General features: G+C 45.9%; 2 protein-coding genes and 2 pseudogenes across 3 annotated transcripts; 1 reads left to right on the top strand and 3 right to left on the bottom strand.

Moving 5' to 3' along the window:
- Window positions 1-14221: 14221 nt before the first annotated feature.
- Window positions 14222-15573, top strand: LOC125518682 (annotated as a pseudogene).
- Window positions 15574-16873: 1300 nt separating this feature from the next.
- Window positions 16874-20922, bottom strand: LOC125525351 (annotated as a pseudogene).
- A 3916-nt stretch (window positions 20923-24838) lies between these two features.
- Window positions 24839-27576, bottom strand: LOC125525352. Of its 2 annotated transcripts, XM_048690355.1 has the most exons (4): window positions 26711-27576; window positions 26573-26626; window positions 26433-26486; window positions 24839-25623 (listed from the first exon to the last, which is right to left on the bottom strand). In XM_048690355.1, the coding sequence occupies exon 4, from the start codon at window positions 25613-25615 to the stop codon at window positions 25157-25159; it is 459 nt and encodes a 152-aa protein (XP_048546312.1). In that variant the 5' UTR covers window positions 25616-25623; window positions 26433-26486; window positions 26573-26626; window positions 26711-27576; the 3' UTR covers window positions 24839-25156. The 2 variants fall into 2 exon arrangements, with proteins under 2 accessions (XP_048546312.1, XP_048546311.1); XM_048690354.1 differs by lacking the exons at window positions 26433-26486; window positions 26573-26626; window positions 26711-27576 and adding an exon at window positions 25787-26127.
- A 3717-nt stretch (window positions 27577-31293) lies between these two features.
- On the bottom strand, window positions 31294-35153 carry LOC125522988 (cytochrome c oxidase assembly protein COX15). Its single transcript, XM_048688027.1, has 7 exons — window positions 34780-35153; window positions 33935-34251; window positions 33079-33304; window positions 32758-33003; window positions 32564-32674; window positions 32089-32220; window positions 31294-31829 (listed from the first exon to the last, which is right to left on the bottom strand). Exons 1-7 carry the CDS (start codon window positions 35026-35028, stop codon window positions 31659-31661), a joined length of 1452 nt encoding a protein of 483 aa, XP_048543984.1. The 5' UTR covers window positions 35029-35153; the 3' UTR covers window positions 31294-31658.
- Window positions 35154-72089: the final 36936 nt, after the last annotated feature.

Below are 72089 nucleotides of genomic sequence, written 5' to 3'. Positions count from 1 at the left end.
ACCACTCTGGCGACGACTCCGACGACCACTCCGGCGATGACTCCGACAAAGACGGACAGCTGGTTAGTAATCTATACCCATTTATGTGTCAAATAGATCATAGGGTTTCTTTGGTTACTCCTGCCTCCCCCTTTTTGGAATAGAAATCATGTGGTTATGTTCTCCCAATCCATGAAATCTGAGTAAGTTTCATTAGATCCGTGTAGTGTATTGATTGTTTGAATGGTACAGGTGATAAGTGATTAGTTGTTTCATCTGTGCAAATGATTTCTGCTAGTAATCCGACTAGGGTTAGTGTTCGTGCTAATAATTCCTAGCCAGGACTTGACAATTGATTTTGAATGACCTACATATGTTTGTGCCATTATTTTCTTCAAGATTGGTCTGTACATAGACGACTGTGCTTAAAGATCGAACCATAATCTCTAAATATGTATAAATAAATAGCCATAAATTCCTAATCCTACTTCACGGCATGTAATCAGTGATTTGATGCCAAATTTGTTTTACTATATGTATAGGTGTTGTCTGGTGATGTGGACAGTGAGGATGAAGATGCCCAGAGGAGGTACGAGAGGCGAATCCTGAGGGAGTTTTATGCGGGAATGCATAACAGGCATATTAGGACCTGGAACGACGACTATGGAAGCCCATTTTGCAACCACAAGATTCATGACGCGTATCTAAGTGTTCTTGCGCATGCAAGAGGACGGGCCATTGGCTCCTTCAAGCAAAAGTATTCTCACAGGGTGGCGCATGGCGCATACGCCGAGTACCTGGAGAAGATTCAGGATCGTGCCGGCCGCATGTGAGATGATATGTGGGATGGATCGAACTATGTACGCTCGAGTATGCTTAATGATGGTTGAACTATGTACTTATGGTTGAACTATGCTTAAGTACATGTACGCTTATTATCTATGTCTGACTATGTTAAATATTTCGCCAAATTTTGGTAAAAATTACAACGGGGGACCAATAAACTAGGACGGAGGTAGTATGTCAATCACACACGGTTCTCAAAATTGGAACCATGTGCAATGACTATCATTTTTCCTGTTGCGTCAATCACACACGGTTCGCTCTAGCAAACCGTCGCCCCCAAAATTCTTTGTGGGACAGAAAACCCTCACCACCCAATTCAAAAAAACCCATCACCATCCCCACGTCACAAAAACCCTCACCCCGCCCACCAACCACCTCGGCCCCTCCGGTACGTTCCCCATTCACACCTGCATAAGCTCCTCCGCGTCTATGCCATGGCACCGCCTATCGCGGCAGTAAACACTTAGCTTGACGCCTGCCGCCGCCAGGCTACCGGCAAAGCCCACTGCATTTCGCCACTTCCGCTTGCCGCTGCCTATCGCCATCGACTTTCTCGACGCTGCTCGCGGTCGACCCAGCTACGCTCGGTTGGGGAATCTGTCATACTGAGGGTTCTTTCTCATGGACGACAAGGTAACTAATTTAATGAGATATTATCTCATCTCTTATCCCAGTTCATCTGCCTCCTTTAATCACCCGGCGGAAATCACCGTGAATTCATTTTTATTCGAGCTGATTTCAGAGTTTTCTTTCATTCATAGAATGTACAGTGCGCCGATACTTCAGGACTTGGCGACCGCCGCCAGAGATTCCATCTCATCGTACCAGATAACTTGAGGACACGCGCGGTATGTTCAATCTCACCCTAAATCGGTTGGCATGGCCTACTTTCCTGAACATATTCTAAATATTGCTACATTTGGATAAAAGGTGCCACATGCACCATATACGTCAAAGGGGATTTTTTTCCCTCTTCTTTCTATATTAGGCAAATTAATGATGTATTGTTCTTTCGATTACTCTTATATTTCCATGACATCATGTTTACCCTATTTGTTTAATTATAGACTTTTGTCCTTCGATTTCAACTGTTGTACGGTTCTTTCAATTTGGGCTCATATTTGCATGTTACCATAGTTTCTTTAACAACCCTACCATTTTCTGCAGGACATCCCTCGCTATGCAACAGATTATGTAGTGCACAAATTTTCCCTTTACATACATCAAGGCTCCATGAATGTCATACTGCGCAGAAACCATGGATTTACAATCGTTGCTACTATAAGACTTGATGAACGTGGTGACTCCTATTTTGTCACTAGCTTATGGAATGAAATTGCAAACTTTTATGTACTGAAAGCTGGCACTAAAATTGCACTACACATAGAAGGGCCCGGTCATGAGATATATGCTAACTTCCCCGACAAAATCATCCGTCCAGACTTTGTTCGAACTAAGTTTTCTTTTCAACTATCTGCATATGTTGACTTACCCAGCAATGTCAAATGAATTGTGTAGTATTTAAGCAACCAATTGCTATTCCCTTATCTTACTATATTCCTACCTAATAACTTCTAGTTACCAATACACTTTTCTATTGCCCTGTTTTAACTAAATATTCCCTGTACTCCCATTTCTATCAGAAAGCGCCGCTGACAAGGAGACTCCGGAGGTGGAGAACGGGGCTGCCAACAAGCGGAGGCGGGGCGAGCTAGAACCGCAAGCGAGTCTAGCAGGCCTAGACTTAATCAGCAGCCTCCCCGATGATATGTTGAGAGTCATCATCCCCTCCTCCCAATCAAATATGGGGCATGGACAACCTTCCTTTCCCGGTGGTGGAGCCACCTATGGAACTCCAGCCCTCTCGACCTCATTGACACCCACGAGCTCTGCCATGGCTAGTGCAAAAGCTTGGATGCGTTCTCCAAGATCCTCGGCAGTCACCTTGGCCCAACCAAAGGCCTTAGAATGGGCAAGTTCTGTTCCAACGGCAAGGACCGAGCCAAGCTTGACAACTGATTCCGAACCCCCGCCCTAGATCAGCTCGAGGAGCTCACTTTTGATGATGGGCATATGCGTTCGCTGCCAACGTCCGCACTCCGCCTCGTGCCCACACTGCGCGTGGCCAAGTTCAGGAACTGCCATTTCCCGCCCCTTAATGACGCGCCCGCTCTTATTCTACCATCACTGAAGCACCTCGAGCTCGTCGTCGTCTGCCTCTCAAAGGGTGACATGGAGCGCCTGCTCCGTGGCTGTACTGCACTTGAGTACCTTCGTCTTCAGGCGGTCAATGGGTTGAGTACCTTCCACATCACCTACATGACTCTCCGGACTATTTATGTGTGTTGCTGGTGCAGCAGGAAGACATCACAAAAGGTGGACCACGGTATGGTCATCCAGGACACACCTGCACTTGAGAGATTACTTGTAGTTCATCAAGAAGGTCCAACAAGAATCAATGTCATTTCTGCGCCGAAATTGATAGTGGTGGGCTACTCGTCTGACAAATACTCCGAACTTGTTATTGGATCCACACCCGTTCAGGTACAACATCCGACTTCTACCTCTCCTTCTACAAATTAACATTATTTCTAATTTTGAAGGTGCTTGTTCGTCTATCATTCAGAAAATGATTCTGACAAGCTTGACCCCGAAACTGCGCACAGTGAAGGTCTTGGCACTAGAATCTATCAGGCCTGACCTGGAGCAAGTTGTCAGTTTCCTGAGATGCTTTCCATGCCTGGAGAAGCTATATATCAAGGTGATGTTCCTTTCCTGTTAAATGTTAACCATAAGGGAGTTCAATTTGTGACACCTTTTTCCAAGTTTACAATGACAATGTACTACGATTTCTGAAGGTTCTTTTGGAGGATTTCAGTACATACATGCCCCCCCCCTATTGGTTGCTTGATCCATATGGTTACAATCAATAAGCATTTCTCCTTTGGATTCATCTGTACTAGTTTTCTTAGGCAACTTTTCATCCACTCCAACCTCTTGTGAAGAAGGCTACATTTTTCTAGAATGTAACCAAATGTCCATGTTAATCATGCCCGATCGAAGATGGCATGTTAGTGCATTTTACAAATCCTGCAAACCAAATAGCTAGGCATGTAGTAATGTTCAAAACTGCATGTAAGCACTAACACGTTTTCTTCTTTTGCAGATAAGATTAGGCCCAGTGGTGGATAATGTGATACAATATAACAATCATGTTGAATGCATAGATCTGCATCTCTCAGAAATTACTTTGAACTCCTACCGAGGGACCTTACCGGAGATTATATTTGCCAGGTTCTTTATTCTCAGAGCAAGGGTGCTGAAGGAAATGAGGTTTTCCCTACATTTATTTCACAAAAATGAATGGTCTGTTGATCAGCACCGGCACCTGCGGCAGAATGGAGTAGGCTCCAAAAATGCTGAATTTCATTTTGGAACTTCAGATGACAGAGTAATCGGAAGTCATCGGGTCAACCCCATACATGACTTCTCAGTGGCTGACCCCTTTGCAAAAATTGTGAGGTTTCGAAGCCAGACTTAGAAGCGGTGATATTAGTTTGAACCTCTCTGATATCCATGTTCGGCGCATCAGTGCGAGCGTTTGCAACTGATGAGCTGAATTTCATTTCTAATATCAGTTTGAACCTTGTAATCAACGAATTTGAGCCATATAACTCTGGAATTTGAACCTTGTAACATTTCGAGCTTTTGTGGTACAATCGTTGAAATGGCATCGTATGAGACTCGTATATTGCTAGCGCACTATTTTGACCTTAATATGCAATGGTCTTAGATTTTATTAACCATTCTCGAATCAGTTTACCTTGTCGATCTCACAGCACACGATCTGTATAGCTAACTCGACTGCGATCTTCGACATTATTGCACACAATTGGTTTCTTCCACAGTGTGCACTATAGAGCGCAGAATTAATTATCGCACTCAAGTGTCCATCATCACCCTTCTGTGTAACTTTGACCTCATCACCCAAGGGTAAACTTATGACCGAAGTCATTCCACACACTTCGTTTTTACAAAGCTTTTTGCCAATAAACGCCCACCATTTGTCCCTCTTCTAGCCGATGCGTGGCCAAACTAGCCGGGCGGGAAGCTTGCGCGGTAAACAATGCGGTAGCGTGGGAACAGGCTCTTCAAGCCCATGCCTGGCATGCGGTGTTGTCAAGCGTGCACTGGATTCTGGAATCCTCCGCTATGAACACCGTGACAAGACGTGACGATTATAGGCCGGCCCCCATTTATTACAGCGGCTATTTAACCTACCCTTATGTCTCTTCAACCTTTCGATCGTGCCCCACCATTGCAAGAAGCACACCCACCACAAGAAATTTTTAGAGGGTATCCTGCGCGGCTCCAATGGCGCTCCAAGCGGCTGCCGACGACGAGCAGCAGTTCACCATGCGTGTCATGGTGGACACCCACAGAAGGTTCATGGACCTCTCGGTGGTGTACACCAATGACCCGGTCTGGGCGGAGCACTCCATCCACATCATGGAGATGTTGCTTGCCGAGGAGAAGTACAAGGTGGTCGGGTTCGACCTCGAGTACACCCGCGCTCATGTCGGGTCTCATCCCAAGGTCGCCATCACCCAGATGTGTGTGCGCCACCATGTCCTCGTTTACCACTACTGCTTGGCCAAAAGTCCTTGCGAGCATTCCGCCAGGTTTGTCAACATCCCCCACTACATGTTCGCTACGGTGGACATCACCAATGATGTAAAGGCGCTCGACAATTCGGGCATCGCCTGCCAGAATCTTGTTGATATCCAGGGCCAATACAAGATTAGGGGCAGCAAGGAGCATGAGAAGGACTCACTGGTTCACCTCGCCAAGGATCATCTACCCCTACTACAGAGACATGAAGGATTCGTGCAACAAGGACAAGCGTGCCTGGTACTCGGTCTGGATGGAGAAACTCGACAAAGCTCACGCCGTGTATGCGGCCAAGGAGTCGTACACGAGCTACGACATGTACAGGAGGATCGTTGACATGAGGAAGTCCCTCCTTCCCCAAAACGGCCAGGGATCAAGCCGGAAGCAAAGCAATGGCAAGTGTCGTCGCAACAATAAATAGATGATTAGATCCTCATTTCTCCTACTTTAGTATGCATGTAATTGCTTTCTTTGGTGTGTGGAAATGTTATGTGTGTAGTCACTTGTGTAATTGTATGCTTAATTTGGTTATGCAATGTTGTCTTTTTAAGTACATATGTTGATGTTGTAGACAGAGCGTAGATGTTGTGCGGACAAAGAAAATCACGTCGCACACGGACTAAACAATGGAACCCGTCGGTCATGTTTTCATCAATCACTCACAATTGTATACCAGCAATCGTTTTCTCACAGCACACACGGCTTGTTAGCAATAATCGTTTGTGTTGTTATCGGTCTTCACACACGTCTTTGATTACAGACCTATTTGCCTCGTATCACACACATCTTGTTCATTTGAACCGTTTCCGTTCTCATGTCTCAATGCAAACAGTTCATCCGACTGAACCACATGCCGTATATCGCACACACCTTTGATCTGGCTGACCGTTTCTTTTGTGCTGCCTAATCACAAACAGTTCATCCGAGTGAACCGTATGATGTGTATCGCACACGCCTCCATCTGGCTTCCCGTTTCTTTTGTTCCCCCTCATCGCAAATAGTTCATTGAACTTAACCGTATGCATTTCATCGCACACGCAACTAAAACCTAAACCGTGTTTGATGCATCCGTCATCGCAAATGTTTTACACATTTCTAACGGTTTTCATACAGCACCGTTTGCGATTATGGCATCGCACACAGTTTCTTGAAGGGTCTCTGATCGTAGTGTTGCGTTAGCAGCATCCTGTAGTATGCTAGTAAAGTACACATCAATAACATGTATATCAAATATACCTTTCACTTCGCCATCCTTCTTATCCAACAAGTATTTTGGGTAGTTCCGCTTCCAGTGACCATTCCCTTTGTAGTAGAAGCACTCAGTCTCAGGCTTAGGTCTAGCTTTGGGTTTCTTCACGGGAGTGGCAACTTGCTTGCCATTCTTTCTTGAAGTTCCTTTTTCTTTTCCTTTGCCCCTTTTCTTGAAACTAGTGGTCTTGTTAACCATCAACACTTGATGCTCTTTCTTGATTTCTACCTTCACCGATTTTAGCATCGCGAAGAGCTCGGGAATCATTTTCTTCATCCCTTGCATATTATAGTTCATCGCGAAGTTCCAGTAACTTGGTCATAGTGACTACAGAACTCTATCAATCACTATCTTATCTGGAAGATTAACTCCCACTTGATTCAAGCGATTGTAATACTCAGACATTCTGAGCACAAGCTCACTGGTTGATCTATTCTCCTCCATCTTGTAGGCAAAGTACTTGTCAGAGGTCTCATACCTCTCAACTTGGGCATGAGTCTGAAATACCAATTTCAGCCCTTGGGACATCTTATATGCTCTGTGGCGTTCAAAACATTTTTGAAGTCCCGGTTCTAAGCCGTAAAGCATGACGCACTAAACTATCAAGTAGTCACCTACCGAGCTTGCCAAACGTTCATAACGTCTGCATCTGCTCCTGCAAAAGGTCTGTCACCTAGCGTTGCATTAAGGACATAATTCTTCTGTGCAGCAATGAGGATAATCCTCAGGTCACTGACCCAGTCGGCATCATTGCTACTATCATCTCTCAACTTATTTTTCTCTAGGAACATATCAAAAATAAACGGGGAGCTGCATCGCAAGCTATTGATCTACAACATAGATATGCAAAATACTATCAGGTACTAAGTTCATGATAAATTAAAGTTCAATTAATCACATTACTTAAGAACTCCCACTTAGATAGACATCCCTCTAGTCATCTAAATCACGTGATCCATATCAACTAAACCATGTCCGATCATCACGTGAGATGGAGTAGTTTTCAATGGTGAACATCTCTATGTTGATCATATCTACTATATGTTTCACGTTCGACCTTTCGATCTCAGTGTTCCGAGGCCATATCTGCATATGCTAGGCTCGTCAAGTTTAACCCGAGTATTCTGCGTGTGCAAAACTGTCTTGCACCCGTTGTATGTGAACGTAGAGCTTATCACACCCGATCATCACGTGGTGTCTCGGCACGATAAACTGTAGCAACGGTTGTAAGTGCATCTAGTGCCACCCCTAGTTGGTTTTGGAGTATTGACGACAAACCTAGTTGAGGGACTAATGTGTTTGTGAGAATTGCAGGATAACACAGGTAGAAGTCCCTCATTGATTCGGTTTTCCTACCAGAGATGACCCCTAAAAATGTATGAAGACATTGATGTCAAAGGTGGTATGTGAAGATACTCACATTGAAGACTATGACAAGAGAAGACATCGCATGAAGCCTATGGAGCTCGAAGACTTAGATCTTTTGTAGTTCTGTTTCTTCTTTGTTGAGTCATAGGAACCACCGTACTGTTAAGTGGGGTCCAAGAGAACCAGTAAGAATGACTGAAGTGATGCTTAACCAAAACCTATGTCTTCGAGTGAAGACTATGAGAGCGAATCTTGTCCAGAGTCGGACAAGTCAGCTTAGCTTGTAGCCCAAGTAAAGTTGCCGTGTGAGTTTGAAATCTGACCGTTGGAACACGTGTCAGTTTCTTAGTGACCCAGGGTCATTTCAGACAAATCAGGTCGGGTTGCCTAGTGGCTATAAATAGCCCACCCCCTACAACCATAAATGGTTGGCTGCTCAGAGTTAGTGTACGGCTTTTGTCGTTTGAGAGCAACCCACCTCGAAGCCTTTGAGAGAATTCCTTGCGAGGATAAAGCCCTAACCACCCAGAGCCAAAGAGAATTAGGCATCACTTAAGTCTTCTTGTCTGTGTGATCTGAAGACTTATTACACTTGAGGACTATGAATCCTCCAGCCGGTTAGGCGTCGCGTTCTGAGCATCCAAGAGACATTGTGGATCGCCGGTGAACGAAGTCTGTGAAGGTTTGGGAGTCTACCTTGAAGACTTACCAGAGTGATTGGGCGAGGTCTGTGTGACCTTAGCTCAAGGGGAATATGGTGAGGACTGGGTGTCCTGAGCTGCGTGTTCAGGACTGGGTGTCCGGGACTGTGTGTCCTTAGGTTTAAATACCTAGCCGCCCTAACCAGACGTATAGTTGTCACAGCAACTGGAACTGGTCCAACAAATCATTGTCTCCAACGAGTCACTGGTTTCATCCTTCCCTTCCCCTTACTTACTGTTACTCCTTGTGAAGTCATTATATGTTTGCACTATCTTTTGTCTTCACTGAGTGACTGCGTGTTCTGTTTGGCTTCATAATATCTTCCTACCTGATCCTTACTACATTGCTGCCATTAGTCATTGTGCTCTCACTCCATTGAATACTTGACTATGGTTTGCCTAGTGTAGTCTACCTTCCGCTGCATGGTAATAGGTTTATTTCTATTGTTTGTCTTCGAAACTTCCACGTTTTGAAGACTTTCATAAAAATCGCCTATTCACCCCCCTCTAGTCGATATAACGCACTTTCAACGGTGCATACTCAGAGAGAACACTTATACCTTGAAATTTAGTGAGGGATCATCTTATAATGCTACTGCCGTACTAAGAAAAATAAGATGCATAAAAGATAAACATCACATGCAATCAAAATATGTGACATGATATGGCCATCATCATCTTGTGCCTTTGATCTCCATCTCCAAATTACCGTCATGATCTCCGTCGTCACCGGCATGACACCATGATCTCCATCATCTTGATCTCTATCAACGTGTCATCACATGGTCGTCTCGCCAACTATTGCTTTTGCAACTATTGCTATCGCATAGCGATAAAGTAAAGCAATTATATGGCGCTTGCATCTTATGCAATAAAGAGACAACCATAAGGCTCCTGCCAGTTGCCGATAACTTTAACAAAACATGATCATCTCATACAACAATTTATAGCTCATCACGTCTTGACCATATCACATGACAACATGCCCTGCAAAAACAAGTTAGACGTCCTCTACTTTGTTGTTGCAAGTTTTACGTGGCTGCTACAGGCTTCTAGCAAGAACCGTTATTACCTACGGATGAAAACCACAACGATTTTTCGTCAAGTGTGTTGTTTTAACCTTCAACAAGGACAGGGCGTAGTCAAACTCGATTCAACTAAAGTTGGAGAAACAGACACCCGCCAGCCACCTGTGTGCGAAGCACGTCGGTAGAACCAGTCTCATGAACGCGGTCATGTAATGTCGGTCCGGGCCGCTTCATCCAACAATACCGCCGAATCAAAGTATGACATGCTGGTAAGCAATATGACTATTATCGCCCACAACTCTTTGTGTTCTACTCGTGCATATAAAATCTACGCATAGACTTGGCTCGAATGCCACTGTTGGGGAACGCAGTAATTTCAAAAAAAATCCTACGCACACGCAAGATCCATCTAGGTTATGCATAGCAACGAGCGGGGAGAGTGTGTCCACGTACCCTCGTAGACCGAAAGCGGAAGCGTTTAGTAATGCGGTTGATGTAGTCGAACGTCTTCGCGATCCAACCAATCCAAGTACCGAACGCATGGGACCTTCGTGATCTGCACACGTTTAGCTCGGTGACGTCCCTCGTACTCTTGATCCAGCTGAGGCCAAGGGAGAGTTTCGTCAGCACGACGACGTGGTGACGGTGATGATGAAGTTACCGACGCAGGGCTTCACCTAAGCACTACAATGATATGACCGAGGTGGAAATCTGTGGAGGGGGCACCGCACACGACTAAGATCAACTTTTATGTGTTCTAGGGTGCCCCCCTCCCCACATATATAAAGGAGGGAGGGGGAGGCCGGCCGGCCCTCATAGGCGCGCCAAGGGGGGAGGAATCCTCCTCCTAGTAGGAGTAGGACTCCCCCCTTTCCTAGTCCTACTAGGAGAAGAAGGAAGGAGGGGGAAAGAGAAGGAAGGAGGGGGCGCTGCCCCTCCCCCTAGTCCAATTCGGACTAGGCCCATGGGGGGTGCACGGTCAGCCCTTGGCATCCCCTCTCTCTCTCCCCTAGGCCCAATAAGGCCCATTACTTGTCCGGTGGTTCCGATAACCCTTCCAGCACTCCGATATTTATCCGGTGACCCCCGGAACTCATCCGGTGTCCGAATAACATCATCCAATATATCATTCTTTATGTCTCAACCATTTCGAGACTCCTCGTCATGTCCATGATCACATCCGGGACTCCGAACTACCTTCGGTACATCAAAACACATAAACTCATAATACTGATCGTCGTCGAATGTTAAGCGTGCAGACCCTACGGGTTCAAGAACTATGTAGACATGACCGAGACTCATCTCCGGTCAATAACCAATAGCGGAACCTGGATGCTCATATTGGTTCCTACATATTCTATGAAGATCTTCATCGGTCAAACCGCATAACAACATACGTTGTTCCCTTTGTCATCGGTATGTTACTTGTCCGAGATTTGATCGTCGGTATCTCAATACCTAGTTCAATCTCGTTACTGGAAAGTTTCTTTACTCGTTTCGTAATACATCATCCCGCAACTAACTCATTAGTCACATTGCTTGCAAGGCTTATAGTGATGTGCATTATCGAGAGGGCCCAAAGATACCTTTCCGACAATCAGAGTGAAAAAACTTAATCTCGATCTATGCCAACTCAACAAACACCATCGGAGACACCTGTAGAGCATCTTTATAATCACCCAGTTATGTTGTGACGTTTGATAGCACACTAAGTGTTCCTCCGTTATTCGGGAGTTGCATAATCTCATAGTCATAGGAACATGTATAAGTCATGAAGAAAGCAATAGCAATAAACTAAACGATCATAGTGCTAAGCTAACGGATGGGTCTTGTCCATCACATCATTCTCTAATGATGTGATCCTGTTCATCAAATGACAACACATGTATATGGCTAGGAAACTTAACCATCTTTGATTAACGAGCTAGTCAAGTAGAGGCATACTAGGGACACTATGTTTGTCTATGTATTCACACATGTACTAAGTTTCTGGTTAATACAATTCTAGCATGAATAATAAAGATTTATCATGATATAAGGAAATATAAATAACAACTTTATTATTGCCTCTAGGGCATATTTCCTTCAGCACGTACCACTTCTGCACGCAACCAATCATCGTGTACCTTCGGAGATAGCCTGAATAGCCAGTACTTATTGATTGTAGCTAGTTGCATGCTTTTTTTCATGCAGCGAACCACCGACATGTCAACCAATCACACACATGTTCGTCAGAGTGGATCAAGGTTATTCAAATGCACACATCTAATATGGCCTTGAGAAATGAACGCATATGGCTTGCTAACGGGCCCAATTTACATGTTTCATCAACACATCCATGCCAATACATGTTTTCTCCACTTTTTGTCATGGAAATGTACCTTTCGTGCTAGAAAATATTTTCGTTTTGCCCAAAATGTCATGGATGTGTGTTTTTCTTGTACTGCCTCTCTATCCCAGAAGCTTCATGCCGCCTACACCTCCTTCCTTTCCTCCTGGAGACACCACCTTTCATGGCTAGAAGCACCGGACAATGGTCGGATGCCAATGAAGTGAGGCGTTGTGCCCTAACGTTTAAATAATAATAACCGACCATTCTAGCGAGATCACTGCCCTATGGGGGTGGACCGACACATTCCCGTTGTCGTCTTTCTTGTTATCATAAGTCCATAGGGTACCCACAAACCCCACATCATACACATTATAGCGTGATAATACTTCCCAAAAATCAACCATTCTCCTCTCTGGCCATCCAGGAGAAGTGCTCGTTGCCATTTTGCTTCATTAAATCCTCGCAGATCATCCATGATGCCCCGATTTTGGTTTAATCTGGCACAACAATGTCTACATATGATGTTGATCTTGTGCTCGGGGTTCTCCGTACACAAATGTCCCACGACAATCCTCCACTCCACTCCTTGCTCCTTTATCAACACCTCGATATGTCTCTTAGTAAAGGACACCCACCGCTAGGGCTAGCCATCCGCCAAATCCTCCTCCAGCACTACGTCCTCCTCTTCATCCTCCCTTAAGTGCATACTCGATAATAGAACCTCAATCGACACCTTTACCCTGGTCTGACTTCACACTACTCGCCTCTCATCCCTCCTCCTCCTCCAAAACCCTACCTCTACGATCCATCATCTTTTGACGTGGATGCCCTTTTTTTAACAATCACCTAGGGAGAGGAGGAGATCCCCACCTAAATACATTACTCAAATGGGGGAAGGCCCAAGTTTCAATAGAGGAGCGAGAGGCGGGGTAGGGCTGCCATGACATCGCGGCCGCCTTTTAAGTGGCATCCCTAAATCTATGAGTTAAGAGGTAAAGTCTGAGATGATGTTTTGATGCCCTCCCGCCTCCTTGCAGCCGAACTAATGGGCTATGGACAAGGAAGGAAGCCCGCATCTCTTTATGTAGATTAGACTAAGAATCACATATGGATCCGCTGAGAAGTCCGGCTCGGAGCAGGAGATACGGTGGCACTCCTGGCATCGCCTAAGGGGAGAGAAACCTTCACAAGTTAGGGGAAAAGACAGATGACTGAGTTTATTTGCTCAAGAGGTGCACTTAGGGCATTTCTAACTAATCCCCAATAAGGCCATAAGGGAGTAAATTCGGTTATACTCCCTTACGGCGCACCTAGACGATCCCCTAACCGCCATAGTGGAGTAAATTATTTACTCTACCTCCCAATATCCACCCCCCCCCCAAATCTTCCTAATTATACTCACTCCAGCCGTGGCCAAGTAAAACTGGTGCCTCTCTTTCTCCCACCCCCTGCACCGCCCTATCTCGCGCCGCTGCAGCCGCCACGCCCTGCCGCAATCATCGATGGCCGTCCTTCTGGCCCGAATGGATAGCCTGGGCCCTTTCCTCATCCCGCCAGCCACCGTCGCCAGCTTTTCGCCACCGGAAATCACCCACGCGCGCGCGTTGCCGCCCGCGCCAAAGAAGTTTGGGGGTGAAAACAACCCACTAGGTGCAAGCACCTCCTTCAACCCCGCCAATGGCCTCGGGGTGGCCACCGCCTCTCTTGCAATGCCCCCCTGACCTCTTGCAGCTCCCGCCGGAGCCAAACAAGCTCGAAAGCCGATGGTGGCGACGCTCGCCGAGGTGGCCGCAAAGAAGAAGATGAAGAAGGCCACAGCGGCGCCTCGTCCTAGGTCGGTGCCTCGTGTAGCTACTCCGGTGCCCCCTACAGCCACTGCTCCAGCGCGGGCGGGGATGTAGCCGGCCACAAGCATCGCGGCCGCCAAGTGCTCAATAAAATGCCTACAAGGTAAAGAAAAATCGTGCGTCTTGTTGGTATCCGATCATGATTGTTGGTGGCTGGTAGTGATTCTTGGTGGGGTTTGCTTTGTTATCGTAGTGCCGAGATGAACGCGGCTGAATTCCTCGCATCTTTGGAGTCCTCGGCCGCCGTTGGACTTGGTGAGCTCAACTACAACTCATTTTGGCATCATTCGGAGGCGACCCAAGACAAGGAGCAAGAGGTGATAGGGGAAGAGGACGAGGGCGAGCAGGAGGAGGCTAAAGAGGTGGTGGCCGATGAGGAGTTAGCCGAGGAAGAGAGGGTTGTGGAGGTGAGCAAAGCAAGCATGAAGGTGCCAAGGTCACGCACCACCAACTACAACCAAAAGGAGGATATTGCTCTTTGCGATGCTTGGTGCGCGATCTCCATGGATGCAACGATCGGAACGGATCAAACCAAGACCATGTTTTGGGAGAGAATTACCGAGCACGACAACAACACCATGGACATGCGATCAAGCCGTACGCAAGGTTCTCTTGGGCACCGTTGGAGCACCATTCATGACCAATGCAACCGATGGTCCAGTTGCATCAACCAAGTGAATCCTACACCACCGAGTGATGTGCAAGTGGCGGAGTATGGCCCCTACATCCAAGAACTATTGAAGCATAGAAACACCAAGTTTGGCCACAAGCCCTTCACATTGCATCATTGCTACAATGAGCTATGCAAGAACGAGAAGTGGATCCAACGAATCATGAAGACCACTCCAAAGAGATCTTGGTTGAGCATATCCGTTGAGGAGGACGACGAGGTTGACGAAGATGCCAACAATAGACCGGAAGGAAACAAGATTGCAAAAGAAAGAAAGAAAGAAAGAAAGAAAGAAAGAAAGAAGAGAAATGCATTCGGTGGCACTTACAAAGAAAAACTTCTGGCAATGATCGAGACCAAGAATGGTCGAACACACAAAAGAGAAGATGGCGAGGTGGAATGAGCTCAAGGTGTTGGAGGATGAGAAATGGAATGCCAAGTTTGGCGGCCGAAGAGAGATAGTTGAAGGCGGAGGAGCGTAGAATTGCACTTGAGGAGGAGAGGATTCGTAATGCCAAGAAGACCGAAGAGCATGCTACCATGTTTATGAATCCAAACACAATGGATGAAACCACAAGAAAGTATTGGGACCTCAATCGTGGAGAGATCTTGAAAGCCACTCTTCGGAATGTTGGTGGTGGTCGAGGGGGTTGGTGGCGGTGATGGTGGTGGCCGAGGTGGTGGTGGCGATGATGGTAGTGGCCGAGGGCATGGTGGTGGCCGAGAGGATGGCGGTGGTGATGGTGACCGAGAGGATGGTGGAGTTGTTTCTTCGCCGACGACCTCGTTTGATTAGTGGTGGCCGAGGGGGTGGTGGTGCACGCCATTGGTTTGCTCGATCCACAACATATACATGTTATATTTGTGGTGATTTTCGATTGAACATAGCGTTTGAAGTGATGCCTTTTGGGTTTGCATGTTTTAATTTGAAAAAAACGTTGTTCATGTTATGATGGTTATGCTATGCATGTTTTAATTTGAATATTTTTAAGATATGTATTGTGTAGTGTTTGAAGTTCTTGCGGTTAGAACATAAAATCTACACAATTTTGTTTTTACTCCACTAACTATAAGGGATCAGCTAGGTGCGGCCACCGTGAGTGGAGTGAAAATTTACTCCACTAACTTTTTTTTGCGGGAACTCCACTCAACTAACTTTACTCGCCAGATACTCCCTTTTTTTTTGAAATGCGCCCCTTAATATTTAGGGGGTCGGTTAAACATGCCCTAGCCTGTTCTCATATTGTTTTCCAATGAAAAAACAAAACAAGATTTATACACCAAAGGATCTTGTTATTCGTTCTCCAATCAAAAAAGAAAACACCCATTTTGTTGTTGTTGTTATTGTTGCGTGCATGGAATTGTTCAGTACGCCGTGCGTGCCACTCGAAAGCAGGAGCTATAGCATAGGGCCTAGGCAACGACGCCGGAGAGCAAGCCACAAATGCGGTTGACGACGGGGAGGTAGGCGGCGCCCAAGTGGAGGCGGGAGAACACGTCGACGACGCACTTCTCGCCGACCTGCCCCAGCACCACGCAGCACTCCTTGCTGAGGTGCGGCACGCCCCGGACTAGCGTCCGGATGATGTCGCGCGCGCACGGCACCGGCGTCTCCATCACGGTCTTCCAGCAGTCGGGGGCGACCGGGCGGCCGCGGTGCCCAGGGGCCTCTGCCGCCGCGGCGGCCGTCGTCGACACGGCGTGCCCGACGACGAGGACGAGGATCGGGAGGCAAAGGCGGAGGACCGAGCACGAGTGGCCCGCCATTGTTGCGTGCAGCACGAGGTGGCGGTTGTACGTACGCACGCACGCAACTCTGCAATGCTGCTGTGCTGTGTCAGTAGTACACAGTGCAGTATTTGTAGAGCAAGGTGTCCGTGTCTCACTTGCAGATTAAACCAGCGCGGTAACGCTGTTGGTTACTGTAGATTACTCCCAGGACTCCGTTACTCGTATTGAAGCTGTCTTCACGGCCATTGATGGCCATGGTGGAGAGTTTTAGAATGGTGGAGTAACGAGTAATGTTTGTGTCTGTTGCAAGATCTGTTAGACAGCGCATGACGATACTAATATCGCTTGAGCGGTGTGAATTTACCAGTAGCAAGCAAACTCATTTCGTATAGCTACTTAACTGGGTAAGATATGCATGCTGACCAGACCAAACAGAACTAGGGTTGACAAACAAAAGCTAATTTTTTTTACCACTCCTACAAAAAGCAGTAGCATCAGAAAGAACCAATAGAACAAACCTACTACAGATTTGAACCTCTACAGCACTGTTGGCTCTAGCCTCTACTGCACATTTTATTCCAAGGCCTGCTACGACTTGCTTGCACTGTGATTTAGTCAGCAAACCAACGCTCTAGATAATGTGGATACCAAGGAAGAGACACCCTACAGAGCTACAAAAAACCTGAAACCATCTCAGCAGACTATGCACAGGATTCCGCAGCAGCAACTCACGGATGTATGTGGCACTCCCTTATGAACGCGTGATCGAAAATGACATACTTGGACCAGTAATTGCGGTATTTTGGCAACCCAACCTCAAGCCAAGGTTTCAGATTCCCGTTGTAGTGTATGACTGCAGCCTGCTCGATATCCTTTGGGTTGACATTCCGCTTGTATCCTAAGCCCAAGAGATGCCATGAGCGATCGAGAGGGAAGGTGTTGTTCCAGAATGTCACCAGGCCAGCAGGGAGTGTTCCTAACTTCCATAGCAGTCTATGTTCATTCTGCAGAATGAGAAACATGTGCTTTGTGGAATATATGGCAAGAGTAGAACAGAATAGCAAAAACATACTCAGCTCCAACATAGTTCAGTACTTAAATAAAAGGGATCAATGGCAAATAAATAATGCTCATACGGAAAGAAAGAAATGCAATTTTCATTTTACTTGTTGTCGGAGCTCATGCGAAATATAAGGTTGAGGGCTCACTTTAAATATCGTTGAGAAGCTCACGAATACTCACCTGTTCTTGCCAGTAGTGATACACAGCAGTAATATTCTGCCTTCTCCACTCAGACAAATCAAACATGTTCATGCCATATGCCCACCCACATGCACGTCGGTCAAATTTCTTGGCGATAAGAGGGTTTGAGAAGTTGAGATACCTATCAAACCTATGGAAAATCTCACCACAGGTTTTGACGGCACCATTAACCCTGCCTTTGAGATCTACCGACCAAAGTGGACTTAAGTCCTGCTGGACTACAATGTCATCATCGACAAATAACACCTTGTTAAGTTTTGGGAAGATCTCAGGAAGATAAAACCTCAGATGATTGAGAATTGACAGGTACTTGGGGTTCCGGAACTTGGGGTTTCTATCAGGTTTATTCTGTGGAGTATGGAAGTAGTAATTGATCATGAACTGGGACGCCAGTTGCTTCAGAACTGGACTGTAGCTCGAATTTAGCCATGTAAAGTCTTCAACTTTCTGGACCTGAATAGCAGCTTTAACCGGGGGATTCGCCAAAAACCACATCCTCATTGCAGCATAATTAAGTTTATCAGTCACAATATGGAAGACATGGTCTGCTGGTTTCTGCATTTTATTTAGGTTAAGATATTAGTACTTGGTACATGTAAAATGAATTTGAATTTTCTGAAAATGGTCACTGCACCATAAGTTTACTTGCAATGATGTAAGCACCTAATTAGTTATGCGTGCTCCCTTCTGCACCAAACAATATACCTTAGCATGTATAAGAGTTGAGTTCACAACCACAGCGGCGGCAAGTACATTGTCAGAGAATAATGCATAGTGATGTAGTTTCGGATCTTCCAACTTGTCTTGATATGGAAAATGCTTATTGTTGGAACTGGATGTATAGTACTCATTTGTAAGCCGCAGCGCAAGACAATGAAGCCTCTTTGGCAGAGCTTTAGCTGCTGCCTGTGCTGCGTAGGTAGCCTCTTGCTTGTTAGCCTCGAGCTGGTTCTCTGTCCAGTGAAGGTTTGTTTGTAGCTTATCAATGGCAGCTGCACAGTTGTCATGGACTTGTTTGATCTTTGCTAATATCAATTCCATCGCTCTAATTTTTTTATGGACACTGTAAACAATAAAATTGGGTTAAATAGTTAAGAGCCGGTCACTTGCTATAAAAGAGTAACCAAAACAGCAGGTACGCATCATCACTCAACACCAAGGGTGAAATACTTTTTAATACAAAGAAAGAGAAGTACTTCTTTGGTAACTGCCTATCAATGGTTGTACCACTCAGTGCTTGCTAGATATCCCTCATCCTTCTTCGGAGATCCTTTACAAACCCATGATTGCCTCTAGAAGGTAAAAATCCAATGTATCCTTTCGCTCTTCTCAACTGGTCCTTGAGAACGAGTATCGTCTTATCTGAAGAAGTTGGGGAATAACTAGTATTACTACTAGTTATCATTGCACCAGACTCTTTTGACGTAGAGTCTGTAATTTGCTGAGATAATTTTTCATCATTCTGGAAAATCAAATCACTATTGGTTAAATCATTACCTAATGCCAAAAGAAAAAGTATACTGTCAGCCTGTGAAAACTAAAAGCTGCAGATTAATTCTATAAATTACACAAAAAGCTAGGTATAGAAAGCTTCTCTCAATAAGTGACTCGTAATAATATTTTCCAAGTTCTTTTTTTCCCTAAAATACACCACCACTGGTTTATTATCTATTAATATGTTGAAGAAAAAAGACTGCAGAGCAATAACAAAGCCTAAATGATAGGCAAGTCCACAACAGGGAGTAAACGGCAGGTTCTCTTCAATTAGTGTTTCTACAAAGAAAGCATTTGTAAGAACAAAACCAAAAGGATTCGTTGCCTCAATAAATGGAAAGGAGATGCGCCTACAATTAGTTACAAGAAGGAAAGCTAATAAACATAAGAACCGCAAAGAAGTGAAACAAATAGTACTCCCTCCGTTCCAAAATACTTGTCGTGGTTTTTGTTCAAATTTGGAGGGAGTACTTTGAGATTAGTCATGACGAAAATTTGATATTCCATGAGGCCACCAGCCCGGCAGCACAGCAGAAACTGCAAACTGAATGTTGACCTAGGATGACTCTGTTAGTGACAGAATGTAATAAACCATGCCTCAATAAGCCTAGACTTAATCCGGTAATAAGGATTTTGTCTGTTCACATAATTCAGAGTTATTTATGTACAAATGTAACACCTATAAGTTTTAATTGATGAGCAGGAATGTATGCACAGCTCTAGTTTCCAAAAAACAAAACAGTCATTACCTTGTCCAATTGGACATTTAGATCTCCAGCATTGTGCATTGCACGAACTTTGTTATCCCCGGCTGCACCAAAATTGGTCAGGCCACTCTGTTTGGTGAGCTGAGCACCCTCCTCCGAAGTAATAACCACGCCATCAGCTCGTTTTCTCTTACTCATATCATGTGACGACACCTTCGCCTCTTCTACATTGCGCACTCCGCTGTCCTTACTAACCCTGGATTCACCTGACATCTCTATATTGCTTCCCATGACAACTTGATGAATTCCACCATTCTGTCCCAGTTGAGTACCCTGATCGCCCACATTGTTCGCTCCTGTATCCGATGCATCCTTCGGCACAGGATCAAATGTGTCCTAGGAATATATTCAGCACTACAAACTTCAGATGACAACCTTTCACATTCATTTAGGAAGAAGAAGAACAAATGGACGCATATCTAAGAAGAAATTCACCTGCGGCAGAGCGTTCAGGCGCTTCCCCGCCTCGTTCCGGGAAATCTACGAAAAGGGAAACACGTCAGGACCGCAAAGCTTCAGTCGACCTCCGAAAGCCTTTCAGTAACATGAAGAAATTCCCAAACGCGGCCATACCAAATTGGAGGGATCAGGGCCGAAGGCGCTCCCTGTCACTGCGAAGATCACCAAGAACACACACGCGTCAGGGACGGGTTCGGTGGGCACTCCGTTGCGAACGAAGGGGCAAGGGCAAGAGGCGTACGGGCGGGGCCGGAGAAGGGGGAGATGGGTGCGCCGCTGTAGAGCGCGAGGGGCGCGAGCACCGAGGCGATGAGCAGCGCCAGCACTGCGTCCCGCGTCCTACATTTTCGCCGCCACCGCCGCGCCGCGGCCATGGCCGCAGTCGATCGTCTCCGGCGACGTGATGATTAGAGCCGCCGCTTATGAGTGTCCTGGGAGCGTTCGGTTCAGAGAGACCTCTGCGGGTCAGTGCGCATTCAGGTTCACGCCAGGCCGTCAAGATCAGGGTTGCCACGCTCCGGTGGTTCTGTTTGGGGCGGGATTTTGCTAATTCTCGCCCGCATACACCATAATAAAATCTGTTTTGTAATTTATTTTTGAAGCATAGAAAATTTGTTGAACAAAGCATGGTAAATTCTGTTTATATACCATGACAAATTACATGAACATCACATGTAAAAAGAATCAATATTTTTTGTGCCATCTTCTTCTATGTGAACAAATGACACATAAATTTGTTAAGTTTTTCTTCTACTCCCTCCGTTTCTAAATATAAATTTTTGTAAAGATTCCACAATGGGCTACATACGAAGAATCTACACTCTAAAATGCATCTATATGAATCCTTATGTGACTATAGTGAAATCTCTAAAAAGACTTATGTTTAGGAACAAAGGGAGTATGTGTTTTTCAAGTATTGGCAGTTTTTTAGTTTCATAACTGGTATGGTCTGCTCGTACTGACTTGGCTTTAAAACATAATTGTTAAGTTTTTAAGTTCTAATCCATTTGGACATGATGGGTGGTGTATTATACATATTATGGCAAAAAAATACTAATGAAGAATCAAGCCCAAATTTCAGGTTTAAGGCTTGTTACTAGTCAACATGAAAATTGGTCCCCGCAAAAAAAACATGAAAATTGGCCTTTTTTGTCCATTTTTTCTGTTTTTCGCTATGATGGCGTTGGGTTGAGGGGAGGCTCAATTAAAGTCTTGGCCGGCCTTAGGTCGCGCTAGGAGACTGTTTCAGCTCATATAGGTGTCCTTTATTTATGGTTTGCTCCAACTGACCTTTTCTTTCTACGAGTGTTCTAACCGCCCTTGATGTTTCAAAGGTATGCACTTTATGTGGGTGACTTTAAATTTTTGTTGCTATATTGGTCACATGCTATTTCTGCCAACCCTTGGCGCAACTATGAACAACTATTGTCAAAAAACATTGGCTGGTGGAGTTTGCCACAAATAAAGATAAACCTTGTTTTGGGAAGATGGAATATGTCACTAGTCAAACACACCTTGCCTCACTGAATTTGGGTAATTTAACCACAGTTTTTTTGTTGATTGCTTAAGAGATAGCTAACGGTTCATGTCAATATTTGGGGACCGACCGTGTGTTTTGAGGCCAAACTTCTGGGTTTTGGCAAAGCAGTGTGTTTCTGTGGTTCTCTTTTGTATTCTTTGATCATAGGTAAAACCAGGGCAACAAAATCGGTCAACCTTGTATTTGTTCTGATATTTTTTTTATCAATGAATAATACGCAAGCTTTGCGAATTCACGAAAAAAAATAGGGCAACCTAAGAACTGAGCTCAGCCCCTCGCAAAAAAAAAGATACTAAGCTCAGCCGAGGACTTGAGATTTCCTTTACGCGAAACCATCGATGCACCAGCGTTTGCTCTCTTCTTTTTGACGTCAAATGCACCATCGTTTGCTAATGTTTAGACGATGACAGACAGACACGGTTGCATTGAAGAAAAACCCAGTGCTCCACTCGATCACCTGCCATCTGTAGTGCACCAGTACGTAGTCGTCATCGCAGTGGAGCGCGCCGACTAGCGCGGCAGACTAGCGCGGCAGACTAGCGCGGCCGCGCGGCCGACTCGGCCGCGCTAGTCGGCCGCGCTCCCCGGGGGCCGCCGATACGCACATGCTGCATGCACCCTCTTACACGCAAGGCAACGCAACCATCCCTACGATGCGGCTGCGGCTGCGGCTGCGACTGCGACAGGGGATCGAGATGCAACTGCCAAGGCACGCGGAGGCATCTCTCTCGAGCCTCGGCCGAGGAAGGAGGCGGTTGCGCTCGCGCGGGCAGAGGCAGGCGTGCACCGCGTGGACCCCTGCCCCTTCCTTGGCGCCACGGATTCACCTGGCCTGGGGACGGACGGAGGGATGGTCCCGATCGAGCTCCTCCTGGCCACGGAACCCACATTCCCTGGTGCATGGGCGGCGGACCCAGCGCAGCACTCCACGCCAATGCCTTTCGCGTTTCCCTCCCTCGTACCACCACACCTCGGCCCCGGCCGTCCCCGGGAGCACCCGACCGCCCGGATCGCTCCATCCGTTCTGCACCCATGCATGCGGCCTGCGCCCCAAAGTTCGTTCCAGGGTGCCGGTGGACGTACGTGCACATGTTACGTGGTCCGGCCTGCTAAACGCAACGACTACTCACCGGCGCCTCATCATCATCTAGAGAAACTTAATTAGCTAGCTGGCGTCCCCATTAAATCACTGCAGTGATTAGTGACTCGACAAATTCGCAATCAATGTGCTACCACCGGGTTAAGTTAAGACGGTCCAAATTTGGAACGGCAGTTACCGCAACTGGGCAAAGCCCAAATTTTGGGCGCTTCCTCGAGTAGAGTTGATATTTCTTTTAGAGAAAAGTATACTTTTCATCCCTTAATTCTTGACGAAGTCTAGATTTGATTCCTCAACTTTAAAACCAAACAACTTGCGCCCTTAACTACTGAAAACGGCCAAGATTCATCCCTGGTCATGGTTTTGACCGGTTTTGGTGCTGTCCCAACCCGGTTTTGACCGTGCCGACTCAAATTCGCATACCTTTTCCAAGTCCATTTAATGTTTTCAAATTCGGGTATTTTTTTCAAATACGTGAACTTTTTAAAAATTTGTGTACTTTTCCAAATTTGCGTACTTTTTTTTAAATCCACGTACTTCTTTAAAGTTCCTGTGGTTTTTTTAAAATTCATGTAATTTTTAAAAATTGGCATACTTATTCCTATTCACGTATATTTTTTTGGGTTTGAAAATTTTATGTGAAATTGAAAACATATGCGGATTTGAAATCTTTTACGCGAATTAGAAAAAAAATGTGTGGATTTGAAAATTTATGTCAACTTGAAACAAGTATGTGAATTTCAAACAAAGTTCATGGATTGGAAAGGAACACGGATTTGAAAAAAATACACGAACTTTAAAAAGTATGCGGATTTGAAACAAGTACGCGAATTTAAAAAACAGATGGATTTGAAAAAAAATACTTGGATTCGATAAAATTACACGAAGTTGAAAAAATACACTGATTTGAGAAAATTACGCAAATTAAAAAATCATGGATTTGAAAAAGTACACAAATTTCAAAATAGTTCACAGATTTGAAAAAGGTATGTTTATTTTTGAAAAAATTGCACGACCTTGAAAAACTATGTGGATTTGAAAAGAGTATGTGAATTTTAAAAAGTTCACGGATATGAAAAAATTACGCGAATTTTAGTCGGAACCGGTCAAAACCGGGGTCAGTCAGCACCAAAACCGGTCAAAATCGAGACCAGGAACAAATCTTGTCCGGTTTCGTTAGTTGGGGATGTAAGTTGTCCGATTTCAGAATTGAGGGACCAAATCTAGACTTCACCAAGAGTTGAGGGACGAAAAGTATACTTTTCTCTTTCTTTTAATTAAAGCTTCTGGATGAATGCTCGCTCTCACCCGCTCGTCCAGTTAATCTGGCCGAAACAGTGCATGCTTCTGGGCGCAAACACGCGAAAGCGTTTGGCGTCCGGCCACAAACTCCGGCGAACGGCCGCCGCTGACAGCTCTACTCCAGGCCGGATTCTTCTACTCTAGCAGCTGTCATGTTCTTGCATGAAATACTAGGATATTTTGCTTTTCATCAGGCCTTCGTTCTCAATAACCTAGATAGAACAACGCACTTAATTACCACCTTCAACCTTAGTTCAAAAGGTCTGTCTAGGACACATCTAGATATGACATAGTTATGTCACATCTAACCTGATATCTACTATATTTGTGGTCTATTTTTCTTCTTATTTTTTTATTCCTTGTTGTTGTGTATCTGTGAGAGTTTAGATGTGATATCCTTAGAAAATATCTAGATGTGAATTAGGCAAACTGTAGTTCAAAACTATGACGCTTATTTTGGATAGGAGGGAGCAGAACAATTCAGTTAACCACTGCTAGCACGAACTTGGCTCAAGTTTTTATTGATTTGGGGCGACTGCAACAAGAGTACAAGACCCAGACCCTCCAATGCACATAAACTTAAAACTGACAACTGAAACATCTTATCTTACACACAGAAAAGTAAAGCGAGGAGAAAGAAGCAAAGCAACAAGAACGGGACGCCCTCTCGTCAGATGCATCCATGATTTCCTTCCTAGCTAGGATCATCGACCTCTCTATCCAGCGACGTCAGCGCATCGCCGCTGACACGGACGGAACCTCGGGCGGGTGGGGTCCGGGCTCCGTGCTGACCTCGATCGCCACGTTGCGTCATGCGGCGGGATTGGCCCCCTCGAGCACGGCGCGCCACATGGGGTCCACCTCGTCGTCGCCGGCGGTGACGACCCACTCCTCCAGGACGACGAACAGCATCATGTTGCTCGGCGGCGCGATGAAGCGGTCGCCGGGCACGCCCACCGCCGCCACGTGCCCGTCCACAGCCGAACGGAAGAACACCTCCCGGAGCTCCACCAGGGGGCTGGTGACGGGGGCGTCCAGGCCGCCGTGGCAACTCAGCCACGGGAAGTCGAACACCCCCGGCGGCGGCTTCCACGCATCCCCATCCCCATCCCCGCCCTCCACCACCGCCGGCGCCGCCTCATGGAATGCCGCTTCCGCCTGCGCATCAGCCGCCGCCGCCGCCGCCAGAGCCGACATCTTCGCTGGCGGCGAGTCCCCCTCCTCCTCCTCTCCCCGCGCACGCTTCCTGCTGCCCTCTCGCTGATCCATGCGCCGCGCTACACAACACAAACAAACACACACACGCATGCACACCAACATCTCAGCTCCGACAACAAATATATCTTACTCCACTTTGCATGCGACAAGAAACACAGGAGCTACTGTTTGATCGATGTTCAATTGTTCATCGGAAGAACACATCCGCATGCATTCAGTTACCTGTGCTTCTAGCCTTCTAGGCAAGGAAGGATAATGTCGGGGCTGGGGAGAGGCGCCGGCCCTCTCCTCAGGTGTTCGGTCTTTTGCGGTGGCGGCGGTGGTTGGTGTGGTTGGGGGGATCGATGCGGTGGTGTGGAAACTATGTTAGGGTGTGTGCGTCTATATATATAGAAGACACACGCTGTGTACTGACGGCCTTCAGGGTGAGAGGCCGAGGGCGATGGACGGTGTTTTGCACGGCATCCCACTACTACTTTTGTATCAACATGGATTCCATGTGACACTGGAAGGCCGGGGTGGTCCTCCTTTTTGAGAAAAGAAATATAAAAAGTGAACTGATTTTGTATGAATTCTACTCCCTCCGTTTGGAATTACTTGTTGCAGAAATGGATATATCTAAATGTATTTTAGTTCTAGATACATTCATATCTGAGACAAGTAATTCCGAACAGAGGGAGTAGTTTTGTACTGGTGCCGTTTGAATTGGATGGAGGTAGAAGTAGCTTTATTTGCTGATTTCAAGGGCAGCTAGTGATTGTTATGGATGTGTTCGGGGCTCTTTCCTTTTTGTGGGCAGTTGCAGTAGAATAATAATAAAAAAATATTATAGATATGTTAAAGAATTAATTAAAGATCGAAAATATACCTGGTGCCGAAGGGGAAAGTCGGATACGAGTTCTCACCGGATCCACATCCAGATCTGCATAGGTCAGCCGACTACTGATGTTATGGCGACCAAGGGAATTTTCGATACGGTAAAGAATTAACGAAAGATCAAAAGAATACCTGTTACCGAAGGGGAAAATCGGATACGAGTTCTCACCGGATCCACATCCTTATCTGCATAGATCAGTTGACTCCTAATGTTATGGCGACCAAGGGAATACTTTATATGGTAAAGAGTTATGAAAGATTGAAAAATACCTATTGCTGAAGGGGGAAGTCGGATATGAGTTCTCACCGGATCCACATCCAAATCGACGTAGGTCAGCCGACTCCTAATGCTATGGCGACCAAGGGAATTTTTTGATATGGTAAAGAATTAATGGAAGATCAAAAAACATATTTGTTGCCGAAGGGGAAAGTCGGATATGAGTTCTCATCGGATCCACATCTAGATCTGCATCGGTCAGCCTACTCCTAATGTTATGGCGACTAGGGGATCTAGGTTCCCGGTGACTAGAAGCGAGGTTGTGGATGTGAGAAACATGGTATCAAGTGGTCGACAGGTGCTATGAGTATGTGAAGAGCTTTGTCGAATAATAGAACCTTAAGGGTGTCAACTACCCGAAGTGTGGTATGTCGCTACCTGGATCTATGATGGAAGGTGGCAATGCAAGAGAGAACCAAAGGAGATCTAGGGATGGAAGATGCTTAACTATTCGTGAAGAGGAAAGTCGATTACCTATCATCGCCATCAAATTCACATCAAGATCTATGTAGGTCGACTCACTTCGAGAGTAGTATTCTGGTCTTGGATTCATATTTTCGGTGCTAGAACTGAGGGTGGAGATGGCGAAGGTGAAATCACACGAGGAGGGGATACTGGAGCATGGCGATGAGGTTCATTGAATGATAGAACCTTTAGGTGTCAACTACCTAAAATGAGGATGCCGGTACCTGGATCTATTACGGGAGGTGACGATGCAAGAGAGAACATAAGGAAGCCGAGGGATGGCGGCGGCCGGCCAGATGCCGGAGGAGGTCGAGGGATGGAAAAGATAGGGAAGATGGTGAATTTTGTGGTTGGAAGGTCTGCAGGTGATAATAGGTGTAGAACGGGCCATGGCGATGGGGGGGGGGGGGGCGGGGGGAGGGTCCACACGGGGGGAATGGGGAGAAAGAAGGGCGAGCGGAACGATGCTTTATAGAAAAAAATTAGGAGGGGGGGGCGGAGCTCTGCGCAGAAGGGGGAACATAGTCCCACGGGGAATGTGGAGAAAGGAGGGCGAGCGGAACGATGCTTTATAGAAAAAAATTGGGGAGGGGGGGGGGGGCGCTCGGCGGAAGGGGAATATAGTGCCACATGAATGTAGGAGTGGAAGAAAGGAGGGTGAACGAAATGATTCGTTATATAACTGAGGGATGGTGCCACGGAAATATAAATAATAAAACATTTTTAAAACTTCAGCCGATTATAAATCGTACCTTTTTGCGTGTGTTTGGTGAAAATTACCTGTTGGCCGTTAAAAGATTGTCATAAAGGAAATGATCAGCTTGTCCTTAAATTGAAATTGACAATAATTGGATTGTTCGAAAAAAGCTACCCAGACTAACTATTTATTGTCAATTCCAATTATTGTTCAAAAAAGGACATTGGCTATGATAATGATATGATGTTTAGTTTGCGTTAATCTGCTCTACCATAACACGCAAGCAACATAGCACACCCGTTAGAGCCTTCCATGGTGTTTTCAGATTCACACTCCATTTCTATACCTCAACGTACTGATTTGTATTTAATATGGGATCCGCAATTTTGAAAAATCATTGAAGTTTCATATTTTCAAAAAACTATATATTTGAAATGTGTTAGAACACATTTTCTATGTGCTTTGTTTCAATTTTCCATGAAGTAAAGATATCATTAAATTTGAAATGCATCACTTAGTTTTACCAATGGTTCAGTAATTTGAAATGCATTACACTGTATTTCGATCTTGATTCAATAATATTAGGACACTTTCACAAAAGTTCCAAAAAATAGCATCATTTCGAATGCATTCGAAATGCATGTCAGCCATAATCCGATAATATGTGTATACATTTCACAAAAGTTCGAAATGCATTTTAATCATGATCTAGTCAAACTTCAAATGCATTTTTCTTAATTTTAGTTCAGATTTAGAAAGCTTCAAATGCATTTTTAATGAATTTAAGTCTTGATTCCATAACATTTGAATGCATTTAAGAAAAGCGCCGAGTACATTTAAAATTCATATGACAGCATTTCAATCATGATCAAGTACAATTAAAATTTGCAATGCCGGGACCCACAACCAAAAATTCACGCATTTTCACAAATTACATTTTTTCAAAAAAACAAGGGTAGTAGAAAACTATTCCGGTTGCATATATAAATCGATATATTTCAGCGGTTCGGTGCATGTATAAATATACAAAATACTACATACGTGAATACATGATAGCATGTAAGATATGCATTGCATAAAAATAGAAATACAACACACTTCTGAAAAGCATGCGCCCACGGTGGATTCTAGAAAAATCGTGTTCGTCGCAATCTATTCATCAAGGGACACTTGCAAGGATACACGTATCGATCAGTTCATAGATTGATGGTTTTGCAGATATTGTTTTCTTTTTTGCGCTAATTTTCAAGATATTGTTCCTTGGCACTTAGCAGCACCAATCATTAAGAAAAACAGGTCGCACACGACCGACCGACGGGCTCTCACACACAAGCGATGTCACCAGCGGGCATACGTTTCTGGCGTACGATCGATCGTCCGTCCCCGCCCACAGCTCAACAGATCAGCGTGCGTGCGTGCATGCATGCATGCAGAGACTACCTTAAGCGGCGGATGGAGCAGCCCGGGAGCAAAATTGGCACGTAGGAGTACGCACGCAGGGAGGGGCGATGACAGGAGCACCGCTGGCTGCATCCTATCCATCTACTGCTATCTCCAGGCCGAGTGCCGTCGCGTGCGCCCGCCGGCCCACCCGCCCCATGGCACGGCCGGGTGGCGCCTTTCGTGCTCGTGGCATGCACGCGGCTGCGGTTACCGGTTAGGAAGAGAACAAACGAGGGGTCGCGGGAACGGCACGGCACGGGCTGGCGCCGGTGCATCGGCCGGCCGCGCGCGCGCGCGCGGGGCATGCGGCATACGGGGCCGGCCAGCGGGCTGCAACGGCCGCAAGGACCCCACGTTACGGCCGCGGCCCGGCAGTAATCTCTGGCTGGTGGTTAAGTCAGTGAGCTGTCAGTGCAAGGAAACGGCAGGGAAAGGTGAACCGGCTTTTGTTGGGTGGTGCGGTTGTGCTGCAAGATGACACCGTCCGCTAGTGCGTAAACTCTCTACGTAGTAGAGTAATTACGTTGGAAGTTAGCAGTAGACTGTGAGAGAGGTGAGCCGTCGACCGGCTGTTGCTAGGCGGTGCTGGCGGTGTCGTGGAGCTTACTGTGACGATCAGGCCTGGTGACGATCGTCACTCGCATAATTAATTAGCCCTTCGTTTTGGTTTTTCGTAATGGTGCAGATTAACGTTCTCCGGGCGCTGTAGACGTACGTACTTCCTCCGTTTTTATTTAGTCCGCATGTTAGCTTTGATTAAAGTCAAACTTTGTAAACTTTGATAAAATTTACAAACAAAAATAATAATATATACATTAGTAAATCAATACAATTAGATTCATTATTGAATGTACTTTTATATCATATAGATTTTTTATGATAAATGTTTATATATTTTTTTATAAACTTGATCAAATTTTATGAAGTTTGACTTCAGTCAAATATAATATGCGGAGTAAATAAAGACGGAGTGAGTACGTACGTGGAGGGTGGATATCTACTTCGTTCTACGTCTACCGTCGCTCGCGAACCATATTGCCCATGGATCAGGACGGCCGACACGAAGATTCGGCGCGGCCGTCGGCGTCGGTGGGCAGACAGATAGATAGGGCCAGACGGGCACGTACTAGACGGATAGTGTACGTGTGCAGCCCCTACGATGGCGGTGGCATATTGGCATCGCAGGGGAAGATCGCCACATGGCAGTGACGATGGCAGTGGCGTGCGTCAATGACTGTACGTGGTGGAGACCTCAGGGGGTGCCTCCAAATTTGCTCTCTGCTTCCATCTCCAGGATGGGTTCAGACTTCAGACTTTAGAGAGATCCGACATATGATCCTGTCATTTTGCCACAACCAACTACCATACGTAAATCCACTCTCATTGTTTATGAAATAAAAACAAACATTTCCATTGTCCTCACGACACCAACCTCTGTTTCTTGAATTCACAGGCTTCACCGACAACACTGTTTATTTCAGGCCTGTTTGGAGCGCAAGGGGATTTTGCTATAATCAGGAACAGATTATCCAAAGTTCCTCATATTCCCGTCTCAGTAGCGCCTTAATGGGCTTCGAAACATAAAGGGGAATGTTATTGTGATGACGTTCCGCAGAAAGACATGGCAAAACAAACATTTTTTATGACAATTTTAGTTGCCGCAAGGATGGCAAATTTAGTTAACAAGCACGGCAAATCCTGGCAAAAAAATAAACTAGGCGGATTTGTCATGCTTGCCAACTGAACTTGCCATCCACAAATAACAAAAATTGCCATTCAAATCCTTCGCAATTGCTATGTCTTCCAATGAACGTTCGGTGTTCGGTCGGTACAAGGGTTCAACATAAAACTGTTACTGCTTCTATGTAAACCGATAGTGTACCTCTACACATCCAAAATGTACATTGCCGGGTACATGAACACATACTGGCATACCATTGATCAAAACCTAACGAGCTCACATAGGCATAATTAGGGCGGACAATAAGCACTTCTTGGTACTTATTTATACATTATATACATAACTAGAGATGAACCAAATCTTGGCAGCGTTTTGGTACGTACGTTGTATGTTTCAACAGATAACATCTATCAGAGTACACACTTCTGTACAGCACCCCGAGAATGAGATACTGCATGCAAAATTGTGATGTATCAAAAGAACTTCGAGAAGGGTTTGTACTATTTGGCGCTAGAAAACTACTATGAAGCAGCCTCTACCCAAGAATTGTTTTTTTTACCAAAATACTTTAGCACTCAAAGAAACAAGGGGGCCAGTGCACATTAGAAGGGCAAAATATATCACATAGCCATTGTGACTAATTCATGGCGTGGTATCAGGTTGATTTCACAGCAGAAGCAAGTGACTTCAAGAGAGCTGGTGATGGTCTTCTTAATGTGTGAGTGAGAAGGATCATCAGTGACAGTAGTGTCAATGCCCCAGCTTGATGAGCTGAGCCTAAAGAGGTAGGAACATACATCAGAAGTGTGGATATTCCCAATGTAACCTGAAACAAAACAGGTAGCACAGTTATAGTGCTGCATGTATTAATATGGGTAACGAAATCGTTCGACACCCCGCAAAAAAAAACCGAAACCGTTCGATGCTGCAGTTTCGAAATGTTAGGTTGGGATAATTTTCATAAAATCATTCATCAGCTATACAGAGGTCATGAGTTTTAAATCAGCTTATAAGTCAGAACTGCATGGATAGTTGAAACATTATTTACACAATGTCAACAAGAGAGTCAAACATGTGAACTATACCTGAAGAGCAGCCATCCCAAGTGTGCTTCCAACCAGAGATTTGACCGCTGGATGCATATCTACTTTCTTTGCAGCCAGCCATAAGGCACTCACAGACAATAAGGTGCTTGTAGCAAGAATTCGGTGATTAAGCTACAAGAATGTGAAAAAAAAACATGTTAACCTGCAACAAGTTCTCCGCTGCATAAAAAGATGTGGGTTATGTGCTACAAGAATTAGTGAACTGGTCACAAGAATTAGTACTGATAAGACTCTTATCAATACTGATTGATGCATTTTTTTGAAGGAGCTATCGATTAATATATAAAAAAAGAAGTTTATGATTCTAGCCAGGTTACCCTTCATAGAAAAAATGAATAACTCAAACGCTAAGGAGCTAAGAGAATGAATGAGCAAACCAATTAACAACAGAAGTTTAACACGGCATAATTTTCAGAGCTATAAACTCCTATCATGATTGCGGACAAAATGTTACCTGCACAGTAGATGTATTTTCAAAGAAGTTACGTATAAAAGGCTCCATACTGAACACATCTTCTGGAATCCAACTGTCACCCATCTTCGGAAATGTATTGTATGCACGCCCCTGGTCATAACAAATAATTAGGCATACAGGGCAAACGGAAGCTAAGCATAGTTTCTATGAGAGCAAGAGAAGTGTTGACATACTGCATCATTCCCTGCAACGAACGCTCCAGATATGGCAGTAATGCCTACAACAGCACTGGCAGGAATTGCCAGCTTTCTAAATTTTGCTGCCCCTTTTACCCATTTCATTGATTCAGCCGGAGGGTCTGGCATTACTACTGAAAGAGCAGTCCACAATATACCACAATATATAACAAATGCAGAGGTCAGATGAGCTGCCAGCCTGTATGGGCTAACTCTTGGTTCAACATACTCAGATGCTGGTTCCTAATATGAGAAAAAACGAGTGGTGAACCTCTAAGCCACAAACTTACTAGTTCAACAAGGGCATTGTATTAGTACCTCAAGACCACTTTTCACCATCCACCAGCCAATCAGTCCTTGCGCACCACCAAGTGCAAAAAGAGCAGAGAGCCTGACGCCAAGTTGGCGGGTAACATAGCCTTTTGCAACAAAGTATGCAAAAGGAACAGCAAATACAAAGCCCAAAGCTCTTCCCCACATTCTGTGTGCATACTCCATCCAGTATATAAATTTGAAATCGTCAAGGTTCATTCCTTTGTTCACCCTAGAAATGTTAAATGAATGCTGCTGTCACATTAGCAGAAACATGGAAGGAGAAAAGAGCTAGATGCAACTGACTACAGATGAGAGAAACGAAAGATCTCACAATAATTAGAGCCAAAAGTAAGTTTATGCTTTCTTCCTACAAAATGTGTGAAGTTACTTTACCACATAACTAGCAAAACCATATCAAGTTCTCTAAAAGAGTAACTGGAACAGAGAATAAAGCCCAGCCAAAACTTTCTCACAATTTCTATCAGCACCTTCATATAGGCTGCTAGTGTTGAGATTATCAAGTTAGAATGTGATCTCACAGGCATTTTCTAGCGGGGCCAGTGATGACAATTAATCAATCCTTACGGAGCATCTAATCTAAGGAAATGAAATATCATTTATTTTGTTTCAAGCAACTTAAATATCTAAGCTATGTTTTTGATTAAAGCTGTAAACACTTGTTCTCAGAATCGTAAACTGAGAATGGGATTTGTTAAGGATTGAGGCAAAAGAGACGTGAAAATCTGTAGCACTAGCACCAACAGGACTTCCTTGAAATGCTACGATCGTCTGAGAGGACAGTAAAAATTAAAGACTGGAGCAAGGCGACAAATAATGAATGCATCGATTGCATTCTTACCTCATGTACTCAGGTGACTGCTTGTATTTCTGAAATTCCAGTAGCCACTCTTCTTCCGACATTGGAGGCAAGCCCCCGGCGAACTTCCAGTCAGTCATTGACAGCCCCGAACGTGTGAGCCGAGTGACTCCACCAAGTATGACCATGCTGAACACCCAGGCAGCACATCCAAAGAGCCATATACCAACTGCCTTCTGTGCTTGAGGCCCTTTGGTAACTAGCAGCTTCAGTCCTGAATTTGCTGTTGCGTATGCCATATTTGAATTCAGTGCAGCTGCAGTAGTAGACATTTTCCGTGTGCATTGGCCCATAAAACTCTAACATGATGCAAATGAAGCACCAGTAAATTTTTGGAAATTACTTTCAACAAGTGTAGCATTTTGTAACAGAAAATTGAAATTTAAACAGATGATTGTGATGAGCTACATAGTGTATTCCTTGGTATCAACATATCCAAGGAAAACAATCAACTCTTTTAAGTTGAATAATTGCAGCCGACTAAGACACCATTATCAGGTTAGTAGCATGTGTGATATTCCTCTAACTGCAAAAATTAAAGCATGACCACGGCTAAGCAATAAGCATTATTGGAGCTACAACTACAAGTTTATTACAGCAATCAGATAGCCTTTTCCACTACAACGTAATCAGATGTTAAACTCTAAACCAGAATGTCTCACATCGAGTCCAACATTATGCCACTTTAGACAGAAATCTCACAAAATGGTCACACGACATTCGAATCATAGAAAATTACTGTACGACTCACGCGCCTACAAAATGATGGCGTAACCAAGAGGAACCACGCAAGCAGAGGAAGAGGGGAAGGGAAGAGAAACGCTCACCTTGGGGCCGAAAGAGCGGAAGGCGTGGTACGAGGCAACTCGGGAGGCGGCGAAAAAGCCGCCAGTCGATTGCGGGGGTGGCGGCGGGGGGAGGTGGCGGCCGCCGCCGCCGCACGAGCCGGATCCAACCCTAGGAGGAGCGGGGGGCGGAGCTGGAGCGCTCCTCGGGAGGCGAGGGATCGTCATCAGGGCGGAGGCCTGGTCCCTGCCCCGGCGGAGCAGCGACGCGGCCACCCTGCTCCCCATCATGGCAGGCGGTTGCGCGGTGGCTTGCGGAGGAAGAAGCAGCGGAAGGCAGAGCTCGCCGGAGATTTTAGAAGCGGAAAAATTGTGGGGTTTAGGCGCTGGTCACGTCGTGCATTTCACTACACGCGGAAAATGCGTGCGGGTGTGCACGCTCGGAAATAGGCTGGCCCGACTTCTAGACTAGGCCGAATACGAACTTTCGGCTCGTTCTACACATTCGATCATTTTTTTTCTTCTCAAAGAAGCAATGTTCCTAAACATTTTCTATTACTCACTCCGTCCTTAAGGCATCTCTAACGCGGATTACATAAAAGATGTTAGAAGAGTAAAAAATTGGATTTGTTCTTCTGAACCGCACATAACCGATCCCTTATCGTTGTTAGAGCAGTAAAAAATTTACTCCTCGGCCATCCTGACTCTCAAATATACTCGACCGCTCACCCGTGGAGTAAAATTATCCCCTCGATCCCACGTCGGCACTCTCCCCACCCCGCGCCACATCATCGTAGGTGTTGCCTCTGTGACCATCCTTTGCCTCAATCGATACCCCGCTGCCTTCGTTGCCCGCCTGGCCCCACTTCGAGATGCTCACTGGTTGCTGTTGTCACCAAAATAAAGCTATATCGTTGTCGTCACCGCGTCAATCCCATCGTCGGGAGCACGCACTGCATCTTCTCCTTATGTGCCCCTTCACTGACTGCCGGCCATCTCAAAGCCCCGCCTATCACTAGCATCTTGGGCACTGGCTCAACGCCACCGACCGACCCTGACACCTAATTCGTCCTTCAAGTGTTCAATGAATTGCTTGGGTGAGTTTCTTTGTGATTTTTCATCTCATTTTCTTTTTGGCAATCGAGTTGAACCTGGTCATTTCTAGTGTAGATGAGAGGCTCAAGGAGATCGAGTAGTCCTGGATTAGGGGGTCCTCGGGTGCCCGGCCTATTCATCATAGGCCGCACTGATGGGCCGTGAAGATGAACGCTGAAGATCATCCCCGTGTCCGGGTAGGACTCCTTTATGCGTGAACGGCAAGTTTTAGTGTCCGGATGTATTATTTCCTTCCTCTTCAAGCCGATTTTGTACGACCCTAGGCCCCTTCGGTGTGTATATAAACCAGAGGGTTTAGTCCATGGAGATCATCAGAATTCTCATAGGTTAGAAAGTTGGGGTTTAGCCATTACGATCTCGAGGTAGATCAACTCTTGTAACCCATATTCTCATTGAATACAATCAAGCAGGACACAGAGTTTTATCTCCTTTAAGAGGGCCCGAACCTGGGTAAACAATGTGTCCCCATCGTCCCTTGTTACCCTCGATCCTCAGACACACAGTTTGGGACCCCCTACCTGAGATCTGCCGGTTTTGACATCAATATTGGTGCTTTCATTGAGAGTTTCATTGTGTTGTCGATAGAAGGATCGATGGCTCGCCTTGTCATCAACAACGATATCACGTTTGGAAGGAGCCTAACTTCGAGACAAGTCCTCCAGCTCGGCAGTTTCACCATGGGCACCCACACGGCCACCAAGCCGACGGTGCCCCCGCGATCGCCAGGCATCGCCTCCGCATCGGTCTCGAACACACCGAAAAGATGGATCCGGCGGACATCTCGTCCTTGAACGAACTGCTGGATTGCATCGCCACCCTGGGGATTTCAACGGACTATGATCGGATCGGGGTTAAACCTGACCAGAGGGAAATCAATCTTCCGCCGATCACTCACCTGGTGGCGGTCGTCGAGGAACGAGACAAGAACACTTCCTACCATAAATTAAAAACCAGCTATGTTCGGATCTCCGAACCCATTGAACCGGATATTCTTCCTTTTGAGGAGATCTCGTGTCCCCCGAACTCAGGGTCGGACTTAGAGTCCTGGGAGCACTTAGATCTTCCCAGACCCGAACCGGTGATCTCGGATATTTTACAAGCTCCGAACACAATTTTGGGCCGGGATTTAAGTTTTAGCCCACCTGCCCACCACAATCAATACGCTCCAAGTAATTCAAGCCCTCCAGACATATACGACCTGATGTATGTACCACAGCAACCTTAGGAAACGGTCCATCACTTTTGGGCCAGGTTTCTACTTGTTAAAAACAAGATTAAAGATTGCTGCAACGACGATGCGGTCTCGGTTTTTCATCACAATTGCATCGATGAGGGAATTCGGAATGCCCTCAACCGTCGTCGCATACAGAATTTCACGGAACTATTGCACGTAGTATGGAAGTACTGCGTGATGGAAAGCACATGGAAGGCCCAAAAAATCCAATTGAAACCAGCCGCCTTTAAGCAGCGCACCGCCTGGGCAAAATGGGTACACCCTTACGAGGCATCCGATCACAAGCCTGTCGGCAAGAAAAACAAACCCTTTATGGGACACAGGTCCGTCCTTGACAAACTCCTCGACAAGCCCTGTCAGGTACATGCAACACCGAGCACCGAACCAACTCACAACCTTTGGGCATGTTGGGTACTCCGGCAGGTGGCTAAAAGCGGCGAGGCTATCCTCACCACCGTTACCCCAGAAAAGCATTCTCCGGAGGATGACGGCCTTAACGTCTTTACGGTCTTCGAGACCTTCTCTTCAAATAATCGGCGCAAAAGGGCACTCCGCGACCTCGCCGAAATTAACCAAGTAGCCGCAATGAGTCCATGGAACAACACGACAATAACTTTCACCGCCGCCGATGAACCAAGCACCCGATCAGTCCGAGCACCTGCCACCTTGGTCTTAAACCCAATTGTGTACGGGTTCCGACTTACCAAAGTGCTCATGGACGGCGGTAGTGGACTCAACCTCATCTACGAGGACACGCTCGACAAAATGCATATTGATAGAGCATGCATCAAGCAAAGCAGTACCACCTTTCGAGGTATCATCCCCAACCGAGAAGCACGATGTTCGAGGAAAATCAAACTTGATGTAGTATTCGGCACGCCTGAGAATTACAGGTCCGAAGAGTTGCTCTTCCACGTGGCTCCCTTCAATAGCGGATATCACACCCTTTTAGGGCGGGACGCCTTCTCACGCTTCCAAGCCATACCCCATTACGGGTACATGAAGCTTAAAATGCCGGGGGACAATGGAATAATCACAGTTACAAGTGATCCGGATAAAGCACTCCACGCCGAAAAACAAAACTGCATCCTTGGCCCTTGAGGCACTATCTGAAGCCCTTGTGGCCGAAGAACTAACTACCCTGCGATCCAAAGTTGACAAAGATGATGTGATACTCAATAAGAGGCCCAAATCTACCTCTTTTAAACCAGCAGATGAAATAGTTAAATTTCAAGTGCACCCGACGGATCCTAACAAAACAGGGTCCATTGGAGCACAGCTGGATTCGACGGTCGATGCCGCCCTACGAGCGTTCCTGCGCGAAAATTGGGATATCTTTGCCGGGCACCCTTCGGACATGCCCGGTGAAAGAACATGTGGTGCCCCCATGTTTGGTTTTGGTAATTGATGACAATCTCTATGGACTAATGATTGCCTTGAGTTATACTTGAAGGATTTGTCCATAGGTTTGTCTTGAAGTCCATTTGTTGGTTTCAAGGAGTTTATGAGTTGACCATGGTGCTTTTAAGGAATTATCCAAAGATTGGTCATGTGAGTGTTGAGCTTATTGCAAGCATGTCTTGAAGAATAAGATTGCGTCAACATTCATGTTTACCTTCAAGACATCATCTTAATGGAGAAAGTTGGAAAGATTCAAGGTTGATTATGACCATGTACAAAGAGTGATTCAAGTGATCCCATGGTATGGTAAGCATTATCCATTATGCTTTGTGTACTAACCCATGGTCTATGTGAGAGTTCTTTATGGGGTTAGGTTGCAGTGTGCAAGTTCAAGTGGAGCATCACGAAGAGATCAAATGCTTGAAGCTTGCCGTCCATTGTGGTGACAATGGACTTGTGAAGATGTGCGGAAGAGTGGATCACCCATAATGGAGTATGGGGGAGCAATCAACTAGTCTTCATCGAGCCAACGCAATCAAGAAAGGTGGTCCAACTTGAGGGAGTCAAGATCGCCATCATATAGCTCAAGTGGACCATGTGCAAGGCGATGGTTTGCCCTTGATAGGTTTTCTATTTTACCGGTCTCATGGTGGTAGTTCGGAGACCGGGTTATAGGATCAATTGATGTATTATCAAGGGGGGCTCTCGATGAGTAGCCTGATTGTATCTTTCGTAGAGAGCTCAAACCATTACATCCTTGCATCATCTTTATTGGTTCGTGTTTGGTTCTTCTCTTTGTGAGTTTTGGAGCTTATGGTCATCTTGATGACAAGCTCGAGTTCATCGAAAATGGAGTTCACTAGCATCTTCTATGATGTTTTCGACGTTGGAGGTTATGTCAGTTCTTCTCTGTTGGAGGTCTCACTTGTAACACCCCGGATGTAATTTACCTAATATGTAATCCAACTCTTGCCGTTTCCGGCGCTAAGTTATTTTATTTTCTCGGGTTCGGGTTTTTGTCTCCGTGTATTGTTGTCATTGTCATGCATCTCATATCATGTCATCATGTGCATTGCATTTGCATACGTGTTCGCCTCATGCATCCGAGCATTTTCCCCGTTGTCCGTTTTGCATTCCGGCGCTCCGTTCTCCTCCGGTGGTCATTTCTACCTTCTTTTCGTGTGTGGGGGTTAAACATTTCCGGACTGGACCGAGACTTGACAAGCGGCCTTGGTTTACTACCGGTAGACCGCCTGTCAAGTTTCGTACCATTTGGACTTCGTTTGATGCTCCAACGGTTAACCGAGGGATCGAAAAGGCCTCGTGTGTGTTGCAGCCCAACACCCCTCCAATTTGGCCCAAAACCCACCAAAACCCTCTCCATCATCTAGAGCGTTCGATCACGATCGCGTGGCCGAAAACCGCACCTCATTTGGACACTCCTAGCTCCCTCTATGCCTATAAATATACCCCCCTCCGAAATTCTCGGTTCCCCTCTCCCGAAACCCTAAAAATACCCTCTCTCCGCCATCGGACGCGTCCGTTTCGGACCAGAAAGCGTCCGCCGCTCGCCCGGACCAACCGGGTCACGCCACGTGGCGCCCGAGCGCACATCGCCTCCTCCCTCCGCCGCCGGCCCGGGAAGCCCACCCCGGGCCCCCGAGGCCCGTGTCCGCCGCCACCTACCGCGAGGCGCGCCGCCCTCACCGTGCCGCCCCGCTGCCCATCGCCGGCGTTGACCACCGCCGCCTACCGCTCCGGCGACCGCCCGCGCCTCGCCTCTTCGCCTCACCAGATGCCACCGCGCCGCCGCCTCTCCGTCCGCGGCCACCGCCACCAGCTCCGGCCACTTCGCTGGCGACCGGCCCCCCTCCTCCTCCACGGCAAGTCCAGCTCCGACGAGCTCCCCATCGAACTCCGGCGCCGACCCCGGTGATCCTCGTGCCCGGCCAGATCCAGATCCAGATCTGAAACCCTAGGGTTGACTCCTTTTTTTCCCTAAGTCTGCAGATTATATTGCCATGTTCATCGTGCCGTAACTTTGCATCCGTAGATCTGTTTTGGGCATGTAGCATATCAAAATGTTCGTCTCAGAGAGCACATCTTTTCATCTCATTGCATCATTTTCATTTGAGTTCATCTTGTTGCCCGAAATTCTGTTGGAAGAGTGCTATTGGAGTTAATTGTCAGATCTGCTGCTCCAAATAGCTATTTGTCATTTCTGCCATGATTAATATGTGCATGATATGCCCCTGAGCTCTACATGAGTTTTGTTATATGCTTTGCCATCTTTACAGAGGTGCTATCCATGTTTTTTTGTGATGTGTGTGGTGACTAGCACAAACTTTCAAGGTGGTGCATTCGTTAATGCTGATTTCAGGGACTTAGCAATTCCACTAAGTCCTTGATCTGTTTTTATCAATATGCCATATGTTCATGTTATTTCCTAGTGATCCGTGCCTCTTTTGAGGATTATCAGTAAGGATGAGTTGTTAATCTTATAGTGATCTATCCATCCATGTCTTTGTTTGCAATTATGGAGCACCCTAGCTTGAGTCAATCGAGCTCTACTTTTGCTATTTCGTGAATCTGGACAGATTGTCTACTTATTAGCGATTTTGCGGAGGATGTTGTAGTTGATCCGTGCATGCTATGTTGTTGTTCTTGCCATGTCTAGCTTGTATAATGTGTATTATTGATGGGGGTATGCTTAGTTTGTCATGTCTTTCTCTGTAGTGAGTGCATCGAGCTCGTAAATATGCCTACTTGATATCTGATTTGCATGCTCCAATTTTTCACTAAGTCTGAGATCTGATTATGTTTTTGCCATGTTCACATGCTTGCAATTTTATTTTCTGATCCCTTTTGGCTCAAGGTCACTAAGGGACTTTTGTTAATCCCTTTGAGTAGCTCCATGCCATGCCTTGCTTTGCCATGTTAGGTTCCTGTAACATCTAGTTTTCATGCTTCAAAGTGTGCTACCTCATCTGAAATTCCAGGCTTGTGTTAATTTCACTAAGTCTGAAACCTGTTTACCAATTGCACTTTTGCCATGCTTGTTTGAACCTGTTAATGGATGAATTGGCCGTAGCTCAGTGTTCATCTTTTGTCAAGCATTATGAATGGATCTCTGCCATGTATTTTGTTGCCATGTTTGAGTACTATAGCTTAATTATCTTGATGCATTTAGATGGCTACTTGCTGTTTATCGCAGACCGGTGCCATATTTGTTTTGCTTGCCATTTCTAAACCGTGCATCCGATTCCGGTGTTCTTTATATCGATTTCTACCGAAATCACCTCACCTTTCCAGTGGCACTCTTGGATTTCCAAGTTGAGGCCAGGTTCATTCATTCCTTGTCAAATCTTGCATATGCATCACATATCGCATCCCGCATAGCATACCATGTTTGCATCATGTTGTTCGAGCATTTGCATGTGGTTGATTGTGTTCCTTTTGCTGTTTGTCTTGTTTGGGTAGAGCCGGGAGAAGAGTTCGCTGACGAGGAGCCCGTAGAGTTTGCTTTCGAGGATCCAGTCAACTCTGACAACTTTGCAGGCAAGATGATCATACCCTCAAAATCACTTCTATCTTTGCTTTGCTAGATGCTTGCTCTTTTGCTATGCCTATGCTATGATGCCTACCACTTGCTTATCATGCCTCCCAAATTGCCATGTCAAACCTCTAACCCACTATGTCCTAGCAAACCGTTGATTGGCTATGTTACCGCTTTGCTCAGCCCCTCTTATAGCGTTGCTAGTTGCAGGTGAAGATTGGAGATCGTTCCTTGTTGGAACATTATTTTCTTGTTGGGATATCATTATATTATCTTGTTATCTTAATGCATCTATATACTTGGTAAAGGGTGGAAGGCTCGGCCTTTTGCCTAGTGTTTTGTTCCACTCTTGCCGCCCTAGTTTCCGTCATATCGGTGTTATGTTCCCGGATTTTGCGTTCCTTACGCGGTTGGGTAATAATGGGAACCCCTTGACAGTTCGCCTTGAATAAAACTCCTCCAGCAATGCCCAACCTTGGTTTTACCATTTGCCACCTAGCCTCTTTTTCCCTTGGGTTTCCGGAGCCCGAGGGTCATCTTATTTTAAACCCCCCCGGGCCAGTGCTCCTCTGAGTGTTGGTCCACCTCGTCAGCCGCCGGTGGCCACCAGGGGCAACTCTGGGCTGGCCTACCGGAAGTTTAGACAATCTGAGTGTGCCCTGAGAATGAGATATGTGCAGCTCCTATCGGGATTTGTCGGCACATTCGGGCGGTGTTGCTGGATTTGTTTTAACTTGTCGAAGTGTCTTTTAGAACCGGGATACCGAGTCTGATCGAAATGTCTCGGGAGAAGGTATATCCTTTGTTGATCGTGAGAGCTTGTCATGGGCTAAGTTGGGACTCCCCTGCAGGGTTTTGAACTTTCGAAAGTTGTGCCCGCGGTTATGGGCAGATGGGAATTTGTTAATGTCTGGTTGTAGATAACTTGAACCTTAACTTAATTAAAATGAATCAACTGTGTGTGTTACCGTGATGGTCTCTTCTCGGCGGAGTCCGGGAAGTGAACACGGTGTTGGAGTAATGTTTGCCGTAGTTGGTTCTCTAGTTCTTCGTTCGTGCTTTGCCTTCTCTTCTCGCTCTCTTTTGCGAACAGGTTAGCCACCATATATGCTAGTCGCTTGCTGTAGCTCCACATACTACCTTGCCTTACCTATAAGCTTAAATAGTCTTGATTGCGAGGGTGCGAGATTTTTGAGTCCCCGTGGCTCACAGATTACTTCCAAACTAGATGCAGGGCCTGATGACTCCATTCCAGATGATGCGCTTGAGCTCAAGTGGGAGTTCGACGAAGACTCACGCCGTTACTATGTGTCTTTCCCTGATGATCAGTAGTGGTGCCCAGTTGGGGCGATCGGGACCGTGTCGCATGTTGGGTTGATCTTTTATTTTGGCACCGTAGTCGGGCCATGAGTGATTGGATGATGTAATGCTATTTTGTACTTTGTTTGACGTGGCGAGTGTAAGCCAACTATGTACCTTCCCCTTTTATTATCTATTTACATGGGATATTGTGAAGATTGCCTTACTTACGACATTGCTTTCAATGCGGTTATGCCTCTAAGTCGTGCTTCGACACGTAGGAGATATAGCCGCATCGAGGGCGTTACATCACTCCTCTATTTGTTAGGCATACCTCCTGTCGGTGTCAAAACTGGCGGATCTCGGGTAGGGGGTCCCGAACTGTGCGTCTAAGGCGGATGGTAACAGGAGGCAGGGAACACAATGTTTCACCCAGGTTCGGGCCCTCTTGATGGAGGTAAAACCCTACGTCCTGCTTGATTTATTCTTGATGATATGAGTATTACAAGAGTTGATCTACCACGAGATCGAAGAGGCTAAACCCTAGAAGCTAGCCTATGGTATGATTGTATGTTGTCCTACGGACTAAAACCCTCCGGTTTATATAGACACCGAAGGGGGCTAGGGTTACAAAGGTCGGTTACAAAGGAGAAGATATACATATCCGTATTGCCTAAGCTTGCCTTCCACGCCAAGTAGAGTCCCATCCGGACACGAGACGAAGTCTTCAATCTTGTATCTTCATAGTCCAACAGTCCGGCCAAAGGATATAATCCGGCTGTCCGGAGACCCCCTAATCCAGGACTCCCCCAGTAGCCCCCGAACCAGGCTTCAATGACGATGAGTCCGGCGCGCAGTGTTGTCTTCGGCATTGCAAGGCAGGTTCTTCTTCAATTTTCAAGTGTTTGTAAGCAGTGTCTGGCTCCATAAATGTCGAACCTCTTAGCTTCTGTGCCCAATAAGGGCTTTCTCCCATGCGTCGAATGAATACGAGGTGCCAGGGTGTTTTTACATTCGCCACCCTAGCCAGATAAATAAATTGTCTATTAAAGGGACGGGGATTCTTAGATCTGATCCATACCATCCTCCCCTAGTGAGAATCCATCAGAGTGCGTTTCGGAAAGATCCATTCCAGCATGGTCGACCTCCGCAGCTCCTCCTCCCGCCCTCGTAGCCCTAAGCCCGGTGATTGGGAGAGGTGTTCAGTCCTGCACTGTCGATTAGTCGAACTGCAGACTAAGGGATTTCTCCCTCCGGCGTATATGGTGCCCGTTCGAGCCGGGCTTGCCACCTACAATGGCGGGGAGCAAGCGGAGAGCTTTCCTGTCCCTCCATGGGGGAACGGGTTTGCCTTGTTCCTTATTAACTAAGGGGACTCAGATTTCCAATTCATCCGTTTCTCCGCGGGCTCCTGGAGTTCTATGGCCTCCAATTACACAATCTCACCCCTGCCTCCATTCTACATATCGCCGGCTATGTTGCTCTCTGCGAGTTGTTCCTGGGCTGCGAGGCTCACTTCGAGCTGTGGAAAAGGCTATTTTGCCTCGTCCCTCGCATACAGAGGAGATCACTTTATCAAGTGGGCGGAGCCGAAATATGGCGCATCACCGATACCGGATACCTGTCCGGTACCCCGAAGAAGCCATCTGAAGACTGGCCTTCAGAATGGTTTTATATGGAGGACGTTCCCCTTCCGGACCCTGTTCGGCAGGATCTTCCTGAGTTCAACAATGCTCCTCTGAAGAAGCGCCGAAGTTGGCGCCCACGGAGCCCCCAGGCGGAAGACAACGGAGAAGTCCTCTATCTGATGAACCGGATCAAAGCACTGGCTCAATCAGGATTGACAATAATCGAAGTTATGTCGATTTGCATAATGCGGGGAGTGCAACCACTTTAATATTGTGGGCACCCCTTGTGGTGTTATAACGGGGCGGATGACGCCACCCACTGTAGGCGTAAGGGTCCGGACAATGCTGCCGCTCTAGCGGAAGTTCTGTGCGAACTGTTCAAGGGTGAGGAAGAGGAGTTCACCCGTATCAAGCCACGGGATGGATTCTCCATGTACAATCCTCCAAGCTGGGTAAGTTATATCTCCCTGCTCCCATTTTTCCCGCATTCTTTGTCATAAGTATTCACCTTGCCACTTTGCGGCAGGAACTGCGAAAATCCATAAAGGAGGTCAGCAGCCCTTCTCCACAACCAGAGGACCCTGACCGGGCCCTCGACTCCGGACTTGAAGAAGATTCGGTTATATTCGTGGAGCTGATAGACCGGCAGTTCTATCAGTTAAGCTACGACGATGCCATGGTGGCCATTACGACCGACTATCCCGGACTGCTCCCTGCATCGCAAGTAAGAAAAACCAAAAATCCCAACTCCAAAACTAGGATCCCCTTTTAACCACTTCACCCACCATACACACATGGCATCGTTTATAGGGAAGGCATTTGGGATGCCCTACCGAACCCGCAGCAACTCGCCAACAAGAGGCACCGAGGCCGGGTAGGCCAAAAAGGAAGGCGGTCAGGACGGAGACGCCGGCGCAAAGGTATAAGAAAACCCCGCTCAGTGGTTGTCGTCTTTCTCGAAATGTAATGACGCCCGTGTTTCTTTAACAGAAAAAACGCTCGCCGGAATATGTCCGGCGATGTTGCCAATCACGCTTCCACCAGTCGGGCGCCAGGACCGGACATGGTGGCAGAAGCCGATATGGGGCGGGCGCCGGATAACCCCCCTACAGAGGATGCGGATAGATTATCTGCTACAAACTCAGAAGTCGATAGCGCCATGAATCATAGGCGCCGCCGGGCCGTACTCCATGACGCTTGTTTCTCACCAGTGGCGTTTGACGCCTTCAATTCTGGAGAGGCGTACCTCCGTGCTGCTCAAGATGGTCTAGCCAGAGCCACGGATCAGTATGTAAAGGATGTACGGGTGAGTAAATCTGACAATTTATATGTATCAGTAGCCCCTGAGACTTGAAACAGTTAGCAGAACTAATTTAAGGATCATCTTTATTGTGCAGGTTCTTACAGAGAAGAATACTAGGCTGTCACAGGAGCTAGAGGAATGCAAGACCCAACTACGGGCCGCTGTGGCCGCCTTGCAGGAACCAAAAAAGTTACCTGCTGGTAACATTTATTTTAAAGAATGATGGTTACCATATAACATGCCGCATGGCTGCAGATCTAACAACAGATGTTGCAGATGAATCCAGAGAGAATCCGGAGGACCAGCATGTTATGCGACAGCTAGAGGCTGGCAAACGCATGCTGACTGAGGTTAGGCAGGAGAAAAATAATCTTCAAGATGCCAATATTAAGCTGAACGTGGAACTAAAAGACGTTCGGGGCCAGCTTGCAGACTCCGAGAAGGAGAATAAGCGGCTTCGGCGTGGCATTTTCAGTAAGTGCTTGAACGAATCCTTTTAAAGGAGTTCGGCAAAGAAGCCGACTAACAGCATTATGTCTATAGGTATGCTGACGGGTCGTCCCGCGGAGGAAATGCCCGGGTCTGCGGGTGAACTTCTGTCCGAGCTGTCACATCTACATGAACAAGTTCGGCTGGTGATGCAGGGTGTTGCCCAGGCCTTGTGGCCGTCCGTCTCCCTGCCAGAGGGCATTGCCGAGCTTGCAGAGAAGCTCAAGGGATCACGGCGGCGCTTCCGATTATGGAAGATATCAGCCTGCCGACAGGGTGTCAGAGAAGCCTGGGCCATGGTGAAGATGCGGTATACCAAGGCAGACCCAAATCACATGGCCGAGGTCGGACCTGTGGGGCCCGACGGGAAAGAGATCCCCGTTATCTTAGTTTATGGGCAAGTAGAATTAGCCGCAAAGTATTCTCAATAGGATTGTAAGCTAGACCGCCTGTTGGATGGTATAGAAGAGGAATCTAGTCAGTCTGCATGACTATGTAATTAAAGTGACATGTATAATGCCTTCTAGCCGGATTGTAGATCATTTGTCGTTGCAGACCTTTTCGCTTCAACCTCCGGGCCCAATAGTCCGGAGTGTATCCGAATACCGCTCAGTTATATAAGAACCGGGGTATGTGTGGAGACCAGGCGTAGGGGTCATTAGTGCTTTATCAGTGATGAGGACATCAATACCATTGTTACACCCACAGCCCCTGCTGCTATACATACTGGACCGATTACTAGAGCTCGCGCACGCCAATTGAATTATCAGGTACTTTCGTTTCTTGGTAACGATTCTAATGTTCATGAGAATATGATGCTGCCTAAATTGGATACATTTGTTTTGCTTACAAATGAAGGGCCTAGCTTGGACAAGAAAGATGAACCTTGGAGCAAGTTCAAGCATGGAGATGATGGCATGCGCAAGGGGAACAAGAACGGAGTTACAAGTGATGACTCCAGGACTTTGAAGCCACCATAATGAGTGCATGAAGCATGGGATGAAATATACAAGATGACACTTCATAAATTTTGTCCAGAGGCTATTTTAGGTGCTGCGTCACCTTATTATTGGGCCAGACCCATGTATTTTCGAAGTACTTAAGTATTGGCTGTTTTTTAGAGTCCGTATGTGTGGGGAAACAATACTTAGGGTTGGTTTCGGACCCCTCCACCAAGGGCCACGAAATTCCCCCTCTCTCCATATATACAGCCCTTAGGGCATCGTTTAGACTTTGGGTTTTGTTTAGATTAAAAGTTCACCATAGCTGCAACTTCACGTACTTCGTTTGTGTTCAACAACCAGACCAAGGCGTCACAGAACCCCACCTTGATCAATAAAGCTTTCATCTTATATTCGCAATATCCAGATTGCAATCTCAGTTTTTTGCTTGTTCTTCGTTTGCTTGCAGGAAGCAGACCCTCGTGGTCAGGTTGATCGTGCTCCGGCGTGGTCAATAACCCTCGGAAGTTGGTTTAGCGATTGCTAAGGTGTGACGTCTCGCACGTTCGTAGTCGGATCGTCAAGGTCGACTCCCAAATAAAACGATAGCCACCATCTCATCGAAACATCGGGACACCTTTGCCTCTATCAAGTGGTATCAGATTTCCAGGTTGCTCGGTGAGACTTTATAGTTTTTCATAGATTAGATCGAGTCTGTTCTTCATACCTACAGTCCACGAAAAAGCCACAAAAAAATTAGAGTTAGTTCATCATATCCGAACCAATCTGAGCCTTTGCATAATCTTTTTAGGGTTTTTGCTTTGTTGAATTTATGGTTGCATCGTCGTGTCAAGTTGCTGGTCTTAGAGTCTAGTCTTTTAGAGTTTCGAGTTCTGGTCATAAGTTGTCACGCCGCCGCCGCACCATCATCATCGCCTTGCCATCTACCACCATTGCTTATCCGCCACCGCTCTGAATCTGTATCCATATACCATCACCGCTACCATATACCACCACCGCTGCCATATACCACAACCATATATCCACCACCAATCCGAGTTCTTCTCATATTAGGTTTGTTTTTGAGATCAATCTAAATTCCGATTCATGTTTCCTTGCCTGCGTAGGTCTCGAAAAAAAAGTCTGGAGACCCCCGGGCAGTTTTTAGGCCAAAATTTCGGCGACCAAAAATATTTTTTCCCTATCCTATTTTTAGGCTTTTCTGAGTCTTTTGAGCCACGTGACATCATAGTGATTTTTTGTCGCACTTCTTCGTCGTCGCTGCCCTGATTTCCGAAAAAAAGTAAAAAAAAATTCGTGCCTATCCTATCAGTTTGACGAGGGAAGAGTTTTGAGATACTCGCCATTATAGTGATTTTTTGCAAAAAAAGAGGAGCGCAAAAAATAAGGAGCGCAAAAAAAGAGAGCGAAAAATAAGTTCCAAAGTGTGCTTTTCCCTTGTTTACGTGCAGCGCCGTGATTTTGTTAGTGTTCTAGGCTCGCGTCTCTAGCACGGTCTAGCCTAGGACCAGCACAGTACCGTCGTTGAGCGTTTATTCAACTTTGCATCTCTGAATTGATTATTGCTGACCCCTTTTGCTACCATATTATAAGCCTTCCTAGCTCCACATATATTTACGTCGTGCGTTTGACTCTCCCTGGTAATCGCTCTATCCAAGCTTTCAGAGTTTTGACTATGACGGTTGCCGATCACCGCCTGCTGCTGGGTAAGAACTGGTAAGAATTTGAGATTTGCTTGACGGATTTGTGACACTCCACCACCGCCGTTTTCTACTAGTCTGTAGGTTCATATTCTTGTGTGTTTCTATTGCTGCTAACCATGGCAGGATCACAACCCGACGCGATTGACTGGGAGAACATGACGAATAAAGAGTTACATGATAAGTTTCAGCAAATGATGAGTGGACAGGTGGAAGATGTGCTAAACAGATTTGAAGAGGCCATGGAGAAGATAGATGGCATGGAGAAGACATTTGAAACAAAGCTCGATAACAAGTTTGCTGAATTGCTTTCGCGTTTTCCACCACCGGCTTCTCCTGCCGCACCTCTTTACCAACAGCAACAACACCGACTACCTCCACGTCGGGAAACAGCCCTCCGCCGAGCAAGCCGTGTCCCTCTTCAGCCTGGCCAAACTGCTGGTGCTGCTGTTGATACTTCTGTGGCTCCTGCTGCTGATGTGGAGGAGGATGATTATGTGGGAGATTACGAGGATGAGGTTGATCAAAATCAAAACTACGTGCAACCACCAGCACCACAACCACCAGGTTGTCCACATGCAAATAATGGCAATGTTAGGGCTCCCCCTCAGGTACGAGATCATGACCATCTCCCTAAACTGAAATTGAATATTCCACCATTTGAGGGTAGATATGTTCCTGATATGTATCTTACTTGGGAGTTAGAAACTGAACAACGATTTACATGTTTACAATATCCTGAGGAGAGACGTGTTCCTGCTGCTGTTTGTGCTTTCACTAGCTTTGCATGTGTTTGGTGGTCTGAACATTGTAGATTACATCCTATTCCAGCTACTTGGGCTACTTTGAAAACTGCTATGCGTACTCGTTGGGTTCCACCATATTATCAACGTGAATTACTTCAAAAATTGCAGCGATTAAGACAAGGAAAAATATCTGTAGAAGAATATTATCAGGAATTTCAAATTGGCATGATTAGATGTGGTATTGTTGAGGAGAATGAAGCTATGCTTGCACGTTTTATGGGTGGATTAAATAGAGAGATTCAGACCATTCTAGAGTATAAGGAGTATACTAATATCACTCGTTTATTCCATCTTGCTTGTAAAGTTGAACGTGAAGTGCAGGATCGACAGGCATTGGCGCAGACTAACTTTTCTGCAGGCCGACCTTCATCATGGACACCACGTGCATCATCTACTTCCACACGTTCTGCTACACCGGCACCTCCGTCGGCTGCCACCTCCAACCGTGATACAATAAAGCAGGCACAATCACCACTATCTGCCAAGAGCACACCTTCTGGGCCTGCAAAGAGCTCTTCTTCATCCATGGCATCAACAGGGAAAACACATGATATTATTTGTCGACATTGCAAGGGTGGAGGTCATTATGCGAGAGAATGCCCATCTAAGCGTGTGATGATTGTTACTGAGGATGGTGGGTATGAGTCCGCTAGTGACTATGATGAGGAGACTTTGGCTCTTATTACACGTGACGAACACGGTGGAGACGATTCTGATCATGAGACGCAATACATGGCTCCTGAAGATGCTGACAGGTATGAATGTTTAGTTGCTCAACGTGTTTTGAGTGTGCAGGTTACACAAGCTGAGCAAAATCAGAGGCATAATTTGTTCCATACAAAGGGAGTTGTGAAGGAACGTTCTGTTCATGTGATCATAGATGGAGGGAGTTGCAATAACTTGGCTAGCATGGAGATGGTGGAGAAGCTATCTCTCACCACAAGACCACATCCACATCCTTACTACATCCAATGGTTCAACAACAGCGGCAAGGTTAAGGTAACACGTACTGTTTGTGTGCATTTTAGTATCTCTACATATGCTGATTATGTTGATTGTGATGTGGTACCTATGCAAGCATGTTCCTTATTACTTGGTCGACCATGGCAATTTGATAAAAATTCTGTACACCATGGTAGAAACAATCAGTATACTCTTGTTCATATGGATAAAAATATTACTTTGCTTCCTATGACTCCTGATTCCATTTTCAAAGATGATATTAATAGAGCTAATAAAGCAAAACAGGAGAAAAATAAGAGTGAAAATCAGATTGTGGCAAAAGAATTTGAGCAACAAATGCAGCCTAATAATAAACAATCTAGTGTTGCTTCTGAAATTAAATTGAAAAGTGCATGTTTACTTGCCACCAAATCTGATATTGATGATCTAGATTTTAGCAAATCTGTTTGCTATGCTTTTGTGTGCAAAGAGGCATTATTTTCATTCGAGGACGTGCCTTCCTCTTTGCCTCCTGCTATCACTAACATTTTGCAGGAGTTCACTGACGTCTTTCCACAAGACGTGCCACCGGGACTACCACCTATTCGAGGGATTGAGCATCAAATTGACTTAATTCCCGGTGCATCATTACCCAATCGTGCACCATACCGTACCAATCCAGAGGAGACGAAGGAGATTATGCGTCAAGTACAAGAACTGCTCGACAAAGGTTATATACGCGAATCCCTTAGTCCTTGTGCTGTTCCTATCATTTTAGTGCCGAAAAAGGATGGTACGTCGCGTATGTGTGTTGATTGTAGAGGCATTAATAATATTACTATTCATTATCGTCATCCTATTCCTAGGCTAGATGACATGCTTGATGAATTGAGTGGCTCTACAATATTCTCCAAAGTTGATTTGCGTAGTGGAGACCATCAAATTCATATGAAATTGGGAGATGAATGGAAAACAACATTTAAAACTAAGTTTGGATTATATGAGTGGTTAGTCATGCCTTTTGGGTTAACTAATGCACCTAGTACTTTCATGAGGTTAATGAATGAAGTTTTACGTGCTTTCATTGGACGATTTGTGGTAGTTTACTTTGATGACATATTGATTTATAGCAAATCTTTGGAGGAACATTTGGAACATTTACGTGTTGTTTTTATTTCTCTACGTGATGCACGTTTGTTTGGTAACCTTGGAAAGTGCACAGACCGAGTATCTTTTCTTGGCTATGTTGTTATTCCACAGGGAATTGAAGTTGATAAAGCCAAGATTGAAGCTATTGAGAGTTGGCCGCAGCCCAAAATGGTCACACAAGTGAGGAGTTGCCTTGGCCTCGCTGGTTTCTATAGGCATTTTGTGAGAGATTTCAACACCATTGCTGCACCTCTCAACGAGCTTACAAAGAAGGATGTGCCTTTTGTTTGGGGTACCGCACAGGAAGAAGCCTTCACGGTATTGAAAGATAAGTTGACACATGCTCCTTTACTCCAACTTCCTAATTTCAATAAGACTTTTGAGCTTGAATGTGATGCTAGTGGAATTGGATTAGGAGGTGTGTTATTACAAGATGGCAAACCTGTTGCATACTTTTCTGAAAAATTGAGTGGGCCTAGTCTGAACTATTCTACTTATGATAAAGAATTGTATGCTCTTGTTCGGACCTTAGAAACATGGCAACATTATTTATGGCCCAAGGAATTTGTTATACATTCTGATCATGAATCTTTGAAACACATTAAAAGTCAAGCAAAACTGAACCGTAGACATGCTAAATGGGTTGAATTCATTGAGACTTTCCCTTATGTCATTAAACACAAGAAGGGTAAAGAAAATGTTATTGCTGATGCATTGTCTTGTCGTTATACTATGCTTTCACAACTTGACTTTAAAATATTTGGTTTGGAGACCATCAAAGATCAATATGTTCATGATGCTGAATTTAAAGATGTATTGCAGAATTGTAAGGAAGGGAGAACTTGGAACAAGTTCGTTCTTAACGATGGATTTGTGTTTCATGCTAAGAAGCTATGCATTCCAGCTAGCTCCGTTCGTCTTTTGTTGTTGCAGGAGGCACATGGAGGAGGATTAATGGGACACTTTGGCGTCAAGAAGACGGAGGATATACTTGCTACACATTTCTTTTGGCCAAAGATGAGACGGGATGTTGAGCATTTTGTTGCTCGCTGCACTACATGTCAAAAAGCTAAGTCATGACTCAATCCTCATGGTTTATATATGCCTTTGCCTGTACCTAGTGTTCCTTGGGAGGATATATCTATGGACTTTGTTTTAGGTTTACCTCGAACAAAGAAGGGGAGGGATAGCATATTTGTTGTAGTGGATAGGTTCTCGAAAATGGCACACTTTATACCATGTCATAAAAGCGATGATGCTGTTAATGTTGCTGATTTGTTCTTTCGTGAAATTATTCGCTTGCATGGTGTGCCAAATACTATTATTTTAGATCGTGATACTAAATTTCTTAGCCACTTTTGGAGATGTTTATGGGCTAAGTTGGGGACTAAGCTGCTTTTTACTACTACTTGTCACCCCAAACTGATGGACAAACTGAAGTAGTCAATAGAACATTGTCTACTATGATTAGGGCTGTTTTGAAGAATAACAAGAAAATGTGGGAAGAATGCTTGCCTCATATTGAATTTGCTTATAATCGTTCATTGCATTCTACTACTAAGATGTGCCCTTTTGAAATTGTGTATGGTTTCCTACCTCGTGCACCTATTGATTTGTTGCCTCTTCCATCTTCGGAGAAGGTTAATTTTGATGCTAAAGAACATGCTGAATTGATTTTAAAAATGCATGAGTTAACTGAGGAAAACATTGAGCGTATGAATGCTAAATATAAACTTGCTGGAGATAAGGGTAGAAAAAATGTTGTGTTTGCACCTGGAGATCTTGTTTGGTTACATTTGCGTAAGGATAGATTTCCTAATTTGCGCAAATCAAAGCTAATGCCACGTGCTGATGGTCCTTTTAAGGTGTTAGAGAAAATAAATGATAATGCATATAAACTTGAGCTGCCTGCAGATTTTGGGGTTAGTCCCACTTTTAACATTGCAGATTTGAAGCCTTATTTGGGTGAGGACGATGAACTTTCGTCGAGGACGACTTCATTTCAAGTAGGGGAGGATGATGAGGACATCAATACCATTGTTACACCCACAACCCCTGCTGCTATACATACTGGACCAATTACTAGAGCTCGCGCACGCCAATTGAATTATCAGGTACTTTCGTTTCTTGGTAACGATTCTCATGTTCATGAGAATATGATGCTGCCTAAATTGGATACATTTGTTTTGCTTACAAATGAAGGGCCTAGCTTGGACAAGAAAGATGAACCTTGGAGCAAGTTCAAGCATGGAGATGATGGCATGCGCAAGGAGAACAAGAACGGAGTTACAAGTGATGACTCCAGGACTTTGAAGCCAACATAATGAGTGCATGAAGCATGGGACGAAATATACAAGATGCCACTTCATAAATTTCGTCCAGAGGCTATTTTAGGTGCTGCGTCACCTTATTATTGGGCCAGACCCATGTATTTTTGAAGTACTTAAGTATAGGCTGTTTTTTAGAGTCCGTATGTGTGGGGAAACAATAGTTAGGGTTGGTTTCGGACCCCTCCACCAAGGGCCACGAAATTCCCCCTCTCTCCTCCATATATACAACCCTTAGGGCATCGTTTAGACTTTGGGTTTTGTTTAGATTAAAAGTTCGCCATAGCTGCAACTTCGCGTACTTCATTTGTGTTCAACGACCAGACCAAGGCATCACAGAACCCCACCTTGATCAATAAAGCTTTCATCTTATATTCGCAATATCCAGATTGCAATCTCGGTTTCTTACTTGTTCTTCGTTTGCTTGCAGGAAACAAACCCTCGTGGTCAGGTTGATCGTGCTCCGGCGTGGTCAATAACCCTCGGAAGTTGGTTTAGCGATTGCTAAGGCGCGATGTCTCGCACGTTCGTAGTCGGATCGTCAAGGTCGACTCCCAAAGAAAACAATAGCCACCATCTCATCGAAACATTGGGACACCTTTGCCTCTATCAATCAGACAAGTGCCCAACTAGCTATGTTATATTACATGGGTAGTAAGAAACATCTTCCAGGGAGAATAGTTCCGTTAAGGGTTCCTTTCCCTGGGTAAGCATGCCCTAAAGTGCATGGCCGGACTGCGATAGGAAACGCAGGAAAAACATCTGGGGCAGATATGGACAATAAATAAAAATCATCTTTTGTTCACCGACCGAATATTCCCTTAAGAACGCTAGCTTTCGGCTTCACCCAGTCTGAGATACACATCCGGCTGACCCGGCAGTAACAATCGCAGAGGTGCTCCCCTTATGCCCTAGCCGAATTAACGAGAACGTAGGGCATAAATACAAGAGCCAGGCAACCCAGCTTGGCCAAAACTTAAGTCATATCGATGCATATAATGGTGAAAAAAGGTACATGCGGAAGTATAAGACATGTGTTGGGCATGAGGCCCAGATAAATAAGTTAAGCTTCTGTGAAAGAAGCCCCCAAGTATGAAGAGTGCGGCTAGCGCATCTGTAATGTGCGAGCGAGGCACAAGGTGACCCTTGAAGGCCTAGAGAAATAATAAAAGAAAGAAAGAGAAACAAGACAAATAATGTATACGCGAAAAATGGACAAAGGGAGGGGACTAACTTAGAGTCCGGTGCTAGGCGTAGAATCTTCGGAGCCTGGCCGCGTTCCATGGGTTCGTCTCGAGTTGACTAGTCGATGCATCCCGCAGTTGGTACGCTCCACCGGTCAGAATTTGGTCAATAATGAAGGGACCTTCCCATTTGGGCTCGATCTTGTTCTTTTTCTTATCCGGCAGGCGTAGAACTAGTTCGCCAACGTTATAAGTTTTGGCCCGTACTTCTCTGCTTTGATATTTGCGAGCTTGTTGCTGATAAAATGCGGAACGGGCTTTGGCTACGTCGCGCTCCTCCTCCAGGGTGTCCAGACTGTCCTGCCTATCGAGCTCGGCTTCTCTTTCTTCGTACATGCGCACTCGAGGTGAGTCATGAATTATGTCACAGGGCAAGACTGCCTCTGCGCCGTACACCATAAAGAAGGGTGTATATCCGGTACTACGATTCGGCATGGTCCACAGCCCCCAGAGTACAGAGTGGAGCTCCTTTACCCAGTGCGTTAGACTCTATTAAGGAACGCACTAATCTGGGTTTAATGCCGCTCATTATAAGACCGTTTGCTAGCTCGACTTGACCGTTGGTTTGTGGGTGATAGACTGAGGCATAATCGAGCTTGATGCCCATTTTGCTGCACCAGAGTTTTACCTCGTCGGCCGTGAAGTTCGTGCCATTATTAGTGATGATGCTATGGGGGACGCCATAACGGTGTACAACCCCGGATATGAAGTCTATCACCGGTCCGGATTCGGCTATTTTAACAGGTTTGGCCTCTATCCATTTGGTGAATTTATCCACCATGACCAATAAGTATTTTTTCTTGTGGGTTTCCCCTTTAAGGTGTCCAACCATGTCAAGCCCCCAGACTACAAAGGGCCATGTAATGGGGATTGTTCGGAGGGCGGTGGGTGGCATGTGGCTTTGATTTGCAAAGAGCTGGCAACCGGCGCAGCGTTGGACCAAGTCCTGTGCATCTGCCCGGGCCGTTGGCCAATAGAATCCTATACGGAAGGCCTTGCTTACAAGAGCCCGGGCTGCAGCGTGATGACCACCGAGTCCGGCGTGAATTTCTGCCAAAAGATTCCGCCCTTCCTCTTCGGAGATGCACCTTTGAAGGACTCCGGCAGTACTTTTTTTGTACAATTCTCCCTCATGGACCCTGTAGGCCTTGGATCGCCGCACTATGCAGCGTGCCTCATTTTGGTCCTCCGGAAGTTCTTGTCTAGTTAGGTAGGCCAGGAATGGTTCCGTCCACGGGGCAATAATGGCCATTATTTCGTGGGCTGAAGGTGTTATTTCGGTGGTGGAGCCTCCGATTGTGTCAGAGAGTTCGGTATCGGGTACTTTGGCTGGGTCCGGACTGTTGTTACCTGTGTCCCCTTCCCATACTATGGATGGTTTGAACATCCTTCCCAAAAATATGTTGGGGGGGACCGCATCGCGTTTTGCGCCGATGCGGGCGAGGATATCCGCCGCCTAATTGTTTTCCCGTGCCACATGGTGAAATTCGAGCCCCTCGAACCGAGCTGACATTTTTAAGACGGCGTTTCGATAGGCCGCCATTTTCGGATCCTTGGCGTCAAAGTCTCTATTTATTTGGGATATTGCGAGGTTTGAATCCCCACGCACCTCCTGGCGTTGAATGCCCATGGAGACTGCCATCCGAAGACCATGCAACAGAGCTTCGTATTCGGCTGCATTGTTGGAGTCTGTATACAATATTTGCAGTACGTACTGAATGTTATCTCCGGTTGGGGACGTCAGGACGACGCCAGCCCCTAGACCAGCCAGCATTTTAGAACTGTCGAAGTGCATGATCCATTTGGAGTATGCGCCATACTCTTTAGGGAGTTCGGCCTCCGTCCATTCGGCGACGAAGTCAACCAATACTTGCGACTTAATGGCTCGTCGAGGTTTGTATGTTATGTCGAACGGGAGGAGCTCAATGGACCATTTGGAAATCCGGCCCGTAGCGTCGCGGTTGTTTATAATATCATTAAGTGGAACTTCTGAGGCTACTGTAATCGAACACTCTTGAAAGTAGTGTCGCAGCTTCCGCGATGCCATGAATACCGCATATGCTATCTTTTGGTAATGCGGGTACCGTGATTTGCATGGAGTGAGGACAGTGGATACATAGTATACCAGCTTTTGGAGAGGGAATTTATGTCCATCCACTTCCCGTTCGACAACGAGCACCGCACTTACAACTTGATGAGTTGCCGCAATGCACAACAGCATTGGTTCACCGATGTTTGGCACGGCCAGGATTGGGTTGGTTGCCAAGATGACCTTTATTTCTTCCAATCCGGTTGTGGCTGCGTCCGTCCACTCGAAGTGCTCGGTGCGCCGAAGGAGGTGATAAAGGGGTAAAGCCTTTTCTCCTAAGCGGGAGATAAAGCGGCTTAGAGCCGCCACACATCCAGTTAATTTCTGGATTTGTTTAAGGTCTGTTGGGGTAGCCAACTGTGACAAAGCTCGAATTTTGGCCGGATTAGCTTCAATACCTCTACTGGAGACAATGAAACCCAGGAGCTTTCCGGCTGGTACACCGAAAACGCATTTTTCCTGATTGAGCTTGATGTCGTATGTTCGGAGGTTATCGAATGTGAGCCTCAAGTCGTCTATCAAAGGGTCGACGTGTTTGGTTTTGACGACCACATCGTCTATGTATGCCTCTACTGTTTTGCCGATTTGTTTCTCCAGACATGTCTGAATCATGCGCTGATATGTTGCACCGGCGTTTTTGAGCCCAAAAGGCATTGTGTTAAAACAGAAGGGACCGTATGGTGTGATGAATGCCGTTGCGGCTTGGTCGGACTCCGCCATCTTGATTTGGTGGTAACCGGAGTATGCGTCGAGGAAACACAATGACTCGTGTCCTACGGTAGCATCAATGATTTGATCGATGCATGGGAGGGGGAAGGGATCCTTTGGGCAAGCTTTATTGAGGTCTTTGAAATCGACACAAAGGCGCCAGGATTTGTCCTTCTTTGGTACCATCACCAGGTTTGCTAGCCAGTCCGGGTGTTTTATTTCTCTGATGAATCCGGACTCCAATAACTTGGCTAGTTCCTCTCCCATGGCCCGTCTCTTAGCTTCGGAGAAACGTCGAAGAGCTTGCTTGACCGACTTGAATCCCTTTAGGATATTGAGGCTATGCTCGGCCAGCCTACGTGGGATTCCTGGCATGTCTGAGGGATGCCAAGCGAATATGTCCCAGTTCTCGCGCATGAACTCTCGTAGTGCGGCGTCCACAACAGGGTTTAACTGTGCCCCGATGGAGGCTGTTTTTGTAGGGTCCGTTGGGTGGACTTGGAATTTGACTATTTCATCGGCAGGTTTGAAAGAGGTGGACTTGGATCTCTTGTCAAGTATCACGTCGTCCCTGTCCACTGTGGAGCGTAGCGTGATTAATTCCTCGGCCAAGAGGGCTTCGGATAATGCCTCGAGGGCCAATGCGGCTGTGTTGTTTTCGGTGCGGAGTGCTGTGTCCGGATCGCTGTCTCCGGATCGCTGGCGAGAGTGATGATTCCATTGGGCCCGGGCATTTTGAGCTTCATGTACCCATAATGGGGTACGGATTGGAAGATTGTGAACGCCTCCCATCCTAAAAGAGCGTGATAACCACTGCTGAACGGGGCCACTTGGAATGTTATTTCTTCGGACCTGTAATTATCCGGCGTGCCGAATACCACATCTAGTGTGATTTTCCCAGCATAGCGTGCTTCCCGACTAGGGATGATTCCTCTAAAGGTTGTGCTACTTTGCTCAATGCGGTTCCGGTCTATTTCCATATTTTTAAGAGTTTCCTCATAGATGAGGTTTAATCCTCTGCCACCGTTCATGAGTACTTTGGTGAGTCGAAAGCCGTCCATGATTGGACTGAGGACTAGTGCGGCTGGTGCTCGGGCTGTTCGGAATTTAGGTTCGTCACTGGCATTGAAGGTAATAGCCGTGTCACTCCATGGATTTATTGCTGCTACATGGCAGATTTCGGCCATGCTGCGGAGTGTTCGCTTGCGCCTATTATTTGACGCGAAGGTCTCAAAGACTGTTAACACCACATTGTTATCCACGGGATGGTGCTCTGTGGTATTTGGGAGAAGAAGATCCACACCACTTTTGGCCACCTGCCGGAGTATCCGACATGCTCTAAGGCTGTGTGTTGGTATTGTATCCGCTGTACTATGAATTTTGCAGGGTCCGTTGAGCCATCCCTCCAGTACGGTTCCATGCCCTGTAGAGGGTTTTTGCTTTTTGGTAGTTGACCCGGGTGTATTGTGATAATGCACCCTATTATTTCGGACTAGGTTTGTATTCAGGGCCGGATTATCCCAAAAGTTTGTTTCGGTTTTCCAGACACTTTCCATCGCACAGTACTTTCGTACTATGGACTCCAAGTCAGCGAAGCGTGTTATCTCACGGCGATTTATGGCGTTAAGGATTCCCTTGTCCGTGCAATTATTACAGAAAAACAGGATTGCGTCTTCCTCGCGACAGTCCTTAACCTTGTTCATCGCAAGGAGGAATCTGACCCAATAGTGATGTACTGTTTCCTGGGGCTCTTGCCTGATGTGGGAAAGATCGCTTATGTTTGGGTGGGTGGGTGGAATTGAATCCGAACCCTTACCTGATTTGGGATCCAGGGGCCGAGGAGTTTCCAATTTTGGAAGTTCCGGTTCCGGGGTGTTACCCGATAATCCTGGCCCGCTGCCTGACTCTAAGTTCAGGGATTGGATGTTGTCCTCCCGCGAACGGGCGTCCGGCTCAGAGAGCTCGGGAATCCGGACATTGTTGGTCCTCAAGATAGAGGAAAGGTCGCCGCATTGTTCCTCCACCACTGCAATATGATGGGTGACCGGTGGAGAGTTAATCTCCCTTTGATCGGGTTTAAGCCCAATCCGATCATAGTCCGTAGCGACTCCCAAGGCGGCGATGCAATCCAAGAGCTCGTTTAAGGAGGCGAGCTCCATTGGATCCATCTGTTCGGCGAGTGCTGATTGACGTGGAGGCTGTTTTCGATGACCCGAGAAGTCATCGTCGGCGCGGCGGCCGAACAGGCGGTCATGATGAAACCGCCTAGCCGGAGAGTTTAGCCGACAGCCAAAGCTCCCCCAACAGTAGTACCGTCTTTAAAGACGAGACGAGACATCCTTCCTTCTGGCGACGACACAGAGGAACTCTCAATGAAAGCACCAATGTCGGTGTCAAAACCGGCGGATCTCGGGTAGGGGGTCCCGAACTGTGTGTCTAAGGCAGATGGTAAGAGGAGGCAGGGAACACGATGTTTTACCCAGGTTTGGGCCCTCTTGATGGAGGTAAAACCCTACGTCCTGCTTGATTTATTCTTGATGATATGAGTATTACAAGAGTTGATGTACCACAAGATCGAAGAGGCTAAACCCTAGAAGCTAGCCTATGGTATGATTGTATGTTGTCCTATGGACTAAAACCCTCTGGTTTATATAGACACCGGAGGGGGATAGGGTTACAAAGGTCGGTTACAAAGGAGAAGATATACATATCCGTATTGCCTAAGCTTGCCTTCCACGCCAAGTAGAGTCCCATCCGGACACGAGACAAAGTCTTCAATCTTGTATCTTCATAGTCCAACATTCCGGCCAAAGGATATAATTCGTCTGTCCGGACACGCCCTAATCCAGGACTCCCTCACCTCCCCTGCCTCTTATTACTATATCTAGCCGCTGTTTTGATGCTATTCGTTGTCTTGTTTCCAACAAGCTTGAGCTTGCTCGATTCAGAGCTCATTTGCAGAAGTTATGGCAGTTCTGGTTTTCCTTGGAGTATACTTGTTTTCATGGAAGTGGCATATGTTTGTACCAGCGGTAGTACCGCGGGGCCAGAGCGGCAGTACCGCGTATCGCCACAAGCGGTAGTACCACTGTCTCACAAAGGTAGTACCGCCCATGTCCATAAGCGGTAGTATGGCTCTGGTTCCGAGCTGGTACCGCCTCGACTCGAGACGTGGTTTTCTCGTGTCGGGTTCAGCGGTAGTAGTAGTGGCAGTAGGAGCAGTTGTGCCACTCGTGTGTGGTAGTACCGCTGGGCCAAGTGGTAGTACCGCCGCTGCCAACGGTAGTACCGCTGGCCCCAGTGGTAGTGCCGCTCATACGGCTCTACCTCGCCCTCTGCTTTGCTCTACTCTCTGTGTTCTACCGCCCGGGCGGTAGTACCGCTCCCCTGAGCGGTAGTACCGCTCGTGTGCGGACTGAGCACATAACGGTTGGATTCGGGAGCTCCTATAAAAGGGGGTCTTCTTCCCCATTGAGCCTTATCCTTTGAGCTCGTGTTCTTCCCCCATTGTTGACCTTCTTCGAGCTTGCTAACTCTCAATCCCTCCCTGGATTCTTGCTAGTTTTTGAGGGAAAAGAGAGAGGAGATCTAGATCCACATTTCCACCAATCACTTTCTCCTCTATGTGAGGGGAACCCCTTGGATCTAGATCTTGGAGTTCTTGGTGTTCTCCTTCTTGTTCTTCCTCTCATTTTCCTCCCTAGCATTAGTTGCTTCGGTGGGATTTGAGAGAGAAGGACTTGGGCATGGCATTTGGTGCATCAGTTTGAGTTCTCCACGGTGATACGTGGAAGTTACAAGTTGAGAAGCTTATTACTCTTGGGTGCTTGGTACCCTTGAGCTTGTTCCTCTTGGGTGCTTGGGCGCCCTAGACGGTTGGTGGTGTTCGGAGCTCAATCATTGTGGTGTAAAGCTCTGGGCAAGCGTCGGGGTCTCCAATTAGGTTGTGGAGATCGCCCCGGGAAATTTGACGGGTACCGGTGACCGCCCCCAAGGGTTGCCAAAGTGTACGGGTCCGGTGACCGCCCCCAAGGGTTGCCATTTGTATGGGTTCGGTGACCGCCCTCAAGGGTCCCTTAGTGGAATCACAACATCTTGCATTGTGCGAGGGCGTGAGGAGATTACCGTGGCCCTAGTGGCTTCTTGGGGAGCATTGTGCCTCCACACCACTCCAAACGGAGATTAGCATCCGCAAGGGTTTGAACTTCAGGATACATCGTCGTCTCCGCATGCCTCGGTTATCTCTTACCCGAGCCCTTTACTTATGCACTTTAATTTGTGATAGCCATATTGTTTCTTGTCATATATCTTTCTATCACTTTGTTGTTTATCTTGCTTAGCACAAGTTGTTGGTGCACATAGGTGAGCCTAGTTGTTGTAGGTTTTATGCTTGACAAATTAACCGCTAGGTTTATTCCGCATTTGTTCAAGCCTAAACCGTAATTATTTTAAAGCGCCTATTCACCCCCCTCTAGGCGACATCCTCGTTCTTTCACCCAGGATCCCATGCAGACTGGCCGAACACAGCCTCAACATAATCAAGGGGTTCAAACCAGTCAAGCAAACGCTACGGTGATTTTCTGCACCCAAACGACAAGCCATGGGGGAGGAGCTAGCTAAACTACTCGAGGCCAGGTTCATCACAGAAATCAAACACCTGGATTGGCTAGCCAACTTGGTCATGGTGCCAAAGAAGGATAAATCCTGGCGCCTTTGTGTTGATTTCAAAGACCTTAATAAGGCTTGCCGCAAGGACCCTTTCCCGTTGCCCCGCATTGACCAGATTATTGACACGACCGCGGGACATGATTCATTGTGTTTCCTCGATGCTTGCTCTGGATACCATCAGATTAAGATGAAGGAGTCGAACCAGGCCGCAGCGACATTCATTACCCCGTACGGGCCTTTCTGTTTCAACACTATGCCTTTTGGGCTTAAAAACGCTGGTGCCACTTACCAACGCATGACTCAAACATGTTTGGAAAAATAAATCGGCAAGACAGTGGAAGCATATGTGGATGACATGGTCATTAAGACTAAACACGTTGAATCATTGGTGGATGATTTTTGCCTCACATTTGACAACCTCTGAACATACGACATATGGCTCAATCTAGAAAAATGCGTTTTCGGTGTTCCAGCCAGAAAGTTACTAGGGTTCATTGTCTCCAATAGAGGAATTGAAGAAAACCCAACCAAAATCCGAGCCTTGTCGCAACTGGCCATACAAACAGACTTAAAGCAGGTCCAAAAATTAGCAGGGTGCGTGGCAGCTTTGAGCCGCTTCATCTCCAGATTGGGAGAAAAGGCATTACCACTTTATAGACTTCTTAGACACATCGACCACTTTGAATGGATGGATGCGGCTATAGCCGGATTAGAAGAAATAAAAAACTTATTAGCAGGCAACCCAATCCTAGCCGCCCCAAGTGTTGGCGAGCCTATGTTGCTTTATATATCAGAAACTCACCAGGTAGTGATCGTCATACTCGTCATCGAGCAAGGGGAAGATGGACATAAATTCCCCATCTAGAAAACAGTATACTACGTATCAGCGGTCCTTACATCATGCAAATCCCGATACCCTCACTATAAAAAGATAGCTTACACGGTCCTTATGGCATCCCGAAAGCTCCGGCACTATTTTCAAGAGTGTTCGATCATGGTGGCATCCGAAGTACCACTCAATGACATTATAAATAACAGGGACACCACAGATTGCATACTAAATGGGCCATTGAGCTCTTACCATTTGAACTAACATACAAGCCGTGTCGAGCTATTAAATCTCATGTGCTGGCCGACTTCATCGCCGAGTGGACGGAAGCCAAACTCCCTAAAGAGTACAATTCATACTCCAACTAGATCATGTACTTTGACGGCTCCAAAATGCTAGCCGGACTGGGGGCCGGTGTCATCTTGACACCCCCCACCGGGGGCACAATCCGCTACGTGCTGGAAATCATGTATACGGACTCCAATAACGCAGCCGAATACGAGGCACTTTTACATGGTCTCCGAATGGTTGTCTCCATGGGCATGCAACGCCTAGAGGTGCGCGGTGATTCAAACCTTGCAATATCCCAGATAAATGGAGAGTTCGATGCAAAAGATCCAAAAATGGTAGCATATCGAAACGCCGTATTAGAAATATCAGCTCGGTTCGAGGGGCTTGAGTTTCATCATGTTGCTCGAGACAGTAACCAGGCAGCGGACATACCCGCTCGAATGGGGGCCAAGCGTATACCTCTGTGGAAAGGCTCTTCAAGCCATCCATGGTGTGGCGGGACGAGAGCGGCAACACTAGTCCGGACCTGCTAACACTCCGAGCAGCCGAACAAGATACAGATATCATCGGGGGTTCGGATATCAAAATAACACCTTATACTCATGAAATTATGGCCGTTATCACTCCATGGACCGAACCCTTCCTGGCCTACCTTAATAGGCAGGAGCTTCCTGATGATCAAAATGAGGCCCGTTGCATGGTTGGACGTTCTAAAGCCTATAAAGTTCACGAAGGTGAACTATACAAGAAAATTGCTACTGGAGTCCTCCAAAGGTGCATCTCCGAAGAGGAGGGACGGAAACTCTTGGCTGAAATACATGTTGGTCTGGGCAGCCATCATGCTGCAGCTCGGGCCCTCGTAAGCAAGGCCTTCCGAAGAGGTTTGTTCTGGCCAACGACCTGAGGAGACGCACAAGCCCTTGTGCAACGTTGCGTAGGATGTCAGCTTTTCGCAAATCAAAGTCATATGCCTCCCACTACCTTATGGACAATCCCCATCGCTTGGCCTTTTGCGGTCTGGGGGCTAGACATGGTCGAACCCCTTAAAGGGGGAAGCCACAAAAAGAAATATTCACTGGTCATGGTGGATAAATCCACTAAGTGGATAGAGGCCAAACCAGTAAAAACAGCTGAAGTAGGGCCAGTGATCGACTTCATATCCAGCGTGGTACACCGTTATGGTGTCCCGCACAGCATCATTACTGATAATGGCTCCAATTTTACAGCCGATGAGGTGAAAAACTGGTGTGTTAACTTGGGCATTAAACTCGACTATGCATCCGTCTACCACCCTCAAACTAAATGCCAGGTTGAACGGGCCAATGGCTTGATAATGAGCGGCATTAAACCCAGACTACTGTGTACCTTGCAGGAGTCAGACAAGCATTGGGTTGAGGAACTTGATTCCATGCTCTGGGGGCTACGGACTACGCCTAATCGAACGACCGGACATACAACTTTCTTCATGGTGTACGGTGCAGAAGCTGTTTTGCCCTGTGACATTATTCATGACTCACCTCGAGTGCGCATGTACGAAGAGCGAGAAGCCGAGCTCGATCGGCAGGAAGACCTAGATGGCCTTGAAGAGGAGCGTTATATTTCAAAGGTTCGTCCCGCATTCTATCAACAACAGGCCAGGCGATACCAAAGTAGAGAAGTGCGGGCCAAGACATAAAACATCGGCGATATCGTCTTACGTCTCCCAAAGAAGAAGAAGGACACACTCAAACCAAAATGGGAGGGCCCCTTCATCATAGATGAAGTTCTCACAGGAGGAGCCTATCACCTTCGTAATGCATCGGATAATTGCCTTGAGCTGAATCCATGGAACGCTGCTCGGCTCCGACGGTTCTACGCCTAGTTCGGCCGCCTCCTTTATGTTTTTTGACTAGGCTCCTTTTTTCTCCTTTTTCTTTCTCCCTTTTTATTTCATTTATTTTCCCTTTTTATATCCCAGGGTATGTTCGGATCTACCGAACTGTTAGGGGGTACACATCTTTAAATGTATACACCCCATTATAACTGGGGGGCTTCTTCGACGAAGCTTATTACTAAAAGCTTGATTGTTTTCATTGCTTACGTCGTTCGCTCTATACATCTTTTGACATTATATGCACCTCTATGACTTAAAGTTTTTGCCAAGCTGGGTTGCTTGGCTCCTGTGTTTATACCCTACTGATAACCCACAAGTATAGGGGATCGCAATAGTTTTCGAGGGTAGAGTATTCAACCCAAATTTATTGATTCGACACAAGGGGAGCCAAAGAATATTCTCAAGTATTAACAATTGAGTTGTCAATTCAACCGCACCTGAAAGACTTAATATCTGCAACAAAGTATTTAGTAGCAAATTAATATGATAGTAGTGGTAACGGTGGCAAAGGTAACAGTAGCAGTTTTGTAGTGATTGTGACAGTGGCAACGAAAAAGTAACTTAGCAAAGATCAATATGTGAAAAGCTCGTAGGCAATGGATCAGTGATGGATAATTATGTCGGATACGATTCCTCATGCAATAGTTATAACATAGGGTGACACAGAACTAGCTCCAATTCATTAATGTAATGTAGGCATGTATTCCGAATATAGTCATACGTGCTAATGGAATAGAACTTGCATGCCATATTTTGTCCTACCCTCCCGTGGCAGCGGGGTCCTAGCAGAAACTAAGGAATATTAAGGCCTCCTTTTAACAGAGTACCGGACCAAAGCATTAACACTTAGTGAATACATGAACTCCTCAAACTACGGTCATCACCGGGAGTGGTACCGACTATTGTCGCTTCGGGGTTGCCGGATCATAACACATAGTAGGTGACTATAGACTTGCAAGATAGGATCAAGAACTCTCATATATTCATGAAAACATAATAGGTTCAGATCTGAAATCATGGCACTCGGGCCCTAGTGACAAGCATTAAGCATAGCAAAGTCATAGCAACATCAATCTCAGAACATAGTGGATACTAGGGATCAAACCCTAACAAAACTAACTCGATTACATGATAAATCTCATCCAACCCATCACCGTCCAGCAAGCCTACGATGGAATTACTCACGCACGGCGGTGAGCATCATGAAATTGGTGATGGAGGATGGTTGATGATGACGATGGCGACGAATTCCCCTTTCTAGAGCCCCGAACGGACTCCCGATCAACCCTCCTGAGAGAGATTAGGGCTTGGCGGCGACTCCGTATCGTAAAAGGTGATGAATCCTTCTCTCTCATTTTTTTTCTCCCTGAACGTGAATATATAGAGTTGGAGTTGAGGTCGGTGGAGCACCAGGGGGCCCAGGAGGCAGGGGGCGCCCAGGGGGGTAGGCGCCCCCCACCCTCGTGGACAGGGTGGGCCCCCTGGCCTTGATTCTTTCGCCAGTATTTTTTATATATTCCAAAAATATTCTCCGTTGATTTTCAGGTCATTCCGTGAACTTTTATTTCTACACAAAAATAACACCATGGCAATTCTACTAAAAACAGCGTCAGTCTGGGTTAGTTCCATTCAAATCATGCAAGTTAGAGTCTAAAACAAGGGCAAAAGTATTTGGAAAAGTAGATACGATGGAGACGTATCAACTCCCCCAAGCTTAAACATTTGCTTGTCCTCAAGCAATTCAGTTGACAATCTGAAAGTGATAAAGAAAAACTTTTACAAACTCTGTTTGCTCTTGTTGTTGTAAATATGTAAAGCCAGCATTCAAGTTTTCAGCAAAGATTATGAACTAACCATATTCACAATAACCTTTAGGTCTCATGTTTACTCATATCAATGGCATAATCAACTAGCGCGCTATAATAATAAATCTCGGATGACAACACTTTCTCAAAAAAATCATAATATGATATAACAAGATGGTATCTCACTAGCCCTTTCTGAGACCGCAAAACATAAATGCAGAGCACCTCTGAAGATCAAGGGCTGACTGGAAATTGTAATTCATGGTAAAAGAGATCCAGCCACAATCATACTCAATGTAAACTAATAATAATACATGCAAATGACAGTGGTGCTCTCCAACTGGTGCTTTTTAATAAGAGGATGATGACTAAACATAAAAGTAAATAGATAGGCCCTTCGCAGAGGGAAGCAGGGATTTGTAGAGGTGCCAGAGCTCGATTTTGAAATAGATATGAATAATATTTTGAGCGGTATACTTTCGTTGTCAACATAACAACCGAGAGATCTCGATACCTTCCATGCTACACACATTATAGGCGGTTCCCAAGCAGAATGGTAAAGTTTATACTCTCCCTACCACCAACAAACATCAATCCCTGGCTTGTCCGAAACAACGGGTGCCTCCAACTAACAACAATCCTGGGGGAGTTTTGTTTGCAATTATTTTGGTTTGATTTGAGCATGGGACTGGGCATCCTGGTTACCAACCATTTTCTCGTGAATGAGGAGCGGAGTCCACTCCTCTTGAGAATAACCCGCCTAGCATGGAAGATATAGACAGCCCTAGTTGATACATGAGCTATTCGAGCATACAAAACAGAATTTCATTTGAAGGTTTAGAGTTTGGCACATACAAATTTACTTGGAACGGCAGGTAGATACCGCATATAGGAAGGTATGGTGGACTCATATGGAATAACTTTGGGGTTTATGGAGTTGGATGCACAAGCAGTATTCCCGCTTAGTACAAGTGAAGGCTAGAAAGAGACTGGGAAGCGGCCAGCTAGAGAGCGACAACGGTCATGAACATGCATTAAAATTAATCAACACCAAATGCAAGCATGAGTAGGATATAATTCACCATGAAAATAAATATCGTGGATGCTATGTTGATTTTGTTTCAACTACATGCGTGAGCATGTGCCAAGTCAAGCCACTCGAATCGTTCAAAGGAGGATACCACCCTATCATACCACATCACAACCATTTTAATAGCATGTTGGCACGCAAGGTAAACCATTATAATCTCCTAGCTAATTAAGCATGGCATGAGCAACTATAATCTCTAATTGTCATTGCAAACAAGTTTCATTCATAATAGGCTGAATCAGGAACGATGAATTAATCATATTTACAAAAACAAGAGAGATTGAGTTCATACCAGCTTCTCTCATCTCAATCAGTTCATCATATATCGTCATTATTGCCTTTCACTTGCACAACCGAACGGTGTGGATAATAATAATAATAGTGCACGTGCATTGGACTAAGCTAGAATCTGCAAGCATTCAATACACAGGAGAAACAAGGTAATATGGGCTCTTTGTTAGATCAACAATAATGCATATGAGAGCCACTTCAACATTTTCATCATGGTCTTCTCCTCTCGACCCCCAAAGAAAAGAAAAGAAACAAAACTATTTACACAGGAAAGCACCCAACAAGCAAAAGAAGAACGAGAAATCTTTTTGGGTTTTCTTTTAATTATTACTACTACAGGCATGGAAAGTAAACTAGCTAAAAGATACAACTATTTTTTTTGTTTTTATTAAGGTTTTTTAAACACACAAGAGGAATGCTGGAAAAGAAATTAAACTAGCATGGATGATACAATGAAAAAGTATGAGCACCGACAACTGGCATGAGTGTGTGAACATGAATGTAATGTCGGTGAGAAATACGTACTCCCCCAAGCTTAGGCTTTTGGCCTAAGTTGGTCTATGGCCATGGCTGGCCTGGTGGATATCCGAAGTTGAAGCTGGGGTCGTACTGAGATGCAGCAGCTACTTCCTGAAGAGCTGTAGCCTGGAGGCGAGCTGCCTCTGTCCTCCTCTCGTACACATTCGCCTCCTCCCTGGTTATAACATATCTCCCTTTTGTCTGAAAGTCAAAGAAAATAGGAGCAAGGAGAGCAACATACGGTGTGCCATCTGACAAAGATTAGTCAGTACTGGAGGAACTGATCGTTCCTCTCAACAAACTGATGACGAACCATAGCATTATAATCTAGATAAGCAGGAGGCAATCCAATATCATTCTCATGTATGGGTATCTCAAGAAAATTAGCTACACGAGTTGCATAAATTCCATCAAACAAGTCTCCAGATAAACTATTAAGATGCAACCTACATGCAACAATGGCCCCCAAGTTGTATTGTTTATCTCCTAATACAACACTCTTGAGAACACTAAGATCAGGAACACACATGTGACATGCCTCATCCTTACCATTAATGCATCTACCTATAAAGAGAGCAAAATAATGTATGGTAGGAAAATGAATGCTCCCTATGGTAGCTTGTGTTATTTCTCTAGATTCCCCCACAGTGATACTAGCAAGAAATTCTTTAAATTCAGATTTGCGAGGTTCACTAACATTACCCCACTGCGGGAGTTTACAAGCAGTATTAAAATCTTCTAAGTCCATGGTATAAGATTTATCATACAGATCAAATAGGACAGTGTGAGAATTGCGTGATGATGTAAATTTAAACCTTCTCACAAAGGAATCAGTTAGGTGATAATATTGGGGGCACTTATCTGACACGAAGTCCTCAAGTTCAGCATTACGCGCATATGCGTCAAATTCCTCCTTAATTCCTGCTTGGACCATAAAATCTTCTGACGGCCATTCACAAGGGCGCACTTGAGCTTCTCTTGGTAGGTCATGGTCCGGCTCACGTATCGCGGGCCTGGGTCCTTGCTTCCTTGAGGAACCACCTTGGTACATTTTCCTAAACATATTTCTTCCTTTGAAAAATTTCTGAAATTTTTAGTAACTCAAAATAAAAGTGAGCCAAACTCAACAAAATTGATAGCAACTACTCCTACAAGTGCCTAGAGGCCATATCATGCATTAAAACTACTTTTGACCACAAAAATTTGACATGCAAGCTCAAGAACAGGGTCACCTAATCAGCAAATATTTGCAATAAATAAAGCACTAGAACAAAAACTAATTGGACCATTGGAGGACTCACATACCAAAGAACAATCCCCCAAAACAGTTTTGTGAATGGAACTTTGAGAAAGGAGATCAAAAATGGCAACAAGATGAGCTAGAACTCGGGTTTGAGCTGGTGGAAGATTTTTTCTGGAGGAAGACGAAGTGTGTGGATGCAAGAATAAGTGGAGGGGGCCCACGTGCGGTCCACGAGGCGGGGGGCTTGCCCAGGGGGGTGGGCGCGCCCTCCACCCTCGTGGGCACATGGTGAGGCCCCCTGGTATGTTCTCAGTGCCAATAATTCTTAAATATTCTAGAAAAAATCATACTAAATTTTCAGGGCATTTGGAGAACTTTTATTTTCGGGGTATTTTTTTATTGCAAGGATAATTCAAAAAACAGACAAAAAAACTATTTTTGCTTTATTTAATCTAAATAATAGAAAGTAAAAGGAGGGTAAGAGTTGTGCTTTCTAACTTCATCCATCTCATGCTCGTCAAAAGGAATCCACTAACAAGGTTGATCAAGTCTTGTTAACAAACTCATTCCGAATCGCATGAAACCGGAGAAATTTCGAATAACACTAGGTTACCTCAATGGGGATATGCACGTCCCCAACAATAACAATATCATATTTTTTCTTGACAGTAGGAAGAGGAAATTCAAAACCTCTAATACGTCTCCAACGTATCTATAATTTTTTATTGCTCCATGCTATTATATATTCTGTTTTGGATGCTTAATGGGCTTATTTATACACTTTTATATT

Source organism: Triticum urartu, chromosome 7 (genome assembly GCF_003073215.2).
Source record: "Triticum urartu cultivar G1812 chromosome 7, Tu2.1, whole genome shotgun sequence".
Classification (NCBI taxonomy): Eukaryota; Viridiplantae; Streptophyta; class Magnoliopsida; order Poales; family Poaceae; genus Triticum; species Triticum urartu.
Note: the sequence above shows the minus strand (reverse complement) of the source record. Positions and strands in the feature narration are given on the sequence as shown.

Bases quoted from the DNA above. Each gene is read 5' to 3' on its own strand.
- LOC125522988 (XM_048688027.1), bottom strand. From the start codon at position 35,028: ATGATGGGGAGCAGGGTGGCCGCGTCGCTGCTCCGCCGGGGCAGGGAC. The intron at 34,252-34,779 runs GTGAGCGTTTCT...GCATCATGTTAG, and splicing joins TCCGCTCTTTCGGCCCCAAG to AGTTTTATGGGCCAATGCAC. The intron at 33,305-33,934 runs GTAAGAATGCAA...TAACATTTCTAG, and splicing joins CAGTCACCTGAGTACATGAG to GGTGAACAAAGGAATGAACC.
- LOC125525352 (XM_048690355.1), bottom strand. From the start codon at position 25,615: ATGGATCAGCGAGAGGGCAGCAGGAAGCGTGCGCGGGGAGAGGAGGAG.